At 37.6% G+C, this 72089-nt stretch overlaps 2 protein-coding genes across 3 annotated transcripts; both read right to left on the reverse strand.

Moving 5' to 3' along the window:
• Positions 1–30320: 30320 nt before the first annotated feature.
• LOC119054477 (fatty acid-binding protein 9-like) lies at positions 30321–39163 on the reverse strand. 2 transcript variants are annotated; one of them, XM_053661147.1, is made up of 6 exons: positions 37678–39163; positions 36389–36532; positions 34026–34271; positions 31236–31408; positions 30665–30766; positions 30321–30499 (listed from the first exon to the last, which is right to left on the reverse strand). In XM_053661147.1, exons 3-6 carry the CDS (start codon positions 34096–34098, stop codon positions 30449–30451), a joined length of 399 nt encoding a protein of 132 aa, XP_053517122.1. In that variant the 5' UTR covers positions 34099–34271; positions 36389–36532; positions 37678–39163; the 3' UTR covers positions 30321–30448. The 2 variants fall into 2 exon arrangements, with proteins under 2 accessions (XP_053517122.1, XP_053517123.1); XM_053661148.1 differs by having other exon boundaries at positions 30478–30499; positions 30621–30766.
• Positions 39164–39252: 89 nt separating this feature from the next.
• Positions 39253–45654, reverse strand: LOC119054476 (fatty acid-binding protein, adipocyte). The gene is made up of 4 exons (XM_037152364.2): positions 45505–45654; positions 41039–41211; positions 40137–40238; positions 39253–39483 (listed from the first exon to the last, which is right to left on the reverse strand). Exons 1-4 carry the CDS (start codon positions 45575–45577, stop codon positions 39433–39435), a joined length of 399 nt encoding a protein of 132 aa, XP_037008259.2. The 5' UTR covers positions 45578–45654; the 3' UTR covers positions 39253–39432.
• Between the last annotated feature and the right edge of the window lie 26435 nt (positions 45655–72089).

Consider the following 72089-nt stretch of genomic DNA (forward strand, 5'->3'; position numbering starts at 1 on the left):
TACAGAATAGCCATGGGGGTGTAAAGTATGGTATAGGAAATGGAGTAGCCAAAAAATGTACACAGGACCCATGGACATGAACAATGTTGTGAAGATTGCCTGAGGGGGTGGGGGTTGCTGGGTAGAGGGGAACAAAGGAAGAAATATCAGGATAACGGTAATAGCATAATCAATGAAACAATTTTGGAAAAACTGTCATTCTTAGTAGTTTATGATAGTATGACTTGCTATAAAATGCATTCTTCAATAAATATAATTGCACTTTTATTAAAAATCATAGGTTTTTTTGCTTTCATAACAGAAAATATGGCACTACATTGATAATGAGAAAAGTAAAATAATTATTTCAGCAGGTGATACATATTGCTAGATTTAAAAATATTTTCAAACTTCCTGAAAGGTGGAGATAGAGGGTGACTAGTTTTGCAGTATTCAAAAACAGTCCCAGAAAATAATTTTGATTTTTTATATAATGTGGTTGTTAAGAGCAGTCAGACAGCCTAGTTCAAAGTCCAGTTTACTACTTACTAGTGTGTGTCATTGGACAAGTTAATTAACCTCTCTGCCCCTGAGTTCCTTCATCCATAAAGATAGGGATAAGGAACATACCTCAGAATTGTGAGTAATAGATAGGCTGATATATGCAAAGTGCTTAAAATAGTGCTTGGCAGAGGAGAAGCATGATAGATATACCTTGTGTTATTATTATTTATCTAGTGATGTGCATGATGTTCAAATAGATCATTTTAGTCTACCTCAAGATAAAGAGAACTGCACAAGATCTCAGAGCTGTTGATGTTTATTTGCACACCAAGTGAACAAATTTATTAAAAACACTATTTAGACAAGGTAAAAAGAATAAAAAGCCTATTAAGATGGATCCACAGAAAACGAGCAAACATTGTTATATAACTCTGCTAATCTAAGCAACTTTTTATATTTTATTGATTATGCCATTACAGTTGTCCCAATTTTTTTCTCCCCTTTATTTCCCTTCTGCTGCATGCCCCCTTACCCTCCAGCCTTCCCACCCCTTAGTTCATGTCCATGTGCTGTTCATGTAAGTTCTTTGGCTTCTACATTTTTTATACTATTCTTAACCTGATTATTCTTAACCTGTCTACCCCCCCCCCCGTCTATCTTATGCCTAGCAATTATGCTTCTTCTTCCCTGTATCTTCCCCGCTCCTTCTCCCTCTTCCCTTCCCCACTGATAACCCTCCATGTGATCTCCATTTCGTGATTCTGTTCCTATTTTAGTGGTTTGCTTAGTTTTTGTTTTCATTTTTTTAGATTCAGGTATTGATAGTTATGAGTTTGTTGTCTTTTTACCATTTATAGTTTTTTATCTTCTGTATCTTAAATAAGTTCCTTTAACATTTCATATAGTAATGATTTAGTGGTAACACACTCCTTTAGTTTTTTTCCTGTCTGGGAAACCCTTTATCTGCCCTTTGATTATAAATGATATCTCCCCTGGGTAGAGCAATCCTAGCTATAAGTTCCTGCTTTTCAAGACTTTCAATATTTCTTGCCAATCCCTTATAGCCTGCAAAGTTTCTTTTGAGAAACTAGCTGGCAATCTTATGGAAACTCATTCGTAGGTCACTCTCTGCTTTTCTCTTGCTGTTTGTAAGATTCTCTCTCTACCTTTAACCCTAGGCATTTTAATTAGGATATGTGTCAATATGGTGTTCTTAGGATCCAACTTGATTGGAACTCTGTGCTTCCTGAACTTGCATGTCTATTTCTTTCACCAAATCAGGCAGTTTTCTTCCATTATTTTTTTAAATAGATTTCCAATTTCTTGCTTTTCCTCTTCTCCTTCTGGCACCCCTATGATGAGGTGCCAGAAATTTGGAATGCAGAATATTGTCCCAGAGACTTTTTACACTATCCTCAATTTTAAAAAATTTTTTTCTTCTTGTTCTGCATGTTAGTGTTTTCTGCCTTATGTTCCATATCATTGATTTGATTCATGGCTTCATCTACTAATCTGTTGTTTCCCTGTAAATTGTTCTTTATTTCAATTAGTGTATCCTTCATTTCCGACTGGGTCTTTTTATGCTGCTGAGGTCCTCACCAAGTTCCTGAGCTTCCTTGTAACCAGTGTTTTGTACTCTTCATCTATAGATTGTTTATCTCCCTTTTGTTTAGGTCTTTTTCTGGAGTTTTGATCTGTTCTTTCATTTAAGCCATGTTTCTTTGTCTCTTCAACTCAGCAATCTCCCTGTGTTTGTTTCTATGCATTACGTAGAGCTGCTTTGACTCTGTGTCTTGGTAGTGTGGCCTAATGTAATAGGTGTCCTATAGGGTCCAGTGGCACAGCCTCCCCTATCACCTAAGCTGGGTACCAGAGGTTCACCCTTCATGTGTGCACCCCTGGTAGTTGAGCCTTGATTGCTGTTGGCAAGTCAGTGGGAGGAATTTACCCAGGCCAGTCGGCTACAAGGACTAGCTATGACCAGTGACCACCAACCTCCTCTCTCCTTGGAGGTCAGCTGTGCAGGGGCAGGGTGGTGGTGCTCTGACATGGTCTGTAGCTGTCCACTGGGTGCCTTGGCCCTGGCATTTTCCAGGTTATTCAGGCCAAAGTCAGCTCCTCATGTGTTCTTCCCAGGGCCACCCTGCAAGAACTGTAAAACAATTAGAGATGGCTGCCACTTGTACTGGGCTTGGAGACTCCCAGGTGAAGCCAAGCAGTGAATCTAGGCTGGCTGCTGCTAGTGCTCAGCCTGGGGCCACTTAACAAGCAATATGGGAGCTGGGGGCTCACTGATTCTAGCTATTGCTTGTTTGATAGGATTTAGGAAGTTGTGAAGCATGAGCCAAGACCAGCTATTCATATGGAAAAGTCACAGTTAACAGTTTGGGTGTGCCAGTAAGTTGGGTGTGATAGAGTCTCAGGGAATCTCCAGGGTGGAGCAAACAGTGTTGACGGAGTCTCAGATACAACACCCACCAGATGCCTCTGTGGATGTATGAGGGTGGGGGGTTTCAGAATAGGGACAATGGCTTCTGCCTGTCTTTCTGTCTAGGAGAAAGCAGCCCCCCAGCTCTCACCTTGGTGCCATTTCCTCCATGTATGCCACTGGTGCCTTTCAAGCTGCTACCCCAGTGCTAGAGCTCTGAGGGAGTAAGTCTAAGTACAGGTGTGAGTTCTTTAAGAAGAACTGCTTGGGAGTCTAGGAGTTTCTTCTACCGACTCAATTTCCGCTGGTTTTTGCAGCCAGAAGTTATAGGGACTTACCTTCCTGGCACTGGTCTGGGGAGCCTGGTGTGGGGCTGGGACTCCTCAATCCCAACATATACGTCTTGAATTTTTATCCACCACACATTAATGTGGGACCAGCCCATTCCAAGTCTCTACCCTGCCTACCAGTCTGGGTAAATGTGGTTTCTTCAATTCTATAGTTGTCAGACTTCCATTCATCATGATTTCTGACATTTCTGAGTGATGTTTTTTCTATAGTTTAGTTGTAATTTTGTAACAATGGTTGTGCAAGGAGGTGATCTGTGTTAACCTATGCCATCATCTTAATCCGAAGTTAGGCACCAACAGTTGGTTTTGAAACTGTTCTTTTGTATGGCTTTATCAGGTTGGAGACAAAAAAATAAAATAATAAACGATACCTGTTATGGTTTATTATTGACATTCCCAGACACATGTTGACTGAATGCTCAGAGGTAGAGGAGGTCTTGCCAAGTGTAGCTTTTGTTTTTTTTTTGTTTTTTTTAAATATATTTTATTTATTTTTCGAGAGAGGGGAAGGGAAGGAGAAAGAAAGGGACTGAAACATCAATGTGTGGTTGCCTCTCATGTGTCCCCTGCCGGGAACCGGCCTGCAACCCAGGCATGTGCCCTGACTGGGAACCGAACTGCGATACTCTAGTTCACAGGCCCGCGCTCAATCCACTGAGCTACACCAGCCAGGGCGTAGCTTTTGTTTTTTAAAAATTTTGTTTGGAAATGATTTGAAACTTACAGAGTAGTTTCAAAAATCAGACTAAGTTAAAGAGCAGAAAGCTTTTATTTAGATCCATCTGTTAAAATTTTCCCCATTTTCTTTAATTACTCTGTTTCCATATGTATATATGTAATATGTGTACACATACAATGCTTTTTTTCTGAAAAGTTTTAGAGTAAATTGCATACATTTTGGACTGTTACCCCAAAATACTTCAGTGTATATTTCCCAATAATAAGGATATTCTCATGTAATAACAGTAAAAATGTCTGATCTAATTTGCCATCTTAATTCCAACTTCTCGGTTAATCCAATACTGCCCTTCAGAGTATTTTTTTTAAATCTCTATTACAGGGTCCAGTCAAGAATCACTGCATTTAGTGGTCATGTATTTTTGGTATACTGTAATGTGGAACATTTCCCTAGAGGCTGCCTTGTTTTCTGTAATGTTGGCATTTTTGAAGAATTGAATCAACACCCTCTTTACCTTTTTTAATAGAAAGTTTCCCATTTGGAATTTGCTGATTCCTCATGATTAGACTCAGACATGAATTCCAGGCCAGAATACTGCACAGGTGATGTCACGTCTTTCTCAGGGTATTGCATTGGAAGCCACATGTTTTTCATCACCTTTATTGGGAAGGTGAATTTTAATTACCCAAACTGTCGCCCCATTTTTCCACTGCGTAGTTACTATTTTTTCCTTGCAGCTAATAAACAATCTGCATGGAGATACTTTAAGACGAAGCTAATGTCCTGCTCCTAATCAAAGTTTCCTTCTAGCTTTAACATCCATTGATAATTCCTACCTGAGCCATTATTTACTATGATGGTTAAAAAATGATGATTTTTAAAAGTTCTGGCACTTCTTCGATATTTACCACTGAGTGGTATTCTACAGAAAGGAAGATAATTTCTTCTCCTTTCTCTCTCTGTTTCTTTCCCTCCCTACAGTGTGTACTCACAGATTCTTATTTTTCCCCAATGGTTTATAATTTATGACTTTTTCCTATTATTTTGCTTCTCAAATTATTCTAGTTTAGGTCAATGAGAGCACCTTAAAGCTCATTTCCATATTTGAGCAACATATCTCAATTATTTATTTGAACGCTTTCTTACTTTCTGACACAACAAGGTATTTTAGGCTCGGATTGTTCCTACTCCACCCTCACATTGAAATTGGCCTTTTTCCCAAGCAGCCCTTCTTCATTTTAGTGGGGCATGTTGGACACCAAGATCTGGGCTCTGGGTGTACTAATTCCCACTGAGGTGGTGTTGTTTCTAAGCAATTTGGACAGATAGAGCCGGGAAATACCTGAATGCATATACTACAGTGGTTTCTCCTTATCTGTGATTTTGCTTTCTGTGGTTTCAGATAGTTACCTGTAGTCAACCAACTTCCCAAAATATTGGATGAATAGTTTCAGAAATAAACAATTTATAAATTTTAAATTACATGTGGTTATGAATAGCATGATGAAATCTCATGCCATTATGCTCCATTCACCTGGAATGTGACTCTTTCCTTTGTCCAATATCTCCATGCTGTATAGCTCCTTACCCATTAGTTACTTAGTAGTCATCATCAGTTATCAGATCACACTGCTTGTGTTCAAATAACCTTTATTTTACTTAATAACAGCCTCAAAACACAAGAGTAGTGGTGCTGGCAAAAAGTAGATCTGCCAAATGGGCTGAATCATCCGAGGGATTTGATGTTTCACAAAAAAACTCTGTATGAGACATGATGCATGAGCAGGTGTGTTCATGTTAAAGCTAAAAATTACCAGTTGCCCATAGGTGCAGCCTTGTGAATCACCTAAATAGTTTCACAGAGGAAAATTCAAGCCTATTGCAAAGTTTTGTGCAGATTCATTGCTCTACTCACTCAGTCATTTTGAATGTGATGGCCACATAGTATACATGCTCTCTCAATGGCATATACTGCCCCCACTGACTAGTACAGTGAAGTTGTCATTGTTCATACATATGTATTCCAGACCACTCTCCTTGGCTGTCAGTTTACATTGGTGTCACACAAACTGTCTTGTTATATTAACAAGACAATGGGTGGACATTTCCCGGACAGACCTCTGAACACACACACACACACACACACATGCATTTATATATATATATGTGTGTGTGTGTATACACATAAATGCATGCAGATATTCATGTCTAATTTTACATGCACACATAAACACATGCCTTAGAGACCATATTTACATCTATGCCAGTCCATTTTCATTCATTCCATATTTGTTTGTTCCTTCTTACAGAGGGAAAATTCTGGCTCCTACCATCAATACATCTTCTAATCTGCTCCATCTCATACTACATATGAAATAGTTTCACTAGTATCTGTAAGAGTGGTTCCATATTCCTGCTTGTCAAAACCAGCTGGACCCAGTAATTTTATGCCTAGTGATTTATCCAAAAGAAAATAACTTATATGTCTACCACAGCCTTTTATAAGAATGTTCATAGGAACTTTATCATAGCCAAAACATGGAAACAGACTAGTTGTTTTAAGAGAAGAATGGATAAATAATCTGTGATAGATGTATGCAATTGAATACTACTCAGCAATAGAAAGAAACACGTTACTTATGCATGCAGCAATATAGATAATTTTCAACAACATGCAGATTTTAAAAACAGAAAAACACAGCATCTATGAGTCTATTTATGTGAAGTTTGAGAATAGGCAAAATTAATATATGCTGATAGAAATGAAATCACTACTTGCTTTTGTTCGAAGTGGAACTGGGCAGGGCATTAACTTGGAAGGGGCATGGGAACAAATTCTGAAATTTAAAAAATGTACTATGTCCTGATACGGTTGCAAGTTACATGGATGCATGTGTTTGTCACCACGGATTGAACTTTACCTTTGATATCCATTCATTTCACTGTCTTTAAATTGACCCTCAATTTAAAAAAATTGTCTGGAGTAGAATAGAGGCTGCCCATTTTAGCTGAAACTAGAATCCTTGTATTGTAATGCTCCTTCTTCTAGATTGCCTCACTTCAGGCCCTTCTCCATCTTTACTTGCCGGGACCCTGAAGGCATTTTTGTTTGCTATTCCACATCAGTACATCTACTTATTTTTATTATCATTGAAAGTATATGAAGTACAACATAAGTTAGAATTGTACAAATAATTAAATGACATTATCAACTATTTAGGTTAGGCCAATATATATACTTTAGTGTATTAAAGATGTGCATATAAATTGAAAATATTTAAGTAATGCTTGCTTTTAAATTAATCTTCAGCAGAGGCCTTTGCCTATGTGCTCTATTAAGACAAAAACAAAAGCAAACAAACTACAATGTAGTCAGACTCTGTTCATGAAAACAGTTGATTTCTAACATTAACTGATTAAAAATCAGTTCAATGAGTAGTTGATCTTCTCAAACCTTCTCATAAATTCTGATGTATCATGCTCCTAATCTTACATTTCTTTAACAAAAAGAGATCAATTGAATATCTAAAACTCAAACTAGGGAACAACAAATTTGTTGTAATAACAGTAATTAAAAACAATCTGATGAGACTAAACTCAGAAAAAAATTAAAATACCAGCATGTCAGTCTCTAGTAACTTAGAATCATGACCACTAAAACAAGGAAACAGTTTTAAAGTTGACACAGCAAACAGCAAGTGCTGACAAGGATGTGAAGAAAAGGGAACCCTAGTGCCTTGTTACTGGGAATGCAGACTGGTACAGGCACTGGGTAAAACAGTATGGAGTGTCCTCAAAAAATAAAAAATGAAAAATAAAACTATTCTTTAACTCAGCAATCTCACTTCTAGGAATATATCCTAAGAATCAAGAAACACTAATCAGAAAGAACATATACATTGTTATGTTCATAGCAGCATTATTTACAATTGCCAAGATCTGGAAACAGCCCAAAGGTCCATCAGTAGATAAGTGGATAAAAAAGCTGTGGTACATTTATGCAATGGATTACTACGCAGCCATAGAAAAGAACGCACTGTTACCTTTTGTGATAGAATGGATGGACCTGGAGATTATTATGCTAAGTGAAATAAGCCAGTCAGAGAAAGACAAATAATATATAATGTCACCTATATATGGAATTTAATGATGAAAATAAACTGATGAACAAAATAGAAACAGGCATGGATACATGGAACAGACTGACACTTGTTAGAGGGGAGAGAGGAAGGGGGACTGAATGAAAGAAGGGGAAAAGATTAGCCAAAGAATGTATATGCATAACTTATAGGCCCAGACAACAGTGAGGTGTTGAGAGGGAAAAGGGGGCAGGGGCCAAGTGAAGGTGGGCAAAGAGGGAGAAATGGGGACATTCGTAATAATGTCAATAATAAAATAAAGAAAAAATAAAATGGCAACTTTTTCATGTGGTACACCTCAAACTAATAAGCAATAATATTAAATGTAACAATAAACAAACAAATAATATGGCAGCTTTTTAGGCATAATTTGCATGCTTTTAATATACTAAAATAGTGGTTTTCAAAATGTTCTGTACACTTTCATTATCTGGGGCACATTAAAAAATACTGATGGCTCCTTCTGCCCCAGAGGTTTGGTCTGTGTTTGGGCCCCCATATTGGTATTTCCTCCCTATGTAAATCTATTATGCAGCTAGGGATAAGAACCTTTGTACTAAAGAAAGAGATATTCGAAACTCTGTAGTCAGTGTATGTTTTAATTAGTACGCACAGAACCTAAAACTTTAAAAAATCATTAGAGGTCATCTCATGTAACCTTTGTCGTTCTTACCTGCCAACTACAGAGGTCCCCAATGAGCTCAGCTACAATTATTCACATGGTTTAGTCCAAGTTACTATGGATTCTTAAAAACAAAATGCTTAGATAGCTACAAATGTTCTACAATTGAGACTCTGAGATTTGTTTTGCATTTAGAACTCAGACTTACTTTTCTCTTTGTGAGTACCAACTAGCGAGATTTGTCCACTCTTTAACTTAACTATCATTTTTAGGTGTTGTTGTATCTGAAATAACAAGTAGGCTTTGTTAATTCTAAATTCTCAAACCTAAACTTGAACTCTTGGTAGCTTAAATATCACCTAAGCATTAACTCTGACTTCACTCTCAGCCATTCTGTCCATTGAGATTCCAAAAACATAAGAATATTTTGAAAATAACATAACCAATTTGTCTAGTTGAGTATTTATTTCTGTATTTAGCATTTCTATAATTAAGCATTATTTCTGTATTTAGAAAAAAATACTCTTATCACTACCATTTTCCAATCCACCAACTTTCTCTGTATTGTGGTCTCTTTGCCACCTCATCTCTGCACTTGATTCAATGAGTATCTCGTCAAGATTACAATGCTCCACAAAGACAAGTTCACATGATTAACTTGTTTGACCTTTGGTTGATTAAAGAAGCAGTTTACTCAGTATTGAATCATCGCCATAACAGAGGTGCTTTGCAACACATTCATTTCCAACAGAACATAGTAGTCTACCCTTTAATTCTCTCTCTCAAGCTATAGGCTTTGAAGAGAAACATTGAAGTTTACCTTTGTTTTCCACTTGTTACCTATGGTTTCTTCAAATTCCTGGCCTTGCTTGAAGAAGGTTGCTGTATTTTTAAAGCTGCTTTTCAGTGCTGAAAATATCAGGGATATGGTTGCAATATCCTTTTCTTACTGATGATCACCCTGGGGTGGAACAAATTTCCCAGTTTTCCAGTGGCTAACCCCACTCTAGAAAATAAAGACAGTATTTGAATTGTGTTGACCAAAATAGAGCACCTAGTAGGTCTGTAGAGGCCACATTCTGGGCTCAGATATGCCTCAGGTATGTAGATGGCAGGTAGTGTCAACACTATTAAGTTCCCACGAAACACCATGTTTCATCACCTATTGGAAATACATGTTGTGGGCTTGAACATTTTGGGGTTTGTTATAAAAGCAATGTCTGCACATTCTGAAGAGAAAAGTATTCAGCCTAAATACTGCAAGTCACCCACTTTACCACATCCAACCCCAAAATCCACCCAAAATTTTCTGAGTATAGGTCTTTTATATCCTTGGTTAGGTTTATTCCTAGGTATTTTATTACTTTTGAAGCAATTGTAAATGGGGTTGTTTTCTTAATTTCCCTTTCTGTCAGTTCATTATTGGCATATAAAAATGCAAATGATTTCCAGATACAAGTTTTGTATCCTGTTACTTTGCTGAATTCATTTATCAGTTCTAGTAGTTTCTTGGTGGGATCTTTGGGGTTTTCTATGTACAGTATCATGTCATTTGCAAGTAAAGTCAGTTTTTAAAAAAATTTTATTTACTTATTTTTCAAGTACAGTTTTCTGTCTATTTCTCCCATCCCAGCCCCCTCCATGCTCCCCACCTCCCTCCCATTTCCACCCCCCTTGGTTCTTGTCCTTGTGTCCTTCATACTTGTTCCTCCAAATCCCTCCCCTTTTTTCCCCTTAATTTCCATTCCCTCTCCCCTCTGGTCACTGTCCCCTTGTTCTCTATTTCAGTGTCTTTGTTTTTATTCTGCTTGCTTGTTTGTTTTGTTGTTTAGCTTCCTGTTAAAGGTGAGATCATATGGTATTTGTCTTTCAACACCTGGCCTATTTCACTCAACATAATGCTTTCCAGTTCCATCCATGTTGTTGCAAAGGGTAGTAGCTCCTTCTTTCTCTCTGCTGCATAGTATTCCATTGTGTAGATGTACCACAATTTTTTGATCCATTCATTTACTGATGGGCACCTAGGTTGCTTCCAAATCTTGGCTATTGTAAAGTCAGTTTTACTTCTTCTTTTCCAATTTGGGTGGTTTTTATTTCTTTCTGTCTGATTGCTGTGGCTAGGACTTCCAGTGCTATGTCGAATAAGAGACATAAAAGCAAACATCTCTGTGTTGTTCCCAACCTTAAGGGGAATGCTTTTAGTTTTTGCCCATTGAGTATGATGCTGGCAGCGGGTTTGTCATACATGGACTTTGTTATGTTTATATATGTTTCCTCTGATTCCACTTTGCTGAGAGTTTTTTTTTATCATAAATGGGTGCTGGGTTTTATTAAATGCTCTTTCTGCATCTATAGATATGATCATGTGGTTTTTATCCTTCATTTTGTTTATGTGGTGAATCATGTTTATTAATTTGTGACTGTTGTACCAACCTCACATTCCCAGAATAAATCCTACTTGATCATAGTGTATGATCATGTTGATGCATTGTTGTATTTATTTTTCTAATATTTGTTGAGGATTTTAGTATCTATGTTCATCAGGGATATTGGCCTATACATTTTATATTTTTAAAACCAAAAATATAAAATTAGGTTTTAAAATTAGGGTAATGCTGGCCTTGTAAAATGAGTTTGGGAGCCTTCTCTTCTCTTGAATTTTATTAAATAGTTTGATAAGGAAAGGTGTTAGTTCCCAGAATGTTTGGTAAAATTCATCTGTGAAATCACCCAGTCCAAGGCTTTTGTTTCTTGTGAATTTTTTAATTACTGTTTCAATTTCACTAAGTGTAATATGTCTATTGAGATTCTCTGATTCTTCCTAATTTAGTTTTGGAAAATTGTATGTTTCTAGGAATTTATCCATTTCATCCCAGTTGTCCAGTTCATTGGCACATAGTTGTTCATAATATTTTCTTACACTCCTTTGTATTTCTTTGGGGTCGGTTGTTATTTCTTTTCTTTCATTTCTGATTTTATTTATTTGGTCCTTTTCTTTTTTTTTCTTGATGAGTCTAGTTAAAGGTTTTTCAACCTTGTTTATCTTTTCAAAAAACTTATCTCTTGGATTCATTGATGTTTTGTATCATTTTTTAGAGTTTATTTCTTTGATTTCTGCTCTGATCTTTATTATTTCCTTTCTTCTACTCACCTTGGGCTTTGTTTCTTACTCTTTTTCAAGTTGTTCCAAGTGTAAAGTTAGATTGTTTATTTGAGCCTTTTCTTGTTTCTTGGGGTTTTTTTGTTTGTTTATTTTAGGTTTTTTTAAGATTTATTTATTTATTTATCTTTAGAGGGGAAGGGAAGGAGAGAGTGAGAGAAACAATGTATGGTTGCCTTTCGTGCGTCCTGTGCTAGAAACCAGCCTACAACCCAGGCATGTGCCCTGACTGGGAATCAAACCATGATACTTTGGTTCACAGGCCCACGCTCAATCCACTGAGCTACAGCAGCCAGGGCTGTTTATTTTAGTTTTTTTAGATAGGTCTGTAGTGCTATGAACTTCTCTCTTAAGATTGCCTTTCCAGTGTCCCACAGATTTTGGATTTTTGTTCCCTCATTTTCATTTGTTTCAAAGTATTTTTTATTTCTTCCTTGATCTCATTGTTGACCCATTCCTTGTTTAATAACATGTTATTTAGCCTCCATGTCTTTCTGAGTTTTTCAGTGTTGATCTTGTGATTGACTTCTACTTTCAGAGCATTGTGGTCAGAGAACATGTTTGATATAATTTCAATTTTCCTAAATTTATTGAGACTTATTTTGACTTCTAATATGTAGTCTGTTATCTCATGTGCACTTGAAAAGTATGTATATCTGCTGCTCTGGGGTGAAGTACTCTAAAGATGTCAATTAAATTCATTTGATATAGTGTGTCATTTAAGGCCACTGTCTAACAGGCTGTTAAAATCTTCAACTATTACTGTATTTCTGACAATCTTTTCCTTTGTGGCCATCAAGATTTGCTTCACGTAATTAGGTGTCCCTATGTTGGGTGCACAAATGTTTACTATGGTTATATCCTCTTGTTGGATCATTCCCTTTATGATTATATAGTGTCCTTCTTTGTCTTATTATAGTCTTTGTTTTAAAGTATATTTTGTCAGATATAAGTACTGCTACCCCAGCTTTTCTTCCTTTTTCATTTACATGAAATATCTTTTTTCATCTTTCCATCTGAGATGGGTCTCTTGGAGCCAACATATGTATAGGTCTTATTTTCTTGTCCATTCAGCTACCCTATGTCTTTTGGTTAGAGCATTTAAGCCATTTACATTTAAGGTAATTTTTGATAGATACACATTTAATCCCATTTTATTGTTAGACTATTTTCTTCTGTTTTTTCTCTTTCTCTTTTTCTTCTTCTTAAAGCAAGCCCTTTAACATTTGTGGCAGTACTGGTTTGGCGTTAACTAACTCATTTATTTTTTTCTTGTCTGGCAAGCTCCTTATTTCTCCTTTGATTTTAAATGATAGCCTTGCTGCGTAAAGTAGCCTTGGTTGTAGGTCCTTGCTTTATATCACTTTGAATATTTCATGCCACTGTTTTTTTGCCTGAAATGTTTCTGTTTAGTAATCAGATGAGTCTAATTGGTGCTCCCTTGTGTGTAACTACCTACTTTTCTCTTGCAGCTTTCAGGATGCTCTCTTTGTCATTTTAATTCTGTTGTATCTCCATGTAGGCCTCTTTGGGTCCAAACTGTTTGGGACTCCTGGAGCTTTCTAGACTTGTGTGTGTTTTTCCTTCACCAGATTAGGAAAGTTTTCATTTGTTATTTCTCAAATGGGTTCTCAATCCCTTGCTTGCTCTCTTCTCCTTATATTCTCACGATGTGGATGTTGTTATACTCTATGTTGTCCAAAATGATTCTTAAGCTCCCATTTTTAGTTCTTTTTTTCTTTTTGCTGCTCTGCCTGAATGTTTTTTCTACCTTGTCTTCCAAATCACTGAGTCAATCCTCTGCTTCGTCTAACCTACTATTTATTTTTCCAGTATATTACTTAATTCAGATATATCATTCTTTATTTCTGACTGGTGCTTCTTTAATGGGTTTTATGTCTTTTTTCATGCTGTTATAATTATTACTCTAAACTCTTTATCTGATAAATTGCTTTCCTACATTTCATCTAGCACTATTTCTGGAGAATTCTCTTGTTCTTTCATTTGGGGTCTGTTCCTTGTCTTCCCATTTTGGCTGCTTCTCTGTATTTTCCTAATCAGTTGTTAGGAATTGTTTTTCATACTAAATTTCTCTGGAAGAGCTTGAGGATCTACATGTTACCAACCACCAGGCATTTACATGCACTCTGAAATTTGAAAATAACAGAATAAGGAGTCCTTCATTGATACTGCCTTATATTTCGCTTCTTCCTCAGCTGAAAATGAAGTTCAAACATCTAAATAATCTGGTAGTATGGATCTATCTCCATAAGATCCCATAGTTTTCTGGGTAATATTACATGGTCTTGCTCATTCTATCTGTAACTAGAAACTTTCTCATAAGCTTTTTAAACAGGTGAGTAAAGCTACAGGCACTTTGACAAGCATGCCAACCTGAGCCATTGACCTCACTGTCTATTAGATTTATAGAGCTCTGGTAATGTCCAAAGAGTCTTTCCATCTATTGGGCTCATATATCTGGAACATTCTCTAGAAATAGTGCCAAGTTGATGTGAGTAATGACTAGATTTTCTATTTACACCTAATCCTCCAACTCCAGGAAAGTCTAATGTTAGTATAACTGAATTTGAACTCACTGCCACAACTCAATTCTTTTTATCTCAGTAACTTCCCTAGGCTGTAAACATCCTTCTTTAATGCATCTTATTTTTATAAAATCTCTATCTATGTGGTTAAGTAATAATAGACTCCCTAGATATACAAAGAGAAAACTTATAGTTTAGCTAAAAATCAAAATTTTAACTTCTGCATCTTCAAATTCTTATATCATGAGCCTCTTAGCTGTTATAAAAGTAGTTTTCAACTTCTGGCCAAGATGGAGGCATAGGTGGAAACACTGTGCCTCCTCAGACAACCAAGTTTAAAGACAATAACGTTTTAGTAACAAAAATGCAACCAAAACACAGAAAATTGAACTGTACAGAAATTCAACAACAACAAACCATTCAGCCAGACTGGTGAGAGGGGTAGAACCAGCGGCTGGCAGAGCAGAGTTGCACAGGAAAAACTGACCAGACTGACCCAGGTGTGCAGGCGGCAGTTGGCAGATCCCAGGCATGGGGTGGCAACGGGCAGACCCAGTGAGGGCAGAAGATGGCTGGCTGAACACGGTCAAACATTTGTGCACAGATAAACCAGGAGAAGGAGCGAGCAAACCACACAGGCCCCAACGACTTGCAAGAAGCAGCAGAGGGGACCACTATTGCCCCTTTCTGACCCTGCCCCCACATACAGCATCACAACCCAGCAACTTGGGTTGCCCCACCCTGGTGAACATCTAAGGCTCCACCCCTCATACATAATAGGCATGAACAGACCAAAACATTATGGCTCAAGAACAGCTCAAAGACTCAGAGCCAATAATTCTAAGCAACCAAGAGATAGCCAATCTATCAGATGCACAGTTCAAAACACTAGTGATCAGGATGCTCATAGAATCAGATTATTTTAGTCACAAATTAGATGAAAAAATGAAGGCTACACTAAGTGAAATGAAGGGAAATGCACAGAAAATGAATAGTGATGAAAAGGAAGCTGGGACTCAAATCAAGGGAGTGGACCAGAAGGAAGAAAAAAATGACCAAACAGAAAAGGATGACGACACAAGAATTCAAATAAATGAGGAGAAGCTTAGGAACTTCTAGGACATCTTTAAACATCCCAACACCCAAATTATAGGGGTACCAGAAGATGAAGAGGAAGAGCAACAAGTGGAAAATTTATTTGAACAAATAATAAAGAGAAATTCCCCAATCTGGCAAAGGAAATAGACTTCCAGGAAATCCAGGAAGCTCAGAGAGTCCCAAAGAAGGTGGACCCAAGAAGGAATACACCAAGGCACATCATAATTGCATTAGCCAAGATTAAAATGAAGGAGAGAATCCTAGAAGCATTAAGAGCTAAGGGGACAGTCACCTCCAAAGGAGTTCCCATCAGACTGTCAGCAGATTTCTCAGAAGAGACCTTACAGGCAAGAAGGGGCTGGAAAGAGGTATTCCAAGTCATGAAAACCAAAGACCTACATCCAAGATTGCTCTATCCAGCAAAGCTTTCATTTAGAATGAAAGGGCAGATAAAGTGCTTTTCAGATAAGATCAAATTCAAGGAGTTCATCATCACCAAGCCTTATTATATGAAATGTTAAAGGGACTTATCTAAGAAAAAGAAGATAAACAATATGAACAGTGAAAAGACAGCAAACTCACAGTTATTAACAACCACACCTAAAACAAAAGCAAACTAAGAGGACATCTAGATCAGAAGGGAAACCATAAAATCGAAAATCACATGGATGGTTAGCAACAGGGGAGTGGGAGGAGGAGAAGGGGGAGAAGGTACAGAGAATAAGTAGCATAAATGGTAGGTAGAAAATAGACAGGGGGAGGGTAAGAATAGTATGGGAAATATAGAATCTAAAGAACTTGTGACAGGTGGACATAAACTAAAGGGGGGAGAATGGTGGGGGAGGGGTGTGCAGGGTGGAGGGGAATGAAGGGTGGAAATAGGACAACTGTAATGGCATAATCAATAAAATATATTTAAATATATATATTAAAATATATAAAAATAAAATACCTACTACCAAAAAAAGCAGTTTTTAGGAAAGCCAAGGAATGGATTGGCTAAAATTTTAAGACTTCCTTCCTGAAGGTTTAAATAAAGCCCTATTGATATGAAATTTCCTTTGGCATTAGTGGGAGTTCTATGCATTTAAGCATATCTCGCATCAGTTAAAGTCTCTTAAAATTGCCACATACAAAATACAAATAAATTATCTTACACAAGAAAGATCAATCCCAAAAGAAGATTGTACTTAAGGTTGTGCAAACTTTCCCCAGACTCCTGGAAAAGTAGTTAAAAGGAAATAGTCATGCAGCTTTCTCCCAAAGAGTCTTTTCAGCCAGAACAAGAAAGAGCCTTTCTTGCCCAAAGCTTTCATGTAGTCACTGAAGTGTACACTGGAGATTAGCTTTCACATACCACCAATCTGTTGCTCACTGTGTTGTATGAAGTGAGGTTCATGAGACTCATGTAAAATCCCGAAGCCTCAGAAGATGCTTTTCAAAGATGTCCATGGCATATGTTTCCCACAGAGACCCAACAGGGAAAAGCAAACTCAGGCCCAGGCAATGAATGGTTCATCAATCATCCATTAGGACAAAACAAACTCCCACACAGTTTCCTTTAGTCTATAAAAGTTTTTATAAAAATCAGTGAGAGTACTATTTGAACTTTCAAAAAAATTTTCTTCAATCTTATATTTTTTAGGAAGTACGTAGATCATTAATGCTTTGGGAAAAACTCAATGAATTGAGTTGCATGCCTACTAAATTATCTGAGCAGGAATGAATTAAGACATGTGTGTGAGTATTTTAACATCTTGGTTCCTCTCAGTTGTGAGTGTACAAAATTAAGAATTCTTATTAGAAAGAGAAGAAAGAGGAGGACATATACCTGAGTATTGTGATAACAACTTCCACTATGTTGTGGGAGAGAATAGCTAGAAGCAGTATGAGTCCTTCCAAATAAATCTACAGTTATATAAAGAGAAAAGATTTTCTATAAGAATAATACTAATGTATACAGAGAGCACATTATGGGACAGTCATTGAGCTAAGTGCTTAATATGCATAATTTAAAGTTATATTTAACAAATCCAGGAGTTATTTACTCTTATTATATTCACTTCACCAATGAGAAAAGTGGAGCTCTTTTCTTGTGGTGGTTAGGTAACTTGTTCCCAAAACTTGAATAAAGAGAGACAGGAGTTGAACCTGACATTGCTCCCCAGTGCCTAGACTCTGACCATTATTTTCACTGCTTCTCCTGTGCCATCTGTGCTTGAGTCCCTGGCTGAAGATGAAGTGATGTTGATGTCACCAGGACTGGATAGGGACACTCATTTTCTCCTCAAAAATTAAGAGCTGAGGCATCGAGGTCGCCATGGTCATCAGAGCACCAGTCTTTGAAACCAGGAGGAGCATATGTAAAACTACTTTGAATAAAAGTGTTGTTCTTGAGAATACCTAGATGCTGCCATGCCCTTTTCTTAGTAGTTTTTCCACATTGACAATAATCCTGGCTGTGAGACCAGATTTTATATGCTTATTACCCAGGTGGGAGCACTTCACAACCATGAAAATATCTCATCATAAATTTGCTTATAACAGGTAGAATCGCTGATCTCCAGGTCTCAGGTCACCAGTGCCATGATCTTAGCAATTATGTTGTTATGGTCCAGTCAGGTAAAAAATGTATAATCATATGCAGTGGGCCTGAGTCTCATTTCACATTATCATACCTAAATAATCCAAAGTGGGGATGAAATGAAGACTAAATAAACTTCTCAGGTGACCAGCTAACCAAATCCTGGACCCAAGAGAATGTAAATGTAAGTGGAGGAAATACATTACATTGGGACAGAAGAAACAGCTATTTTAAAAAGGACTTTTGATTAGTGGGTGTGCTATTTTCTTATCCATAACACATAGTAAAAATGCATGATGGAATCACTCATGCCTTCAAAAATTTAGGCATTCTTCCTTAATCCATGAAAGGCTCCAATCAAGCCAAATACTTGTATTCAGAGGAACTGGTACAAGAGGGCTGGCTGTATGAATTCTCAGCTGTCCCTGTATTGTACATAGAAATAGCCATGATATTCAAAATATAAACATTGAGGTATATATCGGCAAGGCTCATAGCTTTGAAGCAATATTAAGTAAAAGAATTTTCTATTTTAGGCTTATCAGCAATGCACCTGACTGCTTGAATTGACCAGAGGTACTTGTAACCAAGAAGAAATTCGGAGCACCAGATATGAGTCAAAAGCACAGATCAAAGCCTTGAGAGAAGATCCTGAAAAGAACTGAAAAGAACATCAAGGGGCCCAAGCCAAATAAATGAGGAAAGCTTTCTCTATATAGCATGTAATGTAAATATCCCTTACATCTTGTATTCTAGCTACATCCAATTGTATATTTTGAAAAGCAATAACCAATGACCTGTAGCAAATGAATAAAGAAGTCCCAGTCCTCCACTTGAATGCCAAAGATCTGACTCCATTACTTTCATTAACTTAGTTGAGGGCTTGCTAAGTGCTAGCACTGTTCAAGGTTCTGGTTAGACATCACTGGACAACACCCCATGCCTCTGTGAAACTTACGTTCTGCTTATGGTTTGATAAAGGCTTGAAGCAAGAAATTTGAATTCTAGTGAGTATGAAATTATTTTTAAAATAAAAATATTGTGAGAATAATTGGTGGCAAGTAAAGCATACCACATAGTCCTAGGAGGAATAACCCATTAAAATAGTCATTAAAAATTGAAAAAATAACAATGGTCCTTAGAATTTTTACTTCCTCATGATAAATGAGAAAATTAAGCTAATCCTCCACCGTGACATTTAGAAAAGATGGACAAAATTTTTTTTAAATTCTCAAGGCATCAGAGAGATTAAAAGGCAGGAAAAAATAAAAGGCTAGGATTTGAGCAAAAAAGGAAAATCCAGAGGCCTAGGCCCAATATTTGTGGCTGCTGCCCCTCCAGGGAACTATGATTCCTATAACAGACAGGGGACAAGCCAAAATCTATGTGCATTTATGATAGTGTCACAGGGTTAGAGAACAATGATGAGGAATACAGTTAATTATCAAACTTTGGTTTAGGACTTTGAAAGGTTTCAACAGAGGAACAAAGAGAAACTGGATGTAGATCGGTGCTTGCACCTAGTCAATTCTGTGATCTGGGACAGCTAGTGAACAAGTCACCAGGAAGAAAAAAACACCATCTCCCTCCCCGCCAAGAGAAGATCATGCCACCCTAGGTCCAAATTTATCTCTACAATATATCCATTGTTAATTTAAAAATAAATAGAATAAAATAGAAAAGAAAATATGCTCAAAAACAAAAAATAGACAACAGAAATAGATAATTGAAGCATATATTAATAAAATAAAAACAAGTATATTATAAGATATGCCAATAAAACCAAATTTTTTGTAAAGACTAATGAAATCTCTTGTCAAACTAGATTTTAAAATAGAGAAAGCAAAAGTTATTGATTGTAGAAATAAGCAGAGTATATCAATGTATCCTATATTTATTAAAAATTTAAAAGAAATTGATGAATTCCTAAGGAAACACAATTTATTAAAAATGATATAATGATAAGGGGAAAAGGTGAATATTCCCAAATTATTAACATTAAATCTATTATTAAAGTTTCTCCTATAAAATACTCCAGGCCTGTAGGCTTCACCAATCAATTCTTACAAATTTTGAGGGGGAAAAAATAACACCTATCTTATACAAAATCTTCCAAAGAATAAAAAAAGAAGTACAAACTTCCAGACTGCTTCTCCCAACGACTTTGCACATGTCTGTCTCTATTCCTGGAATGGCAAATCACTCCCACATGTTTAATCCTTAGATCTGAAATCAGTCATAATTTCTTACTTTTAGGGTGACATCCTTCAGATTTCAACTCAATCATCTTTATTAGCCTTTCTTGTGTATCATCATGTAGCAATACTGCAATGACAAGTTTTACTCATTTTGGATGCTATTTAATTAATACGTATGACACCCACTGAAGTCTTGATTCCATATGATTTTATGCATGTAAAACCCTAAGTATATCACACCATCATGTACAAGTAGTAAGCAATAAACCTGTTGACTCACAGTGAACAAAGAAAATATAAGATTTTTTACATATGAAAGTTATTGTTTACATTAAATCAGGTAATAAAAATTATAAAAGCATCTAACATTAGTGCTATGATCCAGTTCTCCTAAACTTATTTCCCCCAAGCTTCCCTGCTTCATATAGGCTGGAGTCATGCCTAAATGTGAAATTTGGGTAAAACTTTCATTTTTTTATTTGGTCATTACTATAGCTAGTGGTCAAGCAAGTGGTTCTTTCCATGTTCAGAATGACATGATCTTAACATTGCATTAAGAAAGTCATGTAAGGTAATTCCAGGATACATTGTACACAGTCACCCTTGCACACAGATGATTATTGAATGCAAACTGAACTGAGGTGGCATTGAAGACAATGTGGTGAGGAACACCAGAAGTCTGGCCCTTATGGGTCTTACACTCTAGTTAGAAAGTCAGACTTTCAACAACATCCAAAGCCATGTTAGAATGTCCAATTATTATATTTCATTATTTGCAGATGAACACCATTAAAGAGTCAGTTAGGCTTCTGGCCAAGATGGAGGTATAGGTAGATATGCTTTGCTTCTTCACACAACCAAAAGAAGAATAACAACCAATTTAAAAACAAAATAACACCAAAACTGACAGAAAATTCAACTGTATGGAAATCCAACAACAAAGGATTTAAAGAAGAAACATTCATCCAAATAGGTAGGAGGGGCAGAAATGGGCAATCAGGGCCGAGAGAACACACAGCAAGGCGGCAGTTGGTGGACTGGGTGGGCAAGGCAGTGGCTGATAGACTGGGTGGCCCCACATTTGCATGCCGGTAATCTGGGAGATATAACTGGGGAGCAATACAGACAGTGCAACCCAGGTTTCAAGCACAGGGAAATAAAGCCTCAAAACCACTGGCTGTAAAAACCTGTAGGGTTTGTGGTGGTGGGAGAAACTCCCAGTTTCACAGAAGTGTCCATTGGATGGATCCACAGGATTCCAGAATGTATACAAACCCAGTCATGTGAGAATCAGCTCCAGAAGGGTGCAATTCACTTGTTGGTAACAGAGGAAGTGACTGAAAATGGAGTGAGAGCCAAGCAAGTTGCATTGTTCCTTCTCTTACCCCTCCCCCACACATAGCGCCACAACCCAGCAAAGTGGGTGTCCTCACCTGGTGAGTATCTAAGGCTCTGCCCCTCGCAATGTAACAGGTCAAGACAGACAAAGAAATATGGCACAAATGAAAGAACATATCAAAACGCCAGTAAAAGAACTAAGCTACAAAGAGATAATCAACCTATCAGATGCAGAGTTCAAACACACTGGTCCTCAGGATGCTCACAGAAATGATTGTGTATGGATGCAAAATAAAGAAGTATAGGTTATACAAAATGAAATAAAGAATAATATACAGGGAACCAAAAGGGAAGGGAAGGAAACCAGGATGCAGATTAATGATTTGGAACAAAAGAAAGAAATAAATGTTCAAACAGAACATAATGAAGAAATAAGAATTTGAAAAAATGAGGAGAGTCTTAGGAACCTCTAGTACAACTTTAATCATTCTAACATATGAATTATAGGGATGTCAGAAGAAGAGGAAGAGCAAGAAATTGAAGACTGATTTGAAAAATTAATGAAAAAAAACCTCCCTAATCTGGCAAAGAAAATAGACATGCAAGTCCAGGAAAATCAGAGAGTCCCAAAGAAGTTGGACTTGAGAGGGAACACACCAAGGCACATCATAATTAAATTATCCAAGATTAAAAATAAGGAGAGAAACTTAAAAGCAGGAAAAGAAAAGGAGATAGTTACCTACAAAGGAGTTCCAATAAAACTATCAGCTGATTTTTCAAAAGATATCTTGCAGGCAAGATGGAACTGGAAAGAAGTATTCAAAGTCATGAGAAGCAAGGACCAACATCCAAGATTACTCTATCCAGCAAAGCTTTTATTTGGAATGGAAGGACAGATAAAGTGCTTCTAGGATAAGGACAAATGAAAGGAGTTCATCATCACCAAGCTCTTACTATATGAAATGTTAAAGGGATTTATTTAAGAAAAAAGATAAAAACTATGAACAATAAAATGATGACAAACTCACAACTATTAATAACTGAACTGAAACAGAACAAAAACAACCTAAGCAAACAACCAGAACAGGAACAGAATCAGAGAAATGGAGATCACATGGAGGGTTATCAGTGGGGAGGGGGAGGGAGGAGCATGAAAGAAAAGGTTCAGGGAAGAAGAAGCAAATAGGGAAGGTTAAGAATAGTATAGGAAATGTAGAAGCAAAGAACTTATGTGTATAACCCATGGACATGAACTAAGAGGGGGGAATGCTGGAGGCAGGCTGGTGCAGGGCATAGGGTATAAAGGAGAAAAAATGGGACAACTGTAATAACATAATCCATAAAATATACTTTAAAAAAGAGCCAATTAATCATTGCCATTTAGGAGGACACTTTATGGAGTTTCTCAAACATCATGCCATGAGGTTGATTATCTGATTTATCTTCACAACTTGGCTACTAGGGCATTGGGTGGCCCTCCCAGGCAGCTGTTCTACAGAAGGTGACTTCAGGATTGACAGTCTCCTCTTTTATATTTTAAATAAAAGCAAGGGGCAGGGGAGGCTGGGATGGGAAAAATAGACAAAAAACTGTACTTGAAAAATAACTAAATAAAATTAAAAAAAAATAAGTGTTTTCCTCTATGTTTGACAATGCCAAGTTTAAGGTTTTTTTCTTAATAAATGCTATTTATTGGAAATTTCTTAGCCCAGGACTGTCTGACTGATCTTTCTCAGACTCTAGTGACAGTTGTATTTATGCTGCTGAAACATAGCGAATGGCTTTTCTTTTGTTGAATGACAAAAGGGAGGGAAGAAGTGGTTTGTGATTCCTCTAAAGAATGCAATTGGCTTTCTTTTTACTGGACTCTAATATGCACAGCATCTTTCCCAAAGTCTAATCTAAGATTTCAATTCCTAATAGGCCACCTGAGAATTGAAGTTGCTCATTCACTGGGGAGGAAATAGAATATAGAATTTCTGAATTTCAGTTTTTTTTCTCCAATCATTACAGCACATCTTGGGTTGACAATTTTGGGGGTTTTTTTGTTTGTTTTTTAAATTTGCATTTCCTCTTAGAGAGAAAGTGATATTAAGGGCACGAAAGTAGGCTGAACCTTTCAGTCATTAGCACAAACAGCCATAGGAAATGCTTTTAAGGACTCAGCCATCTGCTCACTTACAGCTGATGGGACAAAAGATTTTTAAAAAAAAAAAACCTCACCTTTAACAGGAACCTAATCAACAAAATGAACAAGCTAGTAAAGTAAAGCCAAAGACATTGAAATTGAGAACAGGCTGACAATGATCAGAAGGGAGAGGGGAGGGGACAAAGGGGGAAAAAGGGTGAAGCGTTTATAGGAACAATTATAAAGGACACATAGACAACAACAAGGGGGAGTTGAAATGGGGGAGGGAGGTGGGGCGGTCTGGGGGGGAAATGACAGAAAACTCTCCTTGAACAACAATAAAAAAATTTCACTAGTAAAGCATAGTAAAAAATGTGTGTAGTTTTATTTCATAATGCACAAATATGGGGTGAGGCAAAAGCAGGTTTACAGTTGTATGTGAAACATAGAGTTTATTCTTGTATTTTATCTATTAATTATTGTGTTATTTTAATATGAACAACTGTAAACATAGTTTTGCCCCACCCTGTATAAACAAAAAAATGCAGGTGATTGTCTAATCTTGTGTTATTTAGGTAGCCTACTTCATTTTCTGCTTCTTTTTCTTTGATTGTCTTACAGATTTTTTTTCAGTAATTGAGATTGTATGAAGACTGAATGTATAATTTACATATCTTACTTTATGAAATGGCTTTGTAATTTATGTATCGGGAGGTATTACTTTTAATCAGCATCTACTGAAATCTGAATTCTATTTCACAGAGCAAACCAGTATTTATTTCCCTGCTTATTCTCCCTAATGACCCTTTGTAACTAATGAGTTGCTTCCAGACCTTTTCAAAGCTTACCTCCACTGAGACTCTTCTGCTCTGACTTTTCTGCCCACTGTGTGTCGAACATGCCCTTCGTTACATTGTTCCTACTCTATGCATTCAAATCGTTTTATAATCTAGAAGGGGCTGTGGAAATGATGAGAAGATGAGGGATTTCCTGTGCTGGTCCATTGCATAAGGTCTTTAACCCTCCCCACAGCCCTGTGATGTAGATTTTTCCATTTCTCAAAGGAGAAAAGTTCAGTGGTTACTGAACTCATTTCATGCTTACACAGCTAACGGTGGCAGGAGGAGGACTCAAATCCATTCATCCCACTTCACTTCAGTACATTTCTGGACAACACTGGACTCCATTCGAACTGGTGGATAGATGCCCCATTCCCTTGTCCCTCTCCAAATCTTACATATCTAGATACCAAACTTTAAAATGGACAGACTATATTTTCCCCTAAATGTCCAAAAGAAACCTTTAGAATTCATAACTTGAGGATTAAGTAATACCCTGACACTTCATCCTAATTTTTCACCTATTTTTGGTTACTATCTTTGGATGTCCATTTGTGTTAATTGCATTTTATGCAAAAAGTATGAAAATTAAATACACTAAGGATGTTCAAAAATTATTTTTGTCAGTCAGTTACTAAATAGCATTGGGTAGCAAAAAATAAATCTGCTGTATTATGCTTTGATAATAGTATTGATCATGGTTCTAGTATGATGAATCTTTGGATAATTAATATTTTCCTATGAACATCAGCATGTATTTAAAATATAATGGTTTACTACTAAATTATGTTGAACAAAAATATTAAAATATAAAGCATATTTTTTCTATGAGGTTTATAAGATATACTCTATTTCCTTTTTTTAAACCCTTTTGGAAAATGAGTGAATAATGGCTTTTCATTGTTTAACTCACTATAATGAAAATTTCTATTATTTCCAATAAAACTTTATTAAATGATATGTTATCATTTACTTATAGATAATGATAAATCTAATACAACTTGATAAATGTGACATGTTATCATTTATCCATAGATAATGACATTTAAGACAAGTCAGATACACCAAGAGACTGATCTTATAATGAGTCTAATTATAAACTTTAATGAATTTTTTTCTAACAGACATTTTAACATGATTTGACTAAGAATAAAAATGAAAGCAACAGGGTTTCATGATGCCTCTGTTGCTTGTAACATCAGAAGACAGTTGTAAACTCCATGTCTAACTCATATGCTGTGTTCTAGCACCCAATACAGCATGAACAGACAGTGGCGGCTGAGTAAGAACTTATTGAATGATCCCTGGCTGGTGTAGCTCAGTGGATTGAGCACAGGCTTACAAACCAAAGGATTGCGGTTCAATTCCCAGTTAGGACACATGTCTGGGTTGCAGGCCAGCTCCCAGTAGGGGACCCATGAGAGGCAACCATACATTGATTTTTCTCTTCTTCTCTCCTTCCCTTCCCCCCTTAATAATTAAAAAAAATCTTTTAAAGAACTTATTGAATGAATGATTTCCTCAAGAGGGTTATGTTTGATGCCACCTACTAAATAGGCAAGTGTTGGAAGCAACCTAAGTGCCCATCAGTAAACGAGTGGATAAAAAAAACAACTGTGGACTTCTGGCCAAGATGGAGGCATAGGTGCAAATACTGTACCTCCTGGTACAACCAAATTTAAGGACAACAAAGATTTAGAAACAAAAACACAACCAAAACAGACAGAAAATTAAACTGTACCAAAGTCCAACAACAACGAACCATTCATCCAGAGTGGTAGGAGGGGCGGAGAGGGGTCCCTGAAGGAAGAGGTGGTAGTTAGTGGACCCAGGCCTGAGCAGGGACAAAAACCCAGTGAGGCGAGCAAGGTGGCTGGCTGACCGTGGATACACATTCGCACACAGATAAACCAGGCAGGCTTAAAAACGGTCAGTGAAACAGACCACATAACCCAGGACGCCTGCAATGGTAAATAAAGCCTAAAAGCACCAATTGGAAAAACTTTTGGAAGCCCTGGCTGGCATAGCTCAGTGGATTGACCTTGGGCCTGCAAACCAGAGTATTATGGTTCAATTCCCAGTCAGGGCACATGCTTGGGTTGCAGGCCAGTTCCCAGCAGGGGACGAATGAGGCAACCACACATTGATATTTCTCTCCCACTCTTTCTCCTTCCCTTCCCCTCTCTTGAAAAATAAATAAATAAAATATTTTAAAAAAAAACTTTCAGGATTCAGGAGTTGAGGTGCTGAGAGAGGCTCCTAGCCTCACAGGAGAGTTTGCTGGTGAGACCCACAGGGTACTAGAATGTACACAAGCCCACACAGCCAGGAACCAGCACCAAAAGGGCCCAATTTGCTTGTGGGAAGCAGCAGAGGGGACTGAAATCTGAGAGAGTGTGGAACAAGCACCACTGCTCCCTCTCTGACCCCGCCCCCACATACAGCATCACAACCCAGCAACTTGGGTTGCCCCACCCTAGTGAACAGCTAAGCTCCACCCTTCATATGTAACAGGCGAAAACAGACCAAAACATTATGGCTCAAGCAAAAGAGCAGCTCAAAGCTCCAGAGCCAATACTTCTAAGAGACAAAGAGATAGCCAACCTATTGGATGCACAGTTCAAAACACTGGTGATCAGGATGCTCACAGAACTGGTTGATTTTAGTCACAAATTAGATGAAAAAATGAAGGCTACACTAAGTGAAATGAAGCAAAATGCACAGGGAACCAACAGTAGTGGAAAGAAAACTGGGACTCAAATCAGTGGAGTGGACCAGAAGGAAGAAAGAAACAACCAAACAGAAAAGAATGAAGAAATAAGAATTCAAAAAAAAATGAGTAGAGGCTTAGAAACCTCCAGGACATCTTTAAATGTTCCAACATCCAAATTATAGTGGTACCAGAAGGGGAAGAGGAAGAGCAACAAGGGGAAAACTTATTTGAACAAATAATAAAGGAGAACTTCCCCAATCTGGCAAAGGAAATAGACTTCCAGGAAATCCAGGAAGCTCAGACAGTCCCAAAGAAGGTGGACCTAAGGAGGAACACACCAAGGCACATCATCATTATATTAGCTAAGATTAAAATGAAGGAGAGAATTCTAGAAGCAGCAAGAGATAAGGGGACAGTCACCTCCAAAGGAGTTCCCATCAGACTGTCAGCAGATTTCTCAGAAGAGACCTTTCAGGCAAGAAGGGGCTGGAAAGAAGTATTCCAAGTCATGAAATCCAAAGACCTACAACCAAGATTGCTGAATCCGGCAAAGCTTTCATTTAGAATGGAAGGACAGATAAAGTTCTTCCCAGATAAGATCAAATTCAAGGAGTTCATCATCACCAAGCCCTTATTATATGAAATGTTAAAGGGATTTATCTAAGAAAAAGAAGATAAATAATATGAACAGTGAAAGGACAGCAAACTCACAGTTATTAACAACCACATCTAAAACAAAGCAAACTAAAAGGACAGCTAGATCAGGAGCGGAAACAGAAATGAAGATCACATGGAGGGTTAGCAACAGGGGAGTGGGAGGAGGAGAAGGGGAGAGAATGTACAGAGAATAAGTAGCATAGATTGTAGGTAGAAAATAGGGGGAGGGCAAGAATAGTATGGGAAATATAGAAGCCAAAGAACTTGTGACATATGGATATGAACTAAAGGGAGGAATGTGGGGGGAGGGGTGTGCAAGGTGGAAGGGAATGAAGATGGGGGAATGGGACAACTGTAATGGCATAATCAATATATATACATGACTATGGTACATTTACACAGTGGAATACAATGCAGCAGAAAGAAAGAAGGAGGTCCAAATTTTGCCACAGCATGGATGGAACTGGAGAGCATTATGCTAAGTGAAATAAACCAGGCAGTGAAAGACAAATACCATATAACCTCCCATAAGTGGAACCTAATCAACAAAACAAGCAAGCAAAATATAACCAGAGACAATGGAATTAAGAACAAAATGACAGTAACCAAAGGGGAGGTGAGAGGGGGATAATGGGGGGGAAAGAGGAAGGTTAGTAGGATTGAGGATGGGAGATGGGGATTCCTGGGGTGGGGGGGAGTTGTGGGGGGAAATGGAGACAATTGTACTTGAACAACAATAAAAAACTAAGCAAATAAAGACCTAGTGTCAGGATTTTGTTTCTTGTTTTGCTTTGTTCTCTCACATTTATGAGAAGAGAAATAAGTCTGTAGAACTGTATTATTCTTTTCTTAATTATGCCTCTGCGAAGCCAAAGATTTAAATAAATAAATAAATAAATTCCTAGTATTTTTTAAAGTGTCTTCTCCCTGATGGTTGTAGAATACACCCCCACTCCTTATCTGAGGTGTTACTAAGGCAGCTGTCCTCTAATTAAGGAGTCATGACCCTTTTGTGCACAGGACACTACCTTGGGGGTAAACCCCCCTTTGACTTTTGGAGAGCAAACATGGTTACATTTTGTACGTAGTTGAGCCCTGTAGGGAAGAACCAGCAGGGACAAGTGATGTGGGAATGAATGTCATTGCTCATACCTGGCAGGTGTGTGACCACCACCAAGGCTGTCACTTGAGCCGTGTGTTCACGATCTCATCTGACAGCACTAGTTTCTTTCCCTGTGGGGGTTCAGTTCTGGTCCCAACCCCATACTCAGTCCTGTACATTACCCTTCAATTTCATCCTTACCACCATGACTCCCCTCCAAGTTTGCCTGGGAGGGTTCCAGCCTATGCCTTTCCTCCAGGTGTAATCACTGATAGTGACCCTCTCCAGTTTTACTTTCTACCAGTATACATGACAAATGACATGGATATTCTATTTTAGCACCCATTAAACACAACTCCAGACTTATTTTTAACCAACTATTATTTATTTTTTTAATTTAAGATGCAACACTATACTTACCTATTTTTTCTCCTTTTTCTTTTCCCACTGCTACAAACATTCTCAGTTTTTTAGGATTTACCTTTTAATTTTACCCGTATTACTAGGTTTTGCTCTCAGCCCTGAAAGTACTTCCTGGCAACAGTACTTAGTTAAATTATTAAGGGACTTTGTGTAGCTTCAATAATTATATTATATTATATTATATTATATTATATTATATTATATTATATTATTACTGGGCATTTAGAAATTCAGGGATGGCATTTAATGAAATATTGTTCTGCAAAGACTACATTGTAAAAGTGGTGGTAGATGCAGTAGCCTGGTTATTTTAAGTGGGTTTATGAGTAAGGAAGACAATAATTGTTTTTAAGTGTTCTTCTGTAATAATTCAACCATAGTGTATGACGTCCAGGCTCTATTTTGTTTTCTACCTATTTATCTATCCATGTATACATCTATCTATACATCTATCCATCCATCCATCCATGCATCTATCCGTTCATCTACCCATCCATCCATCCTAACTACTTTAAGCAGAGCCAGCTTTCTGCAAAAATAAAAATCCAGCAATGTTCATTTTTACCACCTGTGTTGCCCAAAGCAGCTTCCAAGGATCATAGTGTTTTCCCCTTTGAGTTCACATGAATTTCCACAGAGCATCATTTGACAAATGCCCTAATCCAAATGGAACTGTTCCCCTGAAGAGAACTCCAGACCATAGAAGTCAGGTGGGTAGAAGACAAGGAGAATATTAGTGCACTTACAATCACACCACAGGCAAGTAGCTTCTTGCCCCACCAATTCATCAGATTGCTCCTAACTCTCAATATCACACAGTTCCAAAACTACACTGAATTTGATGCTTTTATTGAGCAAATTTTTATGAAGGAATTTTAAAAATTATTGGCCCTGAGGCATATCTTCATCAAGCCCACATTTTCTGCTAGTGAGCAAGTTTTCTCTGATGTTGGCACTTTCCTCATACTTTTTTGTAGACTCGTGTGCTGACAACATTATTCATGGTATGTTTCTAAAAGCAAAGAGGCATTTGTTAGAGCTGGTGGCTGACAGGTTAAACTTTCTGTGCCCCTCTTCCCCAGACCCTCGAATCAGGATGCAGACAGAGCAACTGAGCAACTTGAGAGGCTTACTTCAAATAGGAGCATCTAAAAAGTTCCATTTAGAGGAAACTCACCGCTACCATTTTTCCATCTATAATTTGTCTTTTGATTGTTGTCTCTTTGCCAAGCCACTTTTGGACATGGACCAGTGAGTCACCGTCTAGGGTTATGATGCTCTATAAATGTGTAAAGGAATCAGTTAGAAATAGCAGCTCACTACATTCTAACCTCCATAAGACTACTTTTTAATCTCTATTTTTTAATTTTTTCCTCCAAAATCCTCACTTCAGTTCTTGTTATAATTTAATGCCAGAAAACTAGAAAAGTCTCAAGAGATTGTTCAATTAATGCCCTCCTCCACCAAATGATGCACAAACTATTTGTGGATAATTGTTTTCCTTTATATGCTTTTTTATGCGATGGCAAAGAGATATCTGAAAAAAAGTGGAAAACATGTTCATTTTTTTGCTCTGTTAAACATCAGAATGATTTACAAAAATACTGGCTTTGAAGATGTACAACATTAGTGAATAAAACAAGCCCTGACTGACTTTGTAATTAATCAAATTAGATATGAATAAAACTTTCCCAACCACCTTCTTGGTTTTTCCTGATTGGGAAACATCAGGATGATTTGTTACTTGCCTTCACTTTCCGGTTATCTGCTGTGGTTTCATCAAACTCTTCCCCTAGCTTGAAGGAGATCTCGACGTTCTTGAAAGAGCTCTCTGTTTTGATGCTCACCTTATCCCCATTGGTGCTAATACTGATTTTTGGCTTCTCTAATGCAGCTAGGTGCCGGATTGTAACAGGCACTCCTGTAACACAAAGAAAGCAGCAGCCCTTCTTAAGATATTTAGGAAGAAGTGCTAATAATTATTTTGGAAGCAATTTAAAAAGAATGCATGCTTTCGCCATTGATGTTTTGAATAATGTGAGGTAATTTCTTCAATGTTCTCTGTCATGAGTGAATCAAGTCAGACTCTCCCAATCAGAGTGTATATCTGGTAATTATGCTTGCTATTTTGCAAAGCTAACTTCACTTTTTTTGAGACTATGCTTCATCTAAAGTGAGTATTTGTATAATGCCTTCCAGATAATCAGATGCTAGTATAAAGGATGTCATTATCCTCATTTTGGAGATGAGGACACAGGATCCCAGAGAGTTTGGGAGGCTCACTCTAGGTGATATGTCTGGTGAGTAGCAGAGCTGAGACTTAAACACAAAATTTCTAATTTTTAAAGTATTTTAGCATTTTTTCTTAAAAAATCAAGAAGTACAATCTTCAAGATACCTAAACTTCTTTAAAAGAACATGACTTAAAAAGTTCAAGCACCTGTCTCATTTGCAGGTTCAATCCCGTCTTGCTGAGGAGGTGGGAAATAATGATTTGGCTAAGAACCTGGCCCTGATGTTCATGTTGGGACAGTCCATTGTCCAACTTGATCTCTATAGGAGGTCCAGAAGAGCTGACTCAAATCAGCATCAAAATCAGACTTATTTCACGTTCAGATTATGGAATGACAGGACCATCTGACTTCAGAGAAGCAGTGTTAGACATGTGTCCTAGAAGAGGCAAGGGTGATGTGGTTAAAGCCCAAGCTCCAACTTTGCCAGCTTTGGCACATTATCTCAATAGTCAAATGTGCACAGCTATAGGACTTACCTCACAGGTGTGTGTGTGGCAGATGAAGTAGAAAGGTTTACATGGTAAGTGGCACATAGTAGGTTCTCAGTTGTTAGGCCCTCTTGCCTCTGCCTAAGCCCAACTCCAAACCAACACAAACGCTTTTGCCAGAGGTCCCAAGATTCTTAGATACCCCCAAATTTAAGCTCAAAACAGGTGAGTTTATGAATCCATGAAGAGATAGAAAAATATTTTTCTAATTAGTCCCTGAGAAGTTAATACAGATTATGAAAAAATACAAATATTGTATTATGAGCACATTGACTTCTTACGTTGCACTGCAGACTAGTGCAGCCACTGTGGAAAACAGTATGGAATTTCCCCAGAAAACTAAAAATGGAACTGCTTTTTGACCCAGCAATTTCACTGCTGGGAATATACCCTAAGAATCCTGAAACACCAATTCAAAAGAACCTATGCACCCCAATGTTCATAGCAGTACAATTTACAATAGCCAAATGCTGGATGCAACCTAAATGTCCATCAGTAAATGAGTGGATAAAAAAACTATGGTACATTTACACAATGGAATACTACCAACCAGAAAGAAAGAAGGAGGTCCTATCCTTTGCAAAGGCTTGAATGGAACTGGAGAGCATTATGCTAAGTAAAATAAGCCAGGTGGTAAAAGATAAACACCATATAATCTCACCTATAGGTGGAACCTAATCAACAAATCAAACAAGCAAGCAAAATAAAACCACAGGCACTGAAATTAAGAACAAACTGACAGTAACCAGAGAGGAGGTGGGAGGGGATGGGGGGGAAATGGGGAAAGGGTTTTCAGGAACAACTGTAAAGGACACAAGGACAAAGTCAAACTGGGGTAGGATCAAGGGTGGGAGGTGGGGGGGGATTGTGGGAGGGAAATGGAAACACCTGTACTTGAACAATAAAAAAATTTTTTTAAAGAAAGGAGTTGAATGAAGTCTAACTTAAAATTAAACAATAAAACAAAATATAATAAAAAAGCAAGCTAAAAATTCTTCACTTTATATAAGATTTATTATAGCAAGGGAAGTTTTTCTTAATTAAGCATTAAAATTTTCTTAATTAGGAATTCTTCTAGTGTTATTAAAGAATACTTTAGTTGCTATAAACCCAAGCCACTGTAACAGATGTTTACACAACTTGGGTAAGAGCTCAAGGGTGGGTAGGGTTCATATGTCTGAGAAATAGCCAGTGGTGAGATATTTAATGAGGAAAAGTGTTTCATTTTTCCAATGAAAGATTTGAAATTCTTGAAAACAATGTTTTAAAAATATCTTAAAACAGTTATCATGCTCTAAAAATTAACCAACTAAACTGTTTGTTGTTATTTCTCTTTTGAAGTTACAACTTAAAGCAGACGTTGAAACAGTTGATAAATTTAATTATAAATAGTTATTAGTATCTATACATTTGAAGCTTGAAAAAGCTATTTGATGAAATAATCAAGCTAAAGAGAAACTTTATGAAGGGGTTATTTTCAAAATATTTTTCAAATATTTTTATTAAGGATAAAGGGACTTAAATATATGAATGATGACTAGAAAGAAGTATATGTGAACATAGTATTCCCAGAAGAGAGAACTGTTACTAGTAATATAAAAAAGTAAAATTAGCTACATAAACTTTATTAATCTCATGTGAATGTACCCTAGGATCACAAAAGAGAGAACTGTAGGGTCACTTACGGTAAAGTGCAAACCCAGCCCCATCACAAAATATGTGGCCAGTTTCCAAATCTTGCAATGATATTTCTCACCTAGTTGTCCCAAGTATTCCTCAAAGTTTTCACTGGATTCCAGTTTCCAAGTTCCCAAGAAGGGCTCAATCATGATGGAAAGCTTGCAGAGAAGAGGCGCTCACAACCAGAAGCCAAAGAACCATAGGCAACCCAGTGCTACAGCATCTTCATTTAAAACACATCTTCATCACATGACTCTTTCGAAATGGCCAGTGGGCAGCGGCAAGACCAAAGAGTCCAGGCATCAGCATTGACTCATTTTGTCTACCTCCAAATTAAGGAGCAGAAAATTAACATGGGAAGTTGAATTTAGGTCAATGATTATAGCTTCTGGCAAGCAGAGTTATATCCCAGGTCTACCTTCTAAATCTAACTTGTGGAATGGAAACAATTTTCCATATATATCAGCCTTTTGAATTAATGTCTAGACAACTCTGAAGGAATCTCCTGAGAGATGTCTAACAAACCCCTGACTGAGGTGTTGTCCCTCCTGATATAAGGACATCCTTACTTGGCCACACCTCAGCTGGTTTTTTGTTTGCACAAATCACATTACCAGAGAACTCTCTTCATTAAAATAATATCTTCCCCTCCCTTCCCTGAAGGGTTGATGAACTGATTATCAGTTAATGTAACCAGAATATCTATAATTGCTTGGAATGAGGTGTGGGCTATCATTAATTTTATCATTGTTCTTCATCAAGGGTGATTGTGAACTGGGAAGAAAAGTAACAACTATCATTGATTAGTGTTCTGTAATTAAAGCTCAAATTTGGTGGTAGAGCTAATGCTTGTAAAATTCATCTTTTAAACTTACAAAGTAAGCTCAATTTTAAAAAATACCACTTAAAATTGTGAAGGAAAGTTTTCAGAGGAGATACAGTATTTTGATATGTGCATTCTAAAGACAAATAAGCAGATAATTTAAAATCTTTGTGCAATTATGTTTGAAATCATCTTCTGCAACCAAAATAATGGAAGTGAATTTTGCAGGTACTGTGTTTGCTAACAAGGAGTTGAGTCAGAGGTTGCAGATTTACGGCCCAGCCCTGAGCTCCAGTTGTTCTGAAGAAGGCTGGAAAATCAGAAGAAAAATATTCATACTATTGTCTGCCTGTGTCGAATATTCCTTCAATTTAGAGAAATATTTATTCAAACAATCTCTTTGTTAAAAAAACAAAACTTTTTAAAAGGTTGTTGATGTTTTGGCACCACAAGGTTATAAATTAAGTAGGCTAAAGAGCTACTTATAATGAAAACATATAAAAAGGAAATTTATAATGCAGTATCTTCATAGGCAGAATAGTTATTAAAATATCAGGAGTGCAAAACAGGAAGCAAACTCCTTAGAGTCAGTTTCAGGAAACTGAGACCTGGGCTCAAGATAAGTGCCTTCACAGTTGAAATGTCTTCAGAGGTGAGGATCTAATGAAGAGCACTTGACTAGATCTTGCCTAACTGGTAATAGGTGTGTGTGCACTCTCTTCTGGAAGACAGCAAACATACCTGGTTGCGTGTGTTTGCACGAGAGGCTAGTGGGACAAAGGTCTTCCATTGGTGTAACCATCTTTTCTTTAATTCTCCTGCCAGAAATCAATCCTGTGTCCAATTTTAGCACTCAGAAGGCTCATGAGACAAGTGGGAAAGTCAAATTTCGGCTTCTATTGAATGTCCTTACCCCTTGGAGAGCCAGAGGGGTGGTCTCTCTTTGCCTCTACACAGTTTGCTTTCTTGTGTTACCAACTCAAAGATAAAGCCAAAACCGAGAATGGCAGGATCCAAAGCAGGAAGGAACTGAGGCTACTTCATTTCTGAAATTCTTATTATATGAATTAATAAATTCCATTATTATTTAAACAATTTTGTGTCTGAGTTTTTGTCTTGCACCTTAAGCCTAATAGTCAGTGTATCTTTGCAAATAGCTTTCACACAAACGATGAATTTGAATTCTCACAACCAATTACATACAACATAGGATATTAGCCCTCTGTGCACAGCCTCACTGCATCACCTGTCTTTCCAGATCCATTGCCAAAATCTCTGTGACACTGGCTCAGAGCTAGTTGATTGCTATCATGTGATACAACCATATTTTAACAGAAGTTTCTTAGAGAACTTTTCTTATAGTATTTCCAGGAGTTAACCTCCCACTGTCCCCTAAACTACTTTGTGAATTTATCAAGCAAAGAAAATATTTTTTAGTCACCTCTGTATCCCTAAGACATTGCCTGGTATATTGCAGGTGCTCAATAAATGTTTGATGAATAAATGACAAAAGAAATAAACAGTATTCTCTTCTTTATAACTGACAGTTGCCCTCCTTACTGATCCTTGTCTCTCTAACAGTGACTAGAGATAAGATTTGAATACTTTATTCTCACCTGCCCTGCTTGTATGAAGGGCCTTCAGGGATTCTCAGCCTCCCTTGCATTAGCTCAGTGTCTCATTACAACTATGTAAGTCTCCATCTTCGACCAAGGAAGTTCCCTGCTGGTGATACTGCTGCCACTGCCAGCCTTTGGCACCTTTGTTTGAGCATAAAAAACAAACAAACAAACAAACCCCAAAACATTTCCTCAAGTATTAATGTTTCAAGTTAGAATGTTCTTAATTGTTAATCCTAATAAAAGAACTAGAATACAGTAAGTTGTTATAGAAGTTACATGTTTTATTCTCATAATGATTTCAATGCTTATTTCTTCATTATCTCATTTTATATGCTTCTACAATATCTCATTGTCTACATAAACTCTCTTTCCTGTGACACCCTGGATATTAATTATTTTTAATAAATTTTAATTTTAATATACTACATTCTCCATTGGTGAGGCACACTGATAAAGTTACCACCAGAAGCTATAAGTTTTCAGAAGTATGTTTATAATTTATTGCTACATGTATAATATTTTACCTGGACCACACTGGATTTTTTCCTAATTTTTCATTGTGGTAAAATACAACATAAAATTAAGTATCTTAACTAATACAGTTCAGTGGTAAATGCATTTATATTGTTGTGCAACCATCCCACCATCCATCTGCAGAACACTTTTCATCTTGCAAAAGTGAAACTCTGTTCCCATTGAAAAATAGCTCCCTTTTCTTCTTTTCCCCCAGCCCCTGATAACCACCATTCTATACCCTGTCTCTTTGATTTTTATAACTCTAAATACATAAGTGGAATCATGCAGTATTTGGTGGGGGGTTTTGTTTGTGTGACTGTTTTATTTCACTCAGCAAGTCCTCAAGCTTAATCCATGTTGTAGTATATCTCAGAATTTCCTTTAACACTTAATATTCCACTGTATAAATAGACCATATTATGCTATCAATTCAGCTGTTGAGGGACACTTGAATTGCTTCTATATTTTAGCTAAATTCTTATGATCAGTAAATTATCTTTTGGCCTATTGACATGTTGTATTATACATAGGATAGGTGTTCAGAAAATAATGGATGTATTTTTAAAAGAAGTATCACAAACACAATTTTATCAACAAATGTGTGATTGAGCATACATTTTAACAAATGTTAGCTTACTGTAAAATGTAAGTATGTAGTTTAAACATTTCATTCTATGTACACGGAACTCCAATGATCTGGAGAGGTGCCTCAAAGCTTCTACAAGGCAGAAGAAATAACTAACATGCACACATGCACACACACCTACCTGAAAAGTCTCCTTATTATTTTTGTTTGCATTATATATTGGAATTCCATAGGTTTTTTATTTGAATAAAAAATTCCACTGGTGAGAAAAACTTGGAAACCACTTTGAGGACATTGACATCACTACTGATTACAAGGCTGTCACATCATTTCTGGAATAAATATTTTGGAATTATTTGTACTCAATTCTTGAGACTCCAGAGATAACTTGGTTTACCAATAATTTTTCAGATTAAAAACTGCAGCCTAGAAATCTTTTTCTATGACGTGCATTGTTACTTGTCTCTCATTGTTACAGGACTGGTAGGTGTGAATAACAGCACCTGGGCCAGCTGTATTTGTTTTGTTGCACTTCACAGATATTGCGTATATTTTACAAACTGAAGGTTTCTGGCAACCTTTTGTTGGGCAAGTCTGTAGGCACCATTTTACCAATAACATCTGCTCACATAGTGTCTCTGGGTCACACTTCAGCAGTTGCCACAATATTTCAAACTTTTTCATTATTATTATTCTATTTGTTATGGTGACCTTTGGTTAGTCATCTCTCTTGCTACTAGGGCAATACTCTGCCCCAACAATAAGATTACAACTGATGGCCCAGATGATGGTTAGCATTCTTTAGCAATAAAGAATATTTAAATTAAGTTATATACATCTTTTTAGACATAATGTCATTGCACTTTAATAGTATAAACATAACTTTTATATGCACTGGAAATCAAAAATTCATATGACTTGCTTTATTGCTGTCCTTGCTTTATTGAGGTGCTCTGGAACTGAACCCACCAAATCTCCTAAGGCTGTCACGCCCCCTTAACCACAGTTTCACTTTGCACAGTTTTGGGTATCCAAGGACAACTGCAGTAGGAGAATATTAAATGGAAAATTCCAGAAATAAGCAGTTCATCTATTATAAACTGCATGCTATTCTGAGGAGCTTGATGACATCTCACAATGTTCTACTCTATTCCACCTGGGATATGAATCGTCCCTTTGTCTCCCCACCCATTAGCAACTCAGTAGCCATCTTGGATGTCAGATCAAATATGACAGTATCATGGTGTTTGTGTTCAAGTAAGCCTTATTTTACTTAATGATGTCAAATTCACAAAACTTCTATTACAGTACATTGTTATAACTATTTTATTATCAGCTTCTGTTCATCTCTACTGTGCCTAATATATAAATTAAACTTTATCATAATTATGGATGTATAGGAAAAACATAGCATGTATTGAATTCAATACTCTCCATGGTTTCAGGTATCTACTGGGAGGTCTTGGAATGTATCCCTCATGGATAAGGAGAAATTACTGTACTTTAAAAACTATGTCTTAAGTCTCTGCAAGAGTTACTTGACTGAAGATACACTGAAGAACTTCATATTCCATAATAGCATGTTTATCAATTTCCACTAAGACAATGGAAAATTCATGGATATTAATTTTTACCTTGGTTTATTTATGAAAAATCACATCACTTAAACCAGAAGCCAAGCAAGAACATGATTTTCTATTTCTCTCAGTTGTAAGCAAGAAATCCTCTGGCCCAGTGAATAAATCATTACATCACCTTCCAACTCTAAAACCTTTTATTTAACCAATGAAATGCAATCACATAGAATAAAATCAGATTGGCAAAAAATTAGTTGCTTGCTAATTAGTGGGAAGTAGCAATGTATGTTTGGACAACATATCCAACAGAATGGCATACAGTTCGACGTAAATTTCCATCCAGTTCAGTGTCCCTTGGTTTAGGCTCTTTCATAAACTCGGGTAGAAGTGACACCTTTCATGACACATTCCTAGACACAAAAAAAGTTTTGGTCAGTCACAGGTTTGTTTATTGTCTCCTTCAGTGTTGGGAAGGAAACAATACCCATTTGAAAGATATATGTTTGGGCTGTTTTGTATACCTGATGTTGTGATAAATTAGGGAGATATAAAGACCAAAAAGATACAAGTCTTTCCCTTAAGTAACTTTACAATCAGAATGGGAAGTAAGAAATAAAAGGAAATGCATAATACCACATGGTGCATGCTTTGAGGGGTCAGGGAATGCTTCCTGGTGGACAGCATGCCCAGGTTGACCTGTAAGCATGAAGACCAACTATGAAACCATGAACCCAAGAGAATCACTTTTTGTTCTACATATGCAAGATCAAATATCTGTTTGTTTAGGTCAAGTGATAATTATAAGATGGCCTAGCCCTGGCTGGTGTGGTTCAGTGGATAAAGTGCTGGCCTATGAACCAAAGCATTGCCAGTTTAACTCCCAGTCAGGGCACATGACTGGTTTGCAAGCCAGGTCCCCAGTAGGAGGCATGTGAGAGGCAACCACATATTTTGATGTTTCTCTCCTGCTCTTTCTCCCCCGCTTCCCCTATCTCTAAAAATAAATAAATAATAATAAAAAAGATGGGCTAGAAGCAGAAGCTAGCAGCTAGAACATACTCACCACCACAAGTTTATCATCCACTCTCTTTCTCTTTATGGTTGTTGACTTTCCATCCCATTTCTGCACCTGTATAAGGGCACCTCCATCTAAGGTTATGATGCTCTGCAGGTGCAATAAACAATGGTTACACTTTTTACATGGTAGAGGGAAATAAAAAAATGCATCACCTTTGTTTGAAGGAATCTTTTGAGGTCATTAGAAATTATAAATTTAAAAATATATTGCAACAAGAAAATAAATGAATGTCAAAATGTCAAAAACAAAAGCACACAAAATTATATATACATTATGATCAAAATATTATACAAACACATTTGAAAAATACTGTGAAAAATATAGGTAATAAATTTATGTTTAGGTGGTAGTATTATAAGTGATTTAAATATTTTCTCACTCTATAAATTTCTCTAACATTATGTTACTTTAATCCACTTAAATATTGTATATATGGATCTTGGCTCATGTGGCTCAGTGGATTGATCACCAGCCTGAGAACTGAAAAGTTGCTGGTTTGATTCACAGTCAGGGCACATGCCTGGGTTGCAGGCCAGGTCCCAGCTTGGTGGCATATGAGAGGCAACCAATCAATGTATCTCTCACACATTGATGTTTCTCTTTTTCTCATTCTTCCTCATTTCCTCCTCTCTAAAAGTAAATAAATAAAATCTTTAACAAATATATATGGAATGACAAATAAGTTGTTTCTTAAAGTAATAATGACAACTTTATAAAAAGGTATAAAATTCACAGACTAAATATCAGAGGCAACACGGTTTAGATGTAGATCAGGGATCCTCAGCCTGTGGTAGGTGGTTTTTCCTCCTTACAGAATGGCTTCTTGGAGGCAGCGGTTGGTCATTAAGCAACCAGGCTTTTCCTCTGCTCCAATCCCTCTTCCTCACCTTGACTTTTCTGTCATCTGCTGTGACTTCATCAAATTCCTGGCCCAGTCTGAAGGAAATCTCTGTATTCTTAAAGGTACTTTCTGATTTAATGGTGATCACATCCCCATTGACACTGATGATCATGTTGGGTTTGGCCATACCAGCCACTTTCCTGGTGGCAAAGCCTACTCCTGTGGGTGGGAAGAAAAGAAACATCAGGTTTACAATTTTCTCTCACATCTTTAAGAAACAGCTGTAGTATGTCTATATGTGTGCATGTGTGTGTGAGGGTTAGAGCATGTGCATAAAAGGGAAAACTGGTGAGTTTCTTAATTGCCTCTTTTAAACAGCTCCTAAAGACAAGTACAGAGGCTAATATTTAAAGAAACACATGTTCACGCCTGTTAATTCTGTGTTTCTTTAAATATTAGCCTCTGTACACTTGTCTTTAGGAGCTATTTAAAAGAGGCAATTAAGAAACTCACCAGTTTTCCCTTTTATGCAATGGCTCAAGAAGATCTCAAAGCCCCAGAGACCATAAATCTAAACAATGAAGAAATAGCAAAACTTTCAGATGCATAGTTCAAAACACTGGTGTTCAGGAAGCTCACAGAACTGGTTGATTTTAGTCACAAATTAGAGGAACATATGAAGGCTAAACTAATTGAAATGAAGGGAATTGCACAGGAAACCAATAGTAATGGAAAGGAAACTGGGACTCAAATCAAGGGAGTGGACCAGAAGGAAGAAAATAATGGCCAAACAGGAAATTATGAAGAAGCAAGAATTCAAAAAATGAGTAGAGACTTAGGAACCTCCAGGACATCTTTAAATGCTCCAATATCCGAATTATAGGGGTACCAGCAGGGGAAGAGGAAGAGCGACAACGGGAAAACTTATTTGAACAAATAATAAAGGAGAACTTCCCCGTTCTGGAAAAGGAAATAGACTTCCAGGGAATCCAGGAAGCTCAGAGAGTCCCAAAGAAGGTGGACCCAAGAAGGAACACACCAAGGCACATCATCATTATATTAGCCAAGATTAAAATGAAGGAGAGAATCCTACAAGCAGCAAGAGATAAGGGGACAGTCACCTACAAAGGAGTTCCCATCAGACTGTCAGCAGATTTCTCAAAAGAGACCTTACAAGCAAGAAGGGGCTGGAAAGAGGTATTCCAAGTCATGAAATCCAAAGAACCACAACCAAGATTGCTCTATCCAGCAAAGCTTTCATTTAGAATGGAAGGACAGATAAAGTCCTTCTCAGATAAGACCAAATTCAAGGAGTTCATCATCACCAAGCCCTTATTATATGAAATGTTAAAGGGACTTATCTAAGAAAAAGAAGATAAAAAAGATGAACAGTGAAAGGACAGCAAACTCACAGTTATTAACAACCACATCTAAAACAAAAGCAAACTAAAAGGACAGCTAGATCAGGAGTGAAAACATAGAAATGAAGATCTCATGGAGGGTTAGCAACAGGGGAATGGGAGGAGGAGAAGGGGGAAGAAGGTACAGAAAATAAGTAGCATAGACGGTAGGTAGAAAATAGATAGAGGGGCAAGAATGGTAGGGGAAATATAGAATCTAAAGAACGTGAGACACATGGTCATAAACTAAAGAGGGGAAATGGTAGGGGCAGGGGTGCAGGGTGGAGGTGAATGAAGGGGAGAATAGAACAACTGTAATGGCATAATCACTAAAATATATTTTTTTAAATTTTATTTAGTTATTTTTCAAGTACAATTTTTTGTCTATTTTTCACATCCCACCCTCCCCCGCCCCTTGCTCCCCACCTCCCTCCCATTTCCACCCCCCTTAGTTCTCATCCCTGTGTCCTTCCTATTTGTTCCTCCAAATCCCTACCCCCTTTTCCCCCTTAACTTCCCTTCCTTCTCCCCTCTGGTCACTGTCCCCTTGTTTTCTATTTCAGTGTCTTTGTTTTTTTTTTTTTTGTTTCCGCTTGCTTGTTTGTTTTGTTGTTTAGCTTCCTGTTAAAGGTGAGATCATATGGTATTTGTCTTTCAGCACCTGGCCTATTTCACTCAGCATAATGCTTTCCAGTTCCATCCATGTTGTTGCAAAAGGTAGTAGCTCCTTCTTTTTCTCTGCAGCATAGAATTCCATTGTGTATATGTACCATAATTTAAAATTAAAAAAAAATAAATAAATAAAAAATGATGAAAAAAAATAAAATAAAGAAACACATGATGTGCAATTAGCTAGAGATTTGTTCTTTAAATTTTCCCTTTGCAGTTCAGATGCAGCTCCTCAGGAGACCCACTGTTAATTTCAACAAGAATATGTACAAAGATGAAGTCTTCTAAAATGTATGTATTTTTAAAAAGCCACTGTATTCTCATATTAAGTGTCCATCACAGCCATTAAGGCATTACCTGTCATTTTGTTCAATTCATGAAACACTTGGGAGCACTGTGACCTTTTTTTCTTAGATAAAAGTGATCTAATCACAATCAAAGATGGAATTCTCAATAGGATATTGGGGTCCATATAGAGTTACTCAGAAATCACCTCTTTGTGTGTCCAAAACTTACATTTGCATTTCATGGCACTTGCTGCCCTCCTAGTTTGTTAACTTTTTCATATTACTCTATCACAGAATGAAGATTTTGATGAATTTCTCCACAGGCAAAATGTTTTCTACATTTATACCATTTTAGAATGGTGACATGGCTCCCAAAAATTATAAGAAAGGCTAAAGAGGATCTAGGTATAAATTGTAAAAACCTCAAAATATAACAAATCGCTATTTTATAAGTTTAGTAATCAATACTTTGATTCCCAGTCACCTAAGTTACAAATTCTCTTTTAAAAAAAAGAGCAATCTACTCTTCTTGTGGAGGGTATGGGATAAACAATTTACCACCCAACAGACACAGCAGTAACTTGAACTGACTGCATGTGTGATACAGAATTTACTATGGTCAATGGATGTATTGGATGTTTTTAACACCTGTATATAAATCTAAGCTAGTTCTTTGACCAAAGGTTGCTTATAGATACTAAAGGTTAGAAATGGGGGATCATGGAGAGAAATACTGAAGAAAACAGGTGGTGCTGAGGCTCTGATTTAGCTCCCTGGTGAAGAAGAGAATATGTTGCTTCATCAAGTCCTGACTCTGTTATCAAATTCAGGGAGTGAGCCAGCACAGTGACTGGATGTAACACCGAGTGTGATTCCAGAGTGGCCACCCATGGGCAAAATCATACTCTCCACTTGCCAGAATCTGTCCTTATTTGGTTGATGAAGGTGATACCTGCTTACCCATTATCAATTAAAGTAGCTAATTTCAGGAGTTAGCTTATTGTCCTATCATCATACTTTCTAATTTTAAAACACATTAGAAGAAGAACTTAAATATAAATATTAAAATGTAAAATATTTTTAAAATTTCATAGGTAAATAGCCTCAAGTCTTGGCATTTCTATATCAACACACATTAGTTTATTGAATCAAAGTTAATTGATATTCTAGGAAATTAGGTCTCACTCATGCTGAAGTTTCTGATTTCTCTCTTTCTCCATAAACAAGGAAAACAGTACTTATAGACAAGCAAAAATATTCTATATAACTTGGGGGAAGGTTAAATATTAAAACTTATGGAGTAAATCATAACCCCTAATAAAGATATTGAGTGGAATTTCTTCCCAATTTGCCCCCTGGATATGACTTGATCATGCACAGGGCAGGGGGGACTTTCAAGGTGAACAAGCCTAAAGGTGGGAATCTGCCTCCTTACAATCTTGCTTTTCCTCTTTAATTACTTGAGGAATCTTCTCATAGCACACTGGCAATATTAGCAGTATCTAAAAACCCAGAAGCCTCCGCTATCAAAGAGGAGGCATGTTATATATGTAACATTCTCCTTTTAAATTACTCAGTAATTCTATGCATCCATGGATTTTCCAGTCAAAGAACTATTTAAGCTCTCTAGGGAACTTGGTCTCTAAAATTAAGATTTTTGTTCCCATAAAACCACCGCATATTTTAATGTATTAACATTAAGACAGTAAAGTAATTGGTCAACATAGGTTTACTTTAAAAATCATATGAAGATGAGAAATACAGTGCTTTCAGTGTCAAAGGACATTATTGCATGCTAGGAAATAAATACAGTTTTATGTCCAAGTTATTGCTTCTTTTTATGCAAGAAAAGCAGGGAAAGAGCCAAGTAAACCAAAGATACCCAAGTTTAGCAATCAAATAAAATCTTTTCATTTCTATAGACTATAAAAATTCCATTTAGACCCTTTTTCATATTGATTAGTTCACCTGATATTGTGACTTTGGTCTACAATGTTTCTACAAACAAATGATTCTCAGGTGCTATTTTTATAGTCTTGATATGGAAAGCAGCATTTCATATCTGGACAATGCTTCCAGAGTGGAAAACAGCCATCAGTCCCTTTTCCCCAAATAAAAAAGTATAAATACAGTCCTCCCACCACTCATTTACTTACCCACTTCTTTCATGTAATCATCAAAGTTTTCACTGGAGACAAGTCTCCAGGTACCTACAAATGCATCACACATTTTGCAAGCTGTCTAGGATTATTCTGCAGGGTGGGAAGAAGCTGCAGCCTTCAGGAAGGTGCTGTGCTTGGCTGAGTCCAATTAAGGTCCTTTTAAAGATGCCCAGAACATGTGACCTGATGAAAGACCAATTAGGAATGATATCAGAGCATTTCCTTCATTACCAGACTCTGCATTTTTCCCTTCTGAATCATGTTTTAATAGAAATTTCTCAACTTTGTTTCTCCCTGGCAAATGGTCATTGGACCGAGAGTGCAAATTATTTTTAACCACTTACAGAATGTTTTAACATGCCTGTTTTGATGGTTTTAATACTCAGTGTACTATATTTCCCCCTATTATTTTCATATATCTTTATCCCAGTGTAGAGCAGAGCAGGGAAATTGTCTTTGGGATAAACTTTGACCCCCTCATCTGGAGTTTATATTAAATTACAATTAATTGGTTCTTTTGAATTAGGAACATAAAAATTACTTTGGGGATTTTTAAGTAATTGCAAAGGCTGTTTGGGACAGTACTCTCAGGGAATTACCTGGCAATTAAAACCAAATAAGTAATGGTGTTTAAAAGTACCCTAGGTTTCTCATTTTAAATGTTTTACATAGATAAAAAAGAAAAGTAAATTCAGTTAATCCACTAGCAGTCTGGACTGTAGATTTAACTGATAAACAATAATTTTGCTTCACTCTTTCATTCTCTAAATGGGAGCATAAGTAACTGATTGATTTCCACAAACTCTTTAAAAAACAGCTCTCAATCCAAAAATATAATACTCATACTAATAAAATGCTATTCATTCCCTAAATTACATTATAATCCTTCAATTTATTCAGATTTAAAAGATGTCACTTTACTGAAAATGATTAGAAGTGGTCTGGTCAGAAACTATCAAAATTTTATTTACTTCATTCACATAGTGAATCATCTATGAGATGACTTTTCAAGAGTAGTCATGGTTTTCAATTCTGCCTTACCATACCAGAATGCTCAAAGATGGTTATGTGTACAACAACTCCCACAAACAGCTAGATTTTAGGAAAGAAAAAAGTAGTGGAATATTGTGAAGGGATATGAACCACTGATTTGTGTTTCCACTGAAGAGTATTCGCTGAATGCATGATCAATTTGACTGATTCCCATACCCATGCCAGTGTCCTGAAAGATTCCCAAAAATGTTTGTGGAAGAGGATACAATAGTAATTTTTTAACTGTTGCATTTGTTATCAATGCAGTGATTTTTGTCTGTCCACTGTGGATGGCTTTATAGACTCAGAGACTGCAGATGGTGAACCACTTCAGGGGCAAGATTGCTACTATAAATTCCCCTGTTGACCACTGAACAAGTAAATAAAAATGACTGATCTTAATACAGAGATAATTTTGTGTCATGTTCCAAATTAATAATGGTTTACTTTTGTGTTTGTTTTTGTTTTGTGGTGTTTTGCTTTTAAAACTATTTTTAGAGAAGTTTTAGGTTTAAATGTCTCTTTTTTCTTCCTTTCAGAAAGTGGCAGATAATTTTTTAAAATCCTCACCTGAGGACATGCTTATTGATTTTAGAGAGAAGAAGGGAAGTGGAGAGAGAGGGAGAAAAACATCGATGCCAGAGAGATACATTGATTGGGTGCCTCTTGTACATACCTGACTGGGGGCTGAACATGAAATCTAGGCATGTGCCCCAACTGGGATTCAAACCCACAAACTTTCAGTTTACATGATGACACTCCCACCAACTGAGCCACACTGGGCAGGGTAAGAAGTTCTAAGTTTACAAAACATTGAGAGAAGGGTTCAGAGATTTTCCATATACCTACTGTCCCTCCACTGCACACATGCATAACCTCTCCCATTGTCTACATAACTAAGAATCGTACATTTTTTAAAATCAAGAATGAACCTACATTTATTGACACATCATTAATCACCCCAAGTCCATGGTTTACCTGAGGGTTACTCTTAATGCTGTAGATCCTACAGGTTTGGACCAATCTATATGTCATCATTATAGTGTCACACAGAGTAGTTTCACTGCCCTAAAAACCCCCTGTGCTCTACCTACTCACCTCTCTCCCACCACTCACCCCCCACCATTGTCATTTTTACTGTCTCCATACTTTTGCCTTTTTCGGAATGTCACAGAACTGGAATCACACAATAAGCAGTAAGACTGCTTCTTTCACTTAGATGCATCAAAGATTTCTCCATGTCTGTTTTTGGATTGATGGTTCATTTCTTTTCAGTGCTGAATAATATTCCATTGTCTGGATGGACCACAGTTTATTTATTCATTCACCTACAGAAGGACATCTTGGTTGCTTCCAACCTTTGCAGCTAAGGCTAAGCTTCTATAAACATCCACATGCAAGTTTTTATGTGGACATAACTTTTCAAGTCTTTTGTGTAAATACTAAGGAGCATCATGGCTGGACAGTAGGGTAGGAGTATGTTTAGGTTTGAAAGAAACCACCAAACTGTCTTCCACAGTGGCTGCACTATTTTGCATTCCTACCAGCAGTAAGTAAGAGTTTCCTGTGCTCCACATCCTCATCAGCATTTGGTATTGTCAGTTTTTTGGATTTTAACCAGTCTAATAGATGTGGAAGGGTATCTCATTGTTGTTTTATTTCGCATTTCCCTGATGACATATTATGTGGAATGTATTTTCAACTGTTTATTTGCTATCTGAATATCTTCTTTGGTAAGGTATTTGTTAAGGTCTTTGGCCCATTCTTTAAAATGTATTAATCTTTTTTATTTCAGAGAGTAGAAGGGGGGAGGTAGGAAAAGAGAGAGACAGATTTGTTGTTCTACTTATCTATGCATTCATTTGTTGATTCTGGTATGTGCCCTTACCAAGAGTAGAACCCACAAACTTGGCATATTAGGACAATGCTCTAACCAAATGAACTACCCGGCCAAGACTTTGGCTCATTTTTTAACTTGGTTGTTTGTTTTATTATTGTTGAGGTTTTTTAAATTAAATTACATTTGACATATAACATTGTACAAATTTAAGGTATACAACATGTTGACCTCTATCATGTTACATAATTATCCTTTCTTCTTAGTGATTAAAATTATTAAGTTTTTAGTGTCTTGGCAAGTTTGATGATTATAACACAATATTGTTTATATACACTACACTGTTCACTAGGTCTCTGGGGCTTATTTACTACTCCTATTGTTGGGTTTTTAAAATACTTTGTATATTTTGGATCACAGCCTTTTACCATATGTGTCTTTGCATGTATTTTCTCCCAATCTATAAATAATGAGTTTTTTTTTGCAAAATCTATGTTGATGTGTTAATTTAAGTAACAAATTGTTTGAGTCAGATCTTCAAATGATTATCACATTGAATATGTATCACATGTATTGTAACACTGCAATTTAAACATTATTTTAAGGATGGACTGTCCAATATTGTCATTCTTGTTGATATTGAACACTTTAAATGTAGCTAGTGTGACTGAGAAACTGAGTATTTAACTTTACTTAATCTTAATTAGAATTTAAGAAACAATCATTAATTCACTTATTTAAAAAATTTTAAACATGTTTGAAAGAACTTGGTTATGTGAATCTACTTTTCAAATATAAATGTTATAAAATCTGAATATCTATCAAACATTTCAAAAGAAAATTTAGAGTCTGAATTGAGGTGTACTGTTACTATAAAATACAAGCTGAGTTTTGAGGACAATATGAAGTAAAAGTATAATGTTTAGCTAAATTTTTATATTGATTATATGTTGAAATGACAAATTTTAGATATTTTGGGTTAAACAGAATATATTACAAAAATTAACATATTTCTCTTCTACTTTCTTAACACGTAAACTAGAAATTTTAGATAACATGTGGCTCCCATTATGGTCTATGGGCAGCATCGTTTTAAGGACCATTGTGACACCACATTCATCAGAGTATGTAGCAGGTGGGTCAGGCAATTTGCTAACCACTTGGGGGGGGGCGTTCAATTATGAGCAAGTCACACCAGACACCTGCTTGTTTTCACAGAGTCTACATTCCAGTACCAGAGAAAATAATATACAAATTAATAAACCAATTACAGGTAGGGATGTGTTTCAGTGAAAACAGAAGGTGCTATCTGTCACATGAGTGCTGTGAGGGTTGCAACACTAGATGGGGAGTCCAGGAAGGTTGGTCAAAGGAGGTAAACAATGAAGTTGATAGACATCAACTTCATGAACAGCTGAGGGAATAACATGACATATAATCAGGAAAATGTACAAAAATAATTCATTGTTACAACAAGCAGGTTCCATCCTGCTTATTAAATATCCTCCCAAGTACTAATGCAGGGAGTTCAAACTAACCAAAACTTTAGTGTTCATCCTTTCTTCAAAACTAGCAGAAATTATACTATTCATATTTTCAAACCTGATTTCATTGCATAAAGCACAGAATGGCAAATAATTTTCACAAAAGAATTTTTTGTGACCCTACTATGTCCAAGGCACTGTGCTAGGTACAGTGAGAGACTATAATAATAAATAGCATGTGATTTCTGTCTTTTCTTAATGATCCAAATTCTATTCTAGTTACCAGCCCAGGGCCAAATTAAAATACAAAGCCTTCTTAGATATTTTATTTGACGGTCATCTTAATATGAGCATTTTTGATTTTGCACATGAGGCACTTACTTCTATTCTAATTTCAGCACACTTTTATCATCTTTCATTAGCATAAAGTGTGTAAAAAATAAGTGACAACTTCATCCCAGTCTCCCCTCTTTCCTGACCTCCTCTCTCCATCCTAAACTTTATATTTTATTCATGACTTAATGAATAAAATATAGCACCTTACCCATTTCCCAAATCCTTGTCAGATTAAGGCATTGATTAACAGAAGGAATGAGGTGTGGGCTTCAGGTACATGTAATGCTAGGTGGTCAGGCCTGAGTTTTAGGCCAGTGCTCATGGTAGAAATCTGTGTTTGGCAAAGATAGAATGGCACTAGAAAGAGTGATTATAGGGCATACAGGTAGCAGATATAAATTCTCTTACAAAGCACGAGTTAAGAGATAGCAAGGTGCTGAGCAAAGGGAATGGCAATGAGCAATGGGCAGGCAGGAGGAGAAATTAAGAAGTGATATAGGAAGGGGACAGAAGGTTCCTTTTTTTAGAAGGGGGCCTGGTCCCATAAACAAGGTATGTCAGAGAAAATTTGCCTTTGATCATAAAAGGAATTTGAAGAGGGGTGATATGCTTTTGTTTACAAATATACATTTACAACATTAAAATGCACATGCCAGGCCAGCCTTGTTCCCCAGAGCTGAGGGGAAGGGATCTTCAGTGAGTCTTGCTTTGCTCTGCAAGTGTGGCCTGGGGACATGGCCCCAAACCCTCAGTGTTGACTGGGGACAGGCAAGCCCTGGACCAGGCTGACTGCCTTGCACTTTGCTCCACTCTGGACAGCTTCCATGGAATGCATCCCCCTGACCTTTGCCTGTGTTTATTTCTTCTGGAGGAAATGAGGGTATTTTTTCTAACAATTTTTAAGTCAAAGAGGAAACAGCCAATTGCTGGATAACAAGGACAAAGCAGTGATGAGAGGAAGTATTTTCACAGTATGTGTGTGGTGTGTTAAGTCAAGCCTCATGCCAAGGCTCTCCTTTTATTGAGACAAAGTTCCTAATCATAATGCATTATTATTGCCAATGTTTTTGGGTTTGTTAGAGTTTTAAGATGAAATGCCAATAGGAAATTTATGGATACTGTATGAATTTGATTCTCCTTCAGCCCCATAGGGTGTTGGGGACACTGAATGTGAGAATTGTTTTCCATTTTTCATCCTGGTTTTAAAAGGGAAAGTAAAGGTACCCTGTGCTAGTTTGTGTACCATTCATTGAAAATATGCTCACGGTGATTGATCATTGACTCTTTGACCTCGAAACGATGATCATTGTAGAAAGAGTGAGTGAACCAGAACCCTGTGCACCAAGTGAAAAGTGGTGGCTGCTAACAGACTGTACTGTGGTTTCCGGTGTGTGTGTGACTTCTTCACTTGCCCTCTTACCCATGACATGAGTCTGTATCCAGTGTAGCACATGCAAGTAGGAACCAACAAAAGAGCTGGCAGAGTACTTTCTGAATATAGCGTGTGCCTTCCTTTGTCTTACTGAACCAGTTGTGATAGCAGAATACATCACCGAGACAATGTCCAGTAGACAAGCAGAAACACACAGATACATACACACATCAAGTTTCTTTTCTTCTTTGTGTTCATTTAACATGAAGTTATTCCTCCTTTAACAACTGACTATGAACTCTTTGGCAGTAGCATTCTGTACAATGTGGTAGTCCCATAAAGTTCATTTTGAATTAGGAGAAAATTAATCAGATTGATTTAAAGCATATTAAATTATAAATGATGGATAATATTATAATATTACTAGAAGTATTTGCATTTTATAAAAAGATCCTGATTAATCTCCAAATGATTTGTCAAGGGAAAGACTTCAGGTGTGGGGGTCTACCATGGAACAAGGTCTTGTCTGGGCCCTGAAGCTCTTGTGTTTTGGAAACTACCACTTGTGCCTGTGAAACTGTTCTTTAATCCACAAAGAAGGGACACCCCTATCTTTTCTAGACTGCTGTTCATCACTTCGCTTTCACCAACCTCAGCCCCCTTACATATCATATGCTTTTTCAAATTGCACTGAGATTGTGTGATTGAAATTACATAAGTAGACCTAAATGCAAAGAAGATATTCAACCATGTTGTCATGCAATGTCTCATAAGGGCTGGTCTCTGTGCTTCATGCCTGAACAGAGGAATGGAGAGGTCCTAGAGGACCCAGAGCTTCCCCAAGAATAGACTGTGCATTAGTATGTTTGGGGCAGATAGTAGGCACAGTTTCTGGTCCAGTGCTGGCACTTAAGAAATTATGTTTAAGAGAGAGAAGAAGGAGGATGAGGTCAGGGGGAAATAAAAATAGAAAATAGAGGTAAAAAAAAAAAAAGGAGAGAAGGAAGAGGGGAGGGAGAAGGGAAAGAGAGAGAACATGCTCAGGATGACTGAGCTTGCAGAAAAATTGAGAGCTGAGTGCTACACGTGTTTTCGTGAAAACACGAAAGAGAAGTAATGCCACATTAGGCACTAGCTGTGACTTGAGGCTGATGAAGAAACAGAGCAGGGCAGTTCACCCCAAAATGGTTTTGATTACAAGGAAATACTGGTATTCTTTTGGGGGAGAGGAGGAGACATTGCATGGGACTCGCCCTCCCCTACTTCAGTGAACTCTGATCTAGTGAAAAGCACAAATGTCAGGCATCTGGGAATTACATTTGCCATCTGGGTGTTAACTTCCCTCTTGACAAAAATTCTCTCTCACTGGGTGAAATGTGCATTCCTGCGCTTACATGGTAACTTGCCAAGATTCTCCAATCTAAATATTATTACCCCTGCTACAGAATTCTTGATAATGATTTTATGCTATAAAGATAATTCCTTATCACTTTTTTGCTACTTTAAAATTTGTATTCAACAAACACCAACATTGTTGTGATATTTTCGTGTGACATTTTCAAACAGTGTTAAGTAATAGAAAGACCCATAAGCTCTGGAGTTATATCCTTGAAATTTTATTTCCACTGTTCACTAGCTTGTGACCTTTGGCAAACTAATTAATTTCTATGACATTCAGTTTCCTCATTTGTAAAACTGGAAAGGTATATTTGATGGTAATATTTAAATTAGTAATCTTGAATGTTGAATATTTTTGCATGTTCTGTAGCATATAAGTAGCTTAACAAAATGTGGCAGCTAGTAATAGTAATAATAGTAGTAGTAGTGATAATAATAATAATAATTACTATTATTATTATGCTTCTAGAATACAAGCACATACTTGAGGATGTGAGTCCTGGGCTAGGAAGAACTTGAACATTTTCTATGGTGTAGAATAGCCTTACTCTCAATTGTCTTTGGCTTTTGAACTCTCAAAAGGTTGACATTTTTCCAGCAATAATTATGGAGTAAAAGTTTATTAGTGGGACAGAAATTTATAAAATTTAAAATGAGTTTTCTTAAAAATAAATACATACATACATAAAATGAGTTTTCTTGATATCCATGGTTCAGAATAAGACATTTTTTTCTCAAGAGATGATACCATCTTAATACCTTCTCCTTTCACTGTGGAAAAATTTTCTCCCCAAATGGGAATATTTTAATATTTTAAAAAATTAATACATGTTTGATATAAAAATTCAAATAATATAAACATAGAGGAGAAAGTCATTGTTCCACTCTCCAAATCACCACTTTTAATGATTTAACTAATATTCTCTCAGTTTTTTTATTTACACATATGTAAACACATGGAATATGAATATACATTTTTATTAAAGATATTCAATAATATGTCAAGACTTTGTACATATATACACTTCCATAACTTTTATCTTCAATTAGTAAAATATCATAGTCATCTTTTCATGTCAATTAATATAAACACATCTCATTTTTAAATACTGCTGCCAAATATTTTATTTATATATGTACCATATTTTAAACAACACCTTAACTTTTTATTGTTCATTTTTTAGTTAACAGTCTTATAAATATGTATCTTTGTCTATTTGTGTTAATATTTCTGTAGAATAAATGCCTAGAGGTAGAATTGAAGGGCCAGTGTGTGTATATATTTTAAATGTTGATGAACATGATTGAATTGCTCTTCAAACCCCCACCAACAGTAAGTGAGATTTTCTATTTCCTCTCAGCAGAACTGGATTAAAATGGGGCTTACTTTCAATGGGACTTATCATTTGAAATAGTCAACATGGGCACAAGGTAAGTACCAACAGAACGCAAACTTAAGTACCAGAACCAGAGCCAGAACACTACGCACAGCCTAAAAATGGTCAGAAGTCACTCAACATATATTTGGTGGAAGACTGAATATCTGACTGCCTAACCAAGATCATCAAGGACCTGGCTTAGGAAAGGCAAATGGATTGAATGAAGAAATAAGTAACATTATCTACAAATATTACTGTTCACAGTCTTCTACTGGGAAAATTAAACTGTATGAGTGAAGAACATGGAGCAACTTCTCTTAGGAGAGGTGGTTGAACTTTTTCAAATTTCACTAGAGAGAGGTGTAATATACATCCTCAAATGACATATTTTCATCTGCTTCCCAAATAATAAGGCAGGAAAATTATAGTGACTAAACTTTGGTCATAACTACTCTCTCAAGACCAATCAAAACCCTGCAAAATATAGTTTTTTTTTTCATTTGACTCTTATGGAAAGTTGAGAGTTTGCACTTATAGTTCCCAATAAGATTTTTTTAAATTAGGAATTAGCCTTAAAATATTATATTTTGTGAAATAAAAAGAAGACTTACTGTGATTCTAACTCTCTTAGAATGCTCATTCTATTTAGTGTATAAATATTGGAGAGTGCTTTACTTACATTAAAGACCATATTACATGAATGGTTTTTATCAGTCAGAGAAGTAGGTACCTTAATAAATTAAGTGCAAATCTACTTACATACTTAATTATTTAAGTATGTAATAATAATGAAAGATGCCTTTCAACAGCAAAGGGGTTTCTTTAATGTGGAAGAACCATAAAGAAAAAGCTCATATAAAATGTGATGTAAAATTCAGGAAACTGGATTTAGTTTCCTAGTGCTATGATTTCCATTGGGACCCTTTGACCTTCTCATAGCCCTTCCATGGCTGTGTAAACCATGAAGCAGCCCCCTGATCATCTGTGTTGCACAGGGCAAGTCATCCATCAAGAATAATTGTTTTCCTACACAAAGACATCAGTCTTTCATCAGAGGCATATCAATGAATACAAATGCTGAAAACACCTTTGAACTCCTCTACTAAAATTCACTCCCAACATCAGAGACTAGCAAATGAAAACCTCCAGCCAGCAACAGTGTCACCCTAAACAAGTAGAGTCAGCCCCTTGGTTATTTCTGAGTGAATTAGCCATTACTTATGTGTATGAAGAATCATGAATTACTCTGACATAAGTTGACTTTTCTCCAAGGATTTCATTAATCTCCTATTTTCCTTCTTGAAAAATCATTTAATATTTTGATTTAAAAGCTGTTGCTTTTGGCTGGGGTGGTGGGGAGAGACGAGGGGAAAATGCAGACAACTGTAATTGAACAACAATAAAATAATTTTTTGAAATGTTGCAATTATAAATTATTTATACATTAAAGCCTGTGCTTATTCAATCATTGAATGATAGTTTTAATATGTGTGTCATTACTCTAAGATATTCCTTGGCATATACGTGTACTTATGCTCCATAAAATTTTCTTAATTATTTCTTAAATCTTCAAAGAAAAGAGTTCTGGCTTAGGGAAAAAGATCTAATGCTAAATTGAAAACCTACTTATTTTTTCCTTTGTGCTTTGCCATAATGTGTCTGAGTTTTATAAAAAAAAATTTTTTTTAAAGCTTTCCTGGTTTAGCCAAAGGAAGGAGTCAGCATCCTTTCAACAATATTAATAGGCAAGACTAGAAGCTCAAGAATTCCCAGGGTTGCCAGAGCACTTCCCTTCACTTGAGTTTCTCCAAGGACCTGATTCCCAGTCACCCTAAAACTTGGAAACAACTCTTTCGGCCCTCGACCTTTCCCCTAGTTATCTTGCCAAATCCTGCAAATCACTCTTGCTTCCTCCCAAATCATGCCCAGAACCATTGTCCTCAGTCCTTTCTAGGTGGTTTTTTTCTCCCTGTCCTTTGACACACTTCTGGGTTCCTTGGGACTTGCAGAACATGGACTATTTTCAGTCAAGTCAATGAGACGGTCTCACTTTCCACAACCATTTTTTTAATTCTCATACAAGTATTGCCTTTACTCAAAAATAACACTCTATTAAAAAAACACAGAACAATAGTCCAGAGGGCAATCCAAGAGTTTCATAGCTGCAAAAATATGTTACATAAAACCTTAGTGAACAGATCTTCTTAAAAGTACATTATTCTTGTTCACTGTTCAGTACTTGCCTAATAATATGATTTAGAAGTGCAAATGAAAAAATCTAAGTATATAGAAAAAGGCATATGGTAACTTTGCTTTTTGATTTTTTTAATTGGAAAGAGAGAGATTTGTTGTTTCATTTATTTATACATTCTTTGGTTGATTCTTGTATGTGCCCTGACTGAGGATCTAACCTGCAAACTTGGCATATTGAGATGATGCTTCCACCAACTAAGCTATCCAGCCAGGGCAACTTTTTTATGATTTAAAAAAAACCATATTTTTGTATTTTTGCTTATTGTTAAAGAAGCAATTTTTAAAGGATAACATACACATACACTTCTAGCAAATTTTTCTCTCTTTCTCCATAAATAGAAATACTGTCCAGGAACTGCTCTGGAGATCACTTGGCAGTTGATTGCATCTATAATTTAGAAATTACTGATTTTTCTGAATGGTTGGCATATTTATTCATTTATATCAATACATCAATGATTTATTCATTCAACAAATATTTACTAAGTGCCTACTGAATGCAAAGTGCCTTGTGTCCAGTCAGACAGCATATGTTCTACACTAGTTTGCTTTTTCTATAGGGTGTTAAAAAGATTGAGATAACTCACATAAAGCATAAAAGGTAGAACCTTGCAATAATAATTAGCTAATATATAATAACAACTCTTAGAACTTTTAACTTTATTAATATTAATTATAATAACATGGTTACAGTCTCTGGGGAAGGTTAGGCTTTGCAATAATGAATGTGACATACAATCATGTGTACTATGGTGCAGGTATATACAAAATTCAAAGGGAATCACAATTTTGCTTGGAATTTCACAGAAGCCTTGACAGAATGAATCATGTATCAGCCTGAGATTGAAAGTTAAAGAGTCCAGGCAACAGTCATGGAAAGGGTGTGTCAGGCAGAAGCATGTCTTTACCTACCCGCATAATCAGTGGAGGGCCAAGCTGGAAACCTGAGGACAGCTGTATGACAGAAAGCATGAATAAGTTATTAAGGAGATTTGCTGTACAGATATGAAGATTTTGAAGCCATAGAGAAACACAATTTACCTCTTATAAAAATCATTCTAGCAGAATAGTAGAAGTTGGAGCCAAAATCAAACTGGGGAAAGGGAGGCAAGCAAGCCAAGAAGCCCCCAAAGTCAAGCTGTTAATACAGATTAAGAGGTAAAGATGAGCATCTGTCTGGCTCTGTTTTTTTTACTGGGATTCTCCTTGTAGAAGACTGTTCTGTGTAGCATTGATACAGGGTGAAGCCAAGGGGGGGGCTCAAAAAAGAATCTGGGATGGGGTCCAAAGCTCAGGGTATCCAGGAAATATTATGATGTCCTCACCCCCCCCCCCAGGTGTCAGTTGGGGGAAGGGACAAATGGAACCAGGGCCATTGAGAGCTGTTTTGCATAGCAACAGTTTTGCAGCTAACCTCTGGAATGATTATTTAACATATCTATAACCTTTAACTGGTTTCATAGATATGTTAAATAGCTGTGGCCAAGTTTTGAGCCAATGAGAAGGGAGTGGCTTCTATCCAGGATGTAACTGGGGGCAGTTCCCCCAAGCTACAGTGCCTGAGTGAGAGCTTGGAGTTGATTGGCTCCAGAATATGGGGCGATAACTGCCCAGACTAACTGATGGCAGCCCAGTAAACTTGTAATAATACAGAAATACTGGCAGGTGTAACTGATTGTGGGAGGAGTCAGAAACAGCGGTACAGAGGAAGATTGGCCTGAGGATTTAAAAGCCAGACACGGCAGCCATTAAGAAGAGAGCTGTGTGGTTTGGGGCAGAGTGAGGACCCCTGCAGTCATGTAGGGGAGAACCATGTGGTTTTGGCCAGAGTGTAGACCCCTGTACCTAGATGAAAGGGGAGAGCCACGCAGTTTCAGCAGAGTTAAGACCCCCTCTTGCCAAGGTGAAGAGGAGAGAGAACCATGCGGTTTTGGCCAGAGTGCAGAGCCCTACAGCCAGGTGAAAGGGAGAGCCACGCAGTTTCAGCAGAGTTGAAGAGTACCACTCAGCTTTGCCAGGATGGGGACTCCTGCGGCCAGGTGAAAAAGAAAGCCACACGCTTTTGGTGGAGTGCTGACTCCTGCAGCTTTGGTAGAAGAGGCCCACACGGCTTTGGGATGCTCCCTTTGGCTGCGTGGCCTGGGAAGCAGGAGAGACTGCCTGGAACTTGGTAGAAAGAACTCTTGCCAGTAGACCATGAGAAGGTGCCACATGACTTTGGATTAATTGGAGATCCTGCCCAGATGGTGACACAGCTGATGGTACCAACGGCCTGAAACACAGACGTGTGCTCTTTTCCTGATTTACAGTACCCGGAGTTGGGTCAGTGGGAGAAGGGAGCGCTGTGTGTGTGTGTATAAATATATACCCTAAAGGACTTTAATATTTTAATAGAGGCGTTAGGCCTGAATAGCATTAAATAAACATTTTGTTTCCTTTTCACAAATCTCTGGTATTGAGAGGTGTCTTTCCAATTGGCGGCGGACAGAAGAGCCCAGTAAATATTATTCTGTCCTTGGGAGGGGCCCCTGTTGTTCTGTAAGAGTTTTTAGCATCCCTGGGTGGGCCAAATATTGCCCCCCCAGGGGGGCAATTGCCCCCCCAGGACCTCTCTTTGGTAACAGCATGGGCCCAACTCCCACTGGGAGATGTATAGTACCCATGCCCACAGATAGGTTCTCCCATGTGGGATCAGTCCTGCTATGTAGCAAGGGAGCTTTGTGTCTTGCTTTTTGCTAAAAACTTCCTCACACAGATTTTGGCAAACATTTACTGCAAAGTCATTTCTTAAAAACCATGCTATACCTTCCAAGGACCAGTGTAACCAGTTCAACCACTCTTGCCTTTTCATTTGCAAATATCCCTCTTCTGTGATGTGATTACCAGAATACTCTCCTTTGTTTTCTGTAAAAGGTAACCGCCTAAAGCAACCTGTGCATAGTAAATGAGGACCATCATATAATATGCCAAGAAACCCAATGAAGGCCTGTCAGGCAAGGGCCTGCTCCCCTTGAGAGAAAAGCCATGCCCGCCCTTTTCCTCCATAGAACTTGGTAGTCCGTGTGAATGTCTCATTTTATCTATAATGATGTGGACACTGCGGGCCGGTGTCTGCATCACCCCCAACCTAGTAGTGAGTAAGATATGCCAGAAATCCCAGCCCTTCCCTGACAGGCATGCTCTCTATACTCTCTGTCTCCCTGGTCTTGTGTAGGTACAGGTTAATGGGATGTTTTGAAGACCTATGAAACCAAACCCAGACAGGCCACTACTGAGCTTCATATGGGTCACATTCATTGCTCCTTCTGCTCCCTATTTGCTAAACCCTACATGGAGCAGTGTTTCTTAAAGTGAAGTACACTGACCACCACCTGTTTCATAAACACCTGTGCAGGCTGGTTAAAAATGCCAACTTGTAGACCCCATCCAAAAATCAAAGACCCATGGAAGTAGACATTAAATATGAACTTTTACAACTTCCCCAAAGAAGAGTAGCTTTGAAAACCCCTAAACAAACTACTAGGCAAGTGGTTCTTCAATTCAAGTAATCATCTAACTACTTCAAAAACTTTTTATAAAATAAGTCTTTGAGACCCCCATCTCTCCAGAGGCCTGAAGATCAGGGTCACACAGGAAGTCCGGATGCAGAGAATCCCCTGCCCTAGTAACCATTAGTAATGGTTCCAATACTAATCAGATTTTGGAACCATTGCCTACCTTGCCTTCCTAGAAAATTACCCTCTGCTGCTGGAATAAGTGAAATAGGCATAAACCTTTGCTAATGTAATGTCAAAGGGTGGCTGAGTTGCCATTTTATTTAATTCATTTGCCATAGAAAGATCTTGAAAGATAAGGTGGCCAAAATCAAAGACGTTCTTTCTTACAATTTGTTGCTAATGAGAGGTGGCCTTAAGAAGGAATGGTGTAGACATCCACAGAACTCTTACCTGATCCATCACAAGATGTGCATTTGTAGAAAACCAACTGATGTGGGAGAAAGAATTACATTTGATCTAATCATTCACATCAGAGCCCTTTTCTAGCTCCTCTCTCATTTGCCTGAGAATTAAGGGTAACTCCCTTCAACCACATAATGACTGTGTTTCCAGTTCAGGAAGCAAGGATCTCTGATCCTACTTACTCATTATCCAGAATGTGTGAGGTAGACTGGGTCTGAAAAAAATTTAATCCAATAATAGGCCTGTTTGGGGTGGCAGAAGCATGGAGGTGGGGAACAATTTTGGATGAATTAAACAATACTAATAGTTATAAATTTGAGAAACAATGAAAAAAATGATTTCTGGATTTTTTAGGTCTACCATATCAGAACACAAGTATAATAATTATAGTAGAAATACTTCATGTAGCTTAAGCTTTGGGGGTAGGTAATTAGCTAGGTATTAATAAAGGGAGCAAAAGGAATCAGGTGTTAAGAAGCCTGCTTCCTTCATCAAGAAGCTACATCTTCATGTACTCCAGGGGATTGCCGCATTGTCCAGCCAAGAGGATTAAGCTTCTCCCTTCCCCTACATAGGAAACAGCCCACCCTCCAGTACCGAACTGTCTAGCAGAACAGGAGGAGGTAAGGACATGTGCAGTAAAAGTAAAAGGGTACAGAGGCAGGTGCTTCTATGAGATATGTAATAGGAGCCAAGAAGGCAACCATAGAGAACTGTCAGTCTAGACTGGGAAAAAATATATTGGTTAGGAGGTGGACCCATCAGAAGCCCATGAAAGCTTAGAAAATTGATTGGTTATTTTGAAAAAGTGCCTGGTCCTTCCTAAGCTTAAGATAATTTAACCCGAGCCTAACAAAAACAAATCCCTTCTTCTCTCATCTGCCCAGTAACACATGCTTGCTTGCCTGCTGGTTCACATATTCTTTTTATAGCAGCCATGTGGGTCAGCCCAGTTTCTGCCTGAGGCCCATGGCAGACTGAGCAGGCCCCAAAGGACTAAGCTTAAATATGAAACAGAAACCCTGGACATTGACCTTTGTTTTGGCCTTGATGAAGACAAGATTATACTTTCTCTATGGTAGGATGGACACAGATGAGACATTATGAACCCAGTGGCAGCCTTCTATTTCCACCCAAATAGATCTTACTATTCCACAATAGTGGAATAGGTCATGGATCCATGACCTCTCATACATGAGTCCATGGAATGTTTTTCATGCAATTCTGTGAAAGAACATGATTTCCACCAGCAGCAAAATGAAATTAAGGAGTTGAAGGGGAAGAAGATTCAAGATGGTGGAGGAATGAGTGGAAGTTACACTAACCTCCTCCCAGGACCAATCTGGAATTATAATTAAATTGTGGAGAAATCATCCCAAACAAACAACTGAATAATAGTGGGAGAGAAGCCTTATAACCACACACAGACAGAAGAAACAGTTTCAACACAATGTGACTTGTAGGGAGTGCAGAAGAAATGCAAGAGGGCTGGCTGAGCTCTCATGGATGGCAGCTGAAGTGCCAGAGGAATATTTCAGGAAGGATCCCCCTAATAAGTGTGGGGTCTAAACCACAAGCTGGGCGACCCAGCCTACAGCACCAGAGCAAAAAAAGTATACAGATAACACCCAGCTATGAAAATGGCAGGGTTTTTTCTGCCAGAGATGGATGCCTGGAAAGGCAGAGAGATGTTTAAAGGGTCAATGCATAAATTTTTATTTGCAGCCACTTACTGGGCTTTGGCAAAGGAGGAGGCACAGAGTGGTCTAGAGATGCTTGAGGAGAGACTGGGGTTAATGACTTTGGGGAGAGGACTGAGAGAGTAGCCATCATAATCCTGGTGCTGAGTCATTCCCCCATACTGCAGATGCCACCTTGCTCAGGCAGACCACCCCACTTTGAGTGGCATCAGCTTGAGAAGAAACAATAGCCCTGTTCCCCAAGAACTACCCTGTCCAACCCTGTTGTGCTTAAGCCTGACTACTCAGTGCAGAGTGACTAGATCAACAACTGAAGGAGTTAGCCTTCTATATGGTATATGTCTGGTAGTCTTGAACAGGCTGCCTAAGGCCAGAGTGGAACACCACCTGACATCACCAGAGGCAGATCTAGAAAGAAAAAAACTGCTAAATACTAGATACTACCAAGATAAAATCCACCGACCTTTATGGGGTCTGTCACAGGGCTCTAGAGAGAGAGCTGGGTCAACTGCTCCCTCTCTAGCCAAACAAGGTTTGAGCAGCACTGGAAGAGACACAGTTGCTTAAAGTCACAGAGGAGGAATAAGGACTAAGTAGCAAACACACACGGGCTGTAAGTACCCATGCGTAGCCCTGGGAAGAGTGCACACCTGAACCTGTGGGACCAGAGGTGGCCTGGCCAAGCATGCAAGCCTGAAACTCTTTGAGAGTTTGCTCTCAGGGAGAGTGTGCTCTTTGAAAGCCTGGAGCCTGCACCCATAAACCTGGGGAAAGTTCACTATGAGGAAGGCCCAGATCCCACACCCAAGACCCTGTGGAGAGGATCCAAGACCTGTGGAGAGGATGAGAGGATCCATGCTAACTCTGGGGAGATTGGGTGGCTAGCCATGGGGAGAGTACTTGTGAAGCTGACTGAGTGCTGAACAGGAAGGAAAAAAAAGCAATACTAATTGCCCCTCAGCCTGCTGCAGCCAACAAGACCAGAAAAACTGGTCTGCCCAGTTTGATATCAGCAAGAGGTTGGGTTTTTTTTTTTTCAGTAATTTTTTATTTTTTAATTTTTATTACTTCTTATCTCTCAATTTCTTTTGCTTCTCTTTTCTTCTTTTTGTTTTATTCCTTCTTCCTTTTTTCCAACTTTATCTTTTTCCTTCCTTCTGCTTTTTTTTCTTTTTCTTTTTTCTTCTTAAATACCCACAAGTGAGAAAAAAAACCTAGAACTGTGAAAAGACCAGAGTTGGACAGAAAAAGGGGGCATCCCAACAGCTGAGACAGTGAGACAAACTTCACTTTGCTACTACAGAGAAGCTGCAAGTTATTGCACATTTGTATTATTATGTTTTCATTATTCTTACATCTTTTATTTTATCTTATTTTATTTTTTTTAGATTTTATTTATTTATCTTTAGAGGGGAAGGGAAGGAGAGAGGGAGAGAATATCAACGTATGGTTGCCCTTGTGTGTCCCCCGCTGGGACCTGACCTGCAACCCAGGCATGTGCTGGGAATCAAACCATGATCCCTTAGTTCACAGGCCTGTGCTCGATCCACTGAACCACACCAGCCAGGGACATCTTTTATTTTAATAGCATTTTTGGATCCTTTTCTGTCTCTTTAGTCTTCTTTGCTTGCATGGTTATAGTGTATTATTTGACAGGTTTCCCCTGTTCTCTCTTCTGCAATGTATTGCTAATTTACTGTCCTTCACTTAATCTGTATTCCTTTAGCACACTACTCAAGTTCCTATACTACCCATTCTTGTTATCCAGATCTCATAGATTCTGTCATATGATTGTTGCTCTGATATTATCGTAAATAATAGCTGTTCCATACAATTGGAAATACTACACAACATCCTTCCCAGATCTTAGCCTACTTCACAATTTCCTGAATTCTATTACTGTAGTGGTTAAAGCCATTCTCTCACATTACACCTATTTGCTATCTTTTATTCTCACCTTACCTCAGAATCTGAACTCCCAAAACCTCACTGCTTTCTAGAACCAATCCACAGTCCTTCACTCCCAAACAAGAGTCTTATCTTCTGTTCATCCTTTATAAAAAGTGGCTAGTTGGGTGGAAGATCATGGTTATCACTATATACAGCCAAAGGATCTCCTATCTTTTCTCTACAAGAGAAAAGAACTATTTTCACTACTATAAATATCACAGAATACTCTCTTGCTGTCTTAAACCATTTTGTCACACAGCTCCAACTTATCGCAAAAAAAAAAACAACAACAAAAAAAAAACCAGTAGGTGGAAGCTGTAAACACCAGGATACTCACTGGATGAGGAAACTCAACAAGAAAAAAACTACCAAGAAAACAACAGAAGAAGCTGAAGGAGGGAGTAGAACCCACACTAACCTCAATCCAGGACCTATCTGGAAATACAACGAAATAGTGGAGAAATTATCCAGAACAAACAACTGAACACAAGCAACGGAGAATCTTCAAAACCTTGTACACATGGAAGAACAAGCTTCACCACAACCTGCCCTCACCAGCACAACCAAATACAAGAGGTGGTGGACAGAGCAATCATCAGTTAACCAGCTGGTGATAAGAACCAACCAAAGAAAAACCCAACAACAATCAAAACCCCAAGACAAGCACAGAGGCAACATAAATGACAGCGCAAGACCAGTGAGCTCTGGAAATCAAAGAAACTGCACCACTGAATCTCACAGGTATTCTACCACAGAAGTTCACACATAAAACCAGGGAGCCAGAACTGATCAATTTAAGAAGCTGAGACTAACAAGAAGAGTCTCACAAACAATGGGAAGACAAAGAAACAACCCCAAATGAAAGGAAAAGAGGAAGCCTCAGAAAAAATGCTAAATGTAATAGAGGCAAGTCAACTATCAGATACTGAATTCAAAGCACTGGTTATCAGGAATTCAATGAGCTCACAATCAGCTACCAGAAACTACAGGGAAACTATAATGAACTAATTTACAAACTACATCAGCCTAAAAAAGGAAATACAAACTATCAGCAAGAGCCAAGAGGAAATGAATACATTTTCTGATCTGAAGAACAACTAGAAGGAATCAAAAGAAGGATTGATGAAGCAGAAGATCAAATCAGCGAGCTAGAGGACAAAGTAGAAAACACACCCAGAAAGAGCAAGAAAAGAATAAGAGGCTTAGAAACCTGGCTGGTGTAGCTCAGTGGATTGAGCACGGGCCTGCAAACCAGACAGTCGCGGTTCGATTCCTGATCAGGGCACATTCCTGGGTTGCAGGCCAGTTCCCTGCAGGCCAATTACCAGCAGGGGATGCACGAAAGGCAACCATACATTGATGTTTCTCTCCCTCTCTCCCCTTTCCCTCTAAAGATAAATAAATAAAATCTTAAAAAAAAAATAAGAGGCTTAGAAAGAATGAAGAGAGGACTTCTGCCAAGATGGAGGCGTAGGTGGAAGCTTCCTCCCACAATCAAGTTTAAAAACAACAAAGTTTTAGCAACAAAAACGCAGCCAAAACCACAGAATATTGAACTTCACGGGAGTCTGAGTATAATGAATATTTCAGCCAAACTGGTAAGAGGGGCAGAGCCAGCAACAGAGTGGTGTTGGGCAGGAAAGATCCACTGGACATACACGGGCACACGACCCAGGCAGCTGTAGGTGAATCCCAGGTGTGGAGAAGTGGGCGGACTCACTGAGGGCTGACCATGGTCACACATTTGCATGCAGATAAACCGATGAAGGAGGGAGCGCTGAGACAGACAGTGCAGGCTCCAGTGGCAGGAAGCGGCAGGGGGGACCGCCATTGTCCCTATCTGATCCTGCCCCCACCTACAACATCACAAACCAGCACCCTGGGTGGCCCCGCCCTGATGAACAACCAAGGCTCCGCTCCTAATACCTAACAGGCACAAGCAGACCAAAACATGGCTCAAGAACAACTCAGAGCCCCAGAGCTGATAAGTGATGAAGAAATAGAAAAACTTTCAGATGCACAGTTCAATACATTGGTGATCAGACTGCTCACAGAACTGGTTGATTATAGTCACAAATTAGAGGAACATATGAAGGCTAAACTAATTGAAATGAAGGGAAATGCACAGAAAATCAATACTAATGGAAAGGAAACTGGGACTCAAATCAAGGGGGTGGACCAGAAGAAAGAAAAAAATGACCAAACAGAAAATGATGAAGAAACAAGAATTCAGAAAAATGAGGAGAGGCTTAGGGACCTCCAGGACATCTTTAAATGCTCCAACACCCAAATTATAGGGGTACCTGAAGGGGAAGAGGAACAGTCATGAGTGGAAACCTTATTTGAACAAATAATAAAAGAGAACTTCCCTGTTCTGGCAAAAAAAAATAGACTTCCAGGAAATCCAGGAAGCTCAGAGAGTCCCAAAGAAGTTGGACCCAAGGAGGAACACACCAAGGCACATCATAATTATATTAAAGATTAAAATGAAGGAGAGAATTCTAGAAGCAGAAAAGATAAGGGGACAGTCACCTCCAAAGGAGTTCCCATCAGACTGTCAGCTGGTCTCTCAAAAGAGACCTTCCAGGCAAGAAGGGCCTGGAAAGAAGTATTCCAAGTCATGAAATCCAAAGACCTACATCCAAGATTGCTCTATCCAGCAAAGCTTTCATTTAGAATGGAAGGACAGATAAAGTGCTTCTCAGATAAGATCAAATTCAAGGAGTTCACAATCACCACCAAGCCCTTATTATATGAAATGTTAAAGGGACTTACCTAAGAAAAAGAAGATAAAAAAGATGAACAGTGAAAGGACAGCAAACTCACAGTTATTAACAACCACATCTAAAACAAAAGCAAACTAAGAGGACAGCTAGATCAGGAGCAGAACCACAGAAATGAAGATCACATGGAGGGTTAGCAACAGGGGAGTGAGAGGAGGAGAAAGAGGGAGAAGGTACAGAAAATAAGTAGCATAGATGGTAGGTAGATAATTGATAGGGGGAAGGGCAAGAATAGTAGGGGAGACATAGAATCTAAAGAACTTGAGACATGCGGTCATAAACTAAAGGAGGGGAACGGTGGGGGCGGTGGTGTACAGGGTGGAGGGGAATGAAGGGGGGAATAGAACAACTGTAATGGCATAATCAATAAAATATATTTAAAAAAAAGAATGAAGAGAGATTAAGAGCACTGAAAGACAATAAGAAACATAATAATATCCGTATAATAGGGATACCAGAAAGAGAAGAAAAAGAGCAATGAATAGAAAACCTATTTCAATGCCTGGCCTATTTCACTCAGCATAATGCTTTCCAGTTCCATCCATGTTGTTGCAAAAGGTAGTAGTTCCTTCTTTCTCTCTGCTGCATAAAATTCCATGGTGTATATGTACCACAATTTTTGGATCCATTCATTTACTGATGGGCACCTAGGTTGCTTCCAACTCTTGGCTATTGTAAATTGTGCTGCTATGAACATTGTGGTGCATAGGTTCTTTGAAATTGATGTTTTAGGATTCTTGGGGTATAATCCTAGCAGTGGAATTGCTGGGTCAAAAGGCAGGTCAATTTTTATTTTTCTGAGAAAATTCCATACTGTTTTCCATAATGGTTGTACCATATGATCTCACCTTTGACAGGAAGCTAAAGAATAAAACAAACAAGCAAACAGAATAAAAACAAAGACCCTGAAATAGAGAACAAGTGGGCAGCGACCAGAGGGGAGAGGGAAGGGAACTTAAGGGGAAAAAGGGGGAGGGATTTTGAGGAACAAGTATGAAAGACACAGAGATGAGGACTGGGGGGGGGAATGGGAGGGAGGGGGGAGACCGGGCGGGGGGGGGGGGGGAGAGAAAAAAAATGTACTTGAAAAGTAACTAAATAAAATTTAATATTAAAAAAAAAAAGAAAACCTATTTCAAAAAGTAATGATGGAAAACTTCCCTAATTTCATGAGAGAAAAAGTCACACAAAGCCAGGAAACACAGAGAGTCCCAATCAAGAGAAACCCAAAGAGGCCCACTTCAAGACACATCATAATTAAAATGGCAAAATTCCAAGACAAGGAGAGAATCTTAAAGGCAGCAAGGGAGAAACAGGAAGTAACATACAAGGGAGCCACAATAAGGTTAGCTGCTGACTTATCAATGGAAACACTCCAAGCCAGAAGAGAATAGCAAGAAATATTCCAAGTAATGAGAACCAGAGGCCTTCAACCAAGGCAACATTACCCAGCAAGGCCCTCAATAAAGACAGAAGACCAAATAAAGAGTTTCTGAGACAAAGGAAGTCTAAAAGAATATACCTCCACCAAACCAGCTATGCAAGAGATGATAAAGAAACTGCTCTAAGGAAAGAAAGGAAAAGAGAGAGACAGAGAGGAACACAGGTACAAAAATGATAATGAATGAGTACCTATCAATAATAACCTTAAAAGTAAATGGATTAAATACACCAATCAAAAGACATAGAATAACTGAATGGATAAGAAACCATGACTCACACATATGCTGCCTACAAGAGACTCCCCTCAGGACAAAAGACCTACAGAGACTGAAGGGCTAAAAACAAAATTTCCAAGCAAACTGACAGGAAAAAAAAGGCCAGGGTAGCAATACTCATACCAGACAAAATAGACTTAAAAAAAAAACAAAACGCCATAAAGAGAAACCTAGAAGGCCACTTCATAATACTTGAGGGACGAATCCACCAAGAAAACATACATGTTTTAAATACATATGTACTTAACATAGGAGCATCCAAATACATAAGAGAATCTTGTAAAACTTCAAGAAAAATATTGACAGCAACAAAATTATAGTAGGGGATTTTAACACCCCAATGTCAAAAATTGACAGATCTTCCAAACAAAATATCAACAAAGATATTGTGGCACTGAACAATGCCCTAGATGAAATAGACTTAACTGATGTATATAGAGCCCTTTATCCCAAAGAAGCTAAATACACATTCTTTTCAAATGCACATCAAACATTCTCAAAGATAGACCACATGATAAGACACAAAACAAGCCTCAACAAATTCAAGAAAATTGAAATCATACCAAGCTTTTTCTCTGACCAAAAGGAATTGAAACTACAAACCAACCTTAAGGGAAATAAACCCAAACACTCAAAATAATGGACATTGAATAGCATGCTATTAAACAATGAAAGGATCAAAAATGAAATTAGGGAAGAAATCAAAAAGTTTCTGGAAACAAATGAAAATGAACTCACAACAGCCCAAAACTTATGGGACACAGTAAAGGCAGTTTTGAGAGGAAAGTTCATAGCAATACAGGCCTACCTAAAAAAGATAAAAATATTTCAAACAAACAACCTAACCCTATACCTACAAGAACTCAAGGAACAACAACAAAGACAGCCCAGAGTGAGTAGAAGGAAGGAAATAACCAAGATCAGAGCAGAATTAAATGACATATAGACTAAAAGCATCATTCTAAGGATCAATAAATCCAGGAGCTGTTTTTTTTTGAAAAAATAAACAAAATCAACAAGCCATTAAATAGGCTTGTCAAGAAAAGAAGAGGGAGGACCCAAATAAATGCAATCAGAAATGAAAGAGGAGAGATTACAACTGATACCACAGAAATAGAAGGGATTGTAAGAAATTACTATGAAGAACTGTATGCCAAGTAATTTGAAAACCTAGGTGAAATGAACAATTTTTTAGAAAAATATAATCTTATGAAACTTAACGAAGAAGAAGCAGAAAGCCTGAACAGACCAATAACAGCAGATGAAATTAAAGCTGTAATCAAAAAACTCCTGTCACACAAAAGCCCTGAACCAGATAGTTTCACAGGAGAATTCTACAAAGCATTTAAGGAACAGCTAACCCTTTTTTGTCACAGACTATTCCAAAAATCCAAAATGATGGAAAACTCCCAAACTCTTTTTCTGAAGCCAGCATCATCCTAATTCCAAAAGCAGTTAAAGACACAACAAAGAAAGAAAACTTCAGGCCAATATCGCTGATCAACATAGACGCTAAAATGCTTAACTAAGTATCGGTGAATTGCATCCAACAATACATTAAAAAGATCATATACCATGATGAAGCAGGATTCATCCCAGGGATGCAAGGATGGTTCAATATTTGCAAATCAGTAAATGTAATACATCACATAAACGAGAGCAGAGACAAAAATCACATGATCATATCAATAGATGCGGGAAAAACTTTTGATAAAGTACAACACCCATTTATGATAAAAACACTCCGCAAACTTTCTCTATTCACTCCGGGAATAGAGAAAGCATTCCTCAACATAATAGAGGCCATATATGAGAGACCTACAGCCAACATTATTCTCAAGGAGCAAAAACTAAAATCCTTTCCACTAAAATCAGGAACAAGACAAGGTTCCACTTTCACCATTCTATCAATATAGTATTGGAAGTTTTAGCCACAGCGATCAGACAAGAAAGGGAAATAGAAGGCATCCCAATCAGAAAGGAGGAAACAAAACTGTCATTGTCTGCAGATGACATGATAGTGTACATAGAACATCCCAATGTTCATAGCAGTACAATTTACAATAGCCAAGAGTTGGAAGCAACCTAGGTGCCCATTAGTAAATGAATGTATCAAAAAATTATGATACATATACACAATGGAATTCTATGCTCCAGAAAGAAAGAAGGAGCTCCTACCCTTTGTGACAATGTAGAAAACATTATGCTAAGGGAAATAAGCCAGGCAGTGAAAGACAAATGGCATATGATCTCACCTTTAATAGGAAGCTAAACAACAAATCAAACAAAGAAACAAAATATAACCAAAGACACTGAAATAGAGAACAGGCTGACAGTGACCAGAGGGGGAAGGGGAGGGAATTTCTGGGGAAAAGGGGAAGGGTTTACAGGAACAAGTATACAAGACATATGTACAAAAAAGTAGTTGGCGTAGAAATGGGAGGGAGGTGAGGAAGGCTGGGTGGGTGGACTAGGATGCAAGTAAAAAACAAAAAATTGTACTTGAACAACAATTAAAATAAAATTTAAAAAGTAACAAAGTAGGAGGGATCAGAATAGCTGATATCAAAGTATATTACAAGGCCACTGTAATCAGAACAGTCTGGTACTAGCAAAAGAACAGACACATAGATCATAGGACAGAATATAGAGCCCAGAAATAAACCCGAGTCGCTATGTCAATTAATATTTGACAAAGGATGCAAGGGCATCAAATGGAGTAAATATAACCTCTTGATCAAGTGGTGTTGGAAGATCTGAATGGGTACATGCAAAAAAATGAAACTCAACCACCAACTTATACCATATACCAAAATAAACTGGTATGTGGATAAAAGATCGAAAAAAGACTTTAATACAAGCCATGACACCATAAAAGTCCTAAAGGAGAGCATAGGCTTGAAAATTTCAGATTTCCTACACAGTGATATTTTCACTGAAATGTCCCCTAGATCAAGGAACATAAAAGAAAGACAAACAAATGGGACTTCATCAAATTAAAAAGCTTCTACACAGCTAAAGAAAACATCAGCAAAGTGAAAGGGGGAGCAATCACATGGAAAAATATATTCGCCGATGATACCTTGGACAAGGGTTTGATCTCCAAAACATATAAAGAACTGAGACGACTCCACTCCAGGAAGACAAACAATGCAGTTAAAAACTGGGCCAAGGACCTAAATAGACACTTCTCCAAGGAGAACAAACAGAGGACCCAAAGATGTATGAAAGGATGCTGAGCATCACTAGCCATCAAAGAGATGTAAATTAAAACTACAATGAGATGCCACTTCACACCAGTCAGAATGGCCATCATAAGCAAAGCAACAAAGAACAAGCACTGGCGAGGCTGTGGAGAAAAAGGAACCCTAGCGCACT

Source organism: Artibeus jamaicensis, unplaced genomic scaffold (assembly GCF_021234435.1).
Source record: "Artibeus jamaicensis isolate MK-2021 breed Jamaican fruit bat unplaced genomic scaffold, CSHL_Jam_final scaffold_916, whole genome shotgun sequence".
Classification (NCBI taxonomy): Eukaryota; Metazoa; Chordata; class Mammalia; order Chiroptera; family Phyllostomidae; genus Artibeus; species Artibeus jamaicensis.

Bases quoted from the DNA above. Each gene is read 5' to 3' on its own strand.
- LOC119054477 (XM_053661147.1), bottom strand. From the start codon at position 34,098: ATGATTGAGCCCTTCTTGGGAACTTGGAAACTGGAATCCAGTGAAAAC. The intron at 31,409-34,025 runs GTGAGAAATATC...TTTGTGTTACAG, and splicing joins GGAATACTTGGGACAACTAG to GAGTGCCTGTTACAATCCGG. The intron at 30,767-31,235 runs GCAAGTAACAAA...ACACATTTATAG, and splicing joins CAGATAACCGGAAAGTGAAG to AGCATCATAACCCTAGACGG.
- LOC119054476 (XM_037152364.2), bottom strand. From the start codon at position 45,577: ATGTGTGATGCATTTGTAGGTACCTGGAGACTTGTCTCCAGTGAAAAC. The intron at 41,212-45,504 runs GTAAGTAAATGA...TCCCACCCACAG, and splicing joins TGATTACATGAAAGAAGTGG to GAGTAGGCTTTGCCACCAGG. The intron at 39,484-40,136 runs GTGAGTATGTTC...TTTTGTGTCTAG, and splicing joins TGGATGATAAACTTGTGGTG to GAATGTGTCATGAAAGGTGT.